General features: G+C 42.0%; 2 protein-coding genes across 5 annotated transcripts in view; both read right to left on the bottom strand.

The window, feature by feature from the left end:
- Positions 1-1,143: 1,143 nt before the first annotated feature.
- LOC140076456 (caspase-3-like) lies at positions 1,144-31,311 on the bottom strand. Its single transcript, XM_072122985.1, has 7 exons — positions 31,230-31,311; positions 24,570-24,644; positions 16,761-16,837; positions 12,683-12,817; positions 10,438-10,613; positions 1,645-1,765; positions 1,144-1,484 (listed from the first exon to the last, which is right to left on the bottom strand). The coding sequence occupies exons 2-7, from the start codon at positions 24,614-24,616 to the stop codon at positions 1,276-1,278; spliced, it is 765 nt and encodes a 254-aa protein (XP_071979086.1). The 5' UTR covers positions 24,617-24,644; positions 31,230-31,311; the 3' UTR covers positions 1,144-1,275.
- A 13,033-nt stretch (positions 31,312-44,344) lies between these two features.
- Positions 44,345-60,156, bottom strand: part of CENPU (centromere protein U) — a 22,260-nt gene continuing 6,448 nt past the window's right edge. For 3 of the 4 annotated variants that reach the window (XM_072122942.1, XM_072122948.1, XM_072122962.1), the window contains exons 4-14: positions 58,888-59,038; positions 58,576-58,696; positions 57,410-57,488; positions 56,413-56,532; positions 54,808-54,877; positions 50,780-50,900; positions 50,051-50,129; positions 49,107-49,154; positions 48,112-48,173; positions 44,759-44,915; positions 44,345-44,647 (exon numbers count right to left, since the gene is read on the bottom strand). In XM_072122942.1, the coding sequence (XP_071979043.1) occupies positions 44,522-44,647; positions 44,759-44,915; positions 48,112-48,173; positions 49,107-49,154; positions 50,051-50,129; positions 50,780-50,900; positions 54,808-54,877; positions 56,413-56,532; positions 57,410-57,488; positions 58,576-58,696; positions 58,888-59,038 (1,134 nt within the window). In that variant the 3' untranslated portion in view covers positions 44,345-44,521. The remainder of the gene's footprint in view (positions 44,648-44,758; positions 44,916-48,111; positions 48,174-49,106; positions 49,155-50,050; positions 50,130-50,779; positions 50,901-54,807; positions 54,878-56,412; positions 56,533-57,409; positions 57,489-58,575; positions 58,697-58,887; positions 59,039-60,156) is intronic. The other variant, XM_072122956.1, reaches the window with a different exon arrangement.

Below are 60,156 nucleotides of genomic sequence, written 5' to 3'. Positions count from 1 at the left end.
GTGAAAGCCGGCGCAAATCATAAATATTTGGGAAACCCGACTAAAGTGCGGTGTTCTGACCCTTAGTAAATGAGCCCCAATGTGTACTGTTGGAAACGGATTTTCTGTCTTGCTCCCTCCTGCTGAGCAAAGTATATGCTCCCCCGGCCTCTGCTCAGCGTACGCTCAGGAATATCCCTAGTGATGTCACTGGATATATAAGGAAAGTGCCAGTCACTGCGGGAAACACCATGAACAGCAGCATAATCTCTGGTTTCTGCCAGTTGCAGGAGAGAGGAGAAGGAATAGGATGACCTATACCACTATACAATGTGTATGCAGTAGGATACGTCTTTACCATCCATTGTAAGGACACACCAGAATCCATCCGATATTTCAAAGGCTTAGCAAAGCAAAATGTGAATGAAGCCTTACCTTTTATTTTTTACATGCTTAGGCCTCATGCACACCAACGTATGCTCCTCACCCCTCCCCTCTCCTTAGGAAGCCGAGGAGTCTTTGTGTATTTCAAGCAAAAGATAGATTATGCTCTATTTTTTTTCCGATATGATGAAATCGTATGATGTTTTAACCCCTTTCCGAATTTGGAAGTAGTACTATGTAACGGGCGGTAAGGACTTGCCGCATCGTGACGTAGTACTACATCTAGCTTCTGGCACCAGCTGCCGAACTACGCCGATGCCAGAAGCTGCGGGTGTTGGCTGTATAGTATAGCCGACACCCGTCGCTAACACCCACGATCAGACCAAAACCATTCAAGGGTCTTCTGCAGTAGGGGTGGCACTTTCCTAGGGGTCTGTTGCTCCAATGGCAGCCCCTGAGGCTGTGTGCTCCTCTCCGGGAGCCTTGAATAAAGACACAAATAAAACACAGGTAAAACATAGAAAGGAGGGCCATGCAGAGTACCACCCAATTCCCGAATGCAGCTGGAGTTCAAGTATACGCTGCACATATTCTCACTGGACGCAACTGTGAGTTATATGAGCCATTGGAAATCAACCCTGCATACCCTTACCCGGTCTGGCGCCCCAGTCTAGTGAATGCCACACTTCTAAAGGAGGTAGGTCCCTTCCTATATACAAAATATTTTGACTATCACTTTATGAAAGCTATACATATTTCTATCTCTTGGTTTTACAGTGAAGTACAGTCTTTCTTTTTATCTTGCATGACACTTTATTTAACCAAATGACAGTGGAGTAACATGAAACCAAAAAACCTGGATTTACTCTAATAGTTGTATCGCATTGTGATTTTACAGGTAAACTTAGAGTATTAATAAAAGTATAAAAGATTGGTAAGTGTGCTGACAAAACAGGGCAATTGTTTAAATGCGTCTGGCTGGGATTTGAACTCAATTGCGACTTTACGGTTCACCAATGTCAAAATATGCAGCAATTCCTTCTTATCCCAGTACTGCTCAAGCACTTTACAAAGCGACTGCACAAACCAGGAGCCCTTCTTATTGCGCCAGGAAACGTAACCTGTAATGAGAACAGACAGATATTTACTTTGGTGCACAGAAGTATTAACTCTCTGGTAATTTCTTGCACCATTATTTTTCCCGTCTCTACTGAAAGAAATGTGGTGCCTGTTGGTAAGTAAAGCTATCATTTTGTGTTATGTAAAGTACTATTATTTTACCTGAAGTTGTTGCATAATGGTAGAGAAAATCCGCCTCAGTAGGGATCATATTTACTTTTGCATTTGCCTCTGTTGCTCCATGTAGAGTCACGCCCAAGTCTATTTTTTTCCCATTGCATTTCTGACACATAAAAAGAAAGTATAAATAATGACCCTCTGTATTTACTTCAAGGATTTTTTATAGCCGGGTAACACTGGCCTGTTCATGTTATGGTTTGGTCATTTGCTATCAGATCATCCGTAATAAATTTCTAAATCTTCTATAAAGGAAACCTACCATGAGGAATATACTAATAGAAGTAGATGTGATGGTAGATTCCTCCTATCTGCCTTTGCCCTAATCTGTAATTTAATAATCCTGGAACCTCATTTAACCTATTAAAAACTTTATTTTAGTAATATGTAAATTAACTGCAGAGGCTACTGGGGCGTGTACTAGCCTGGCCGGGACACTGGGAGCTAAGGCTTCTCCACGCCCCAGTAGCCTCTGCAGTTAATTTACATATTACTTTAATAAACTTAGATTAGGTTCCAGGATTATTAAATTACAGATTATGGAAGAAGCAGGCAGGAATCTACCATCAGATCTGCTTCTGTTCATAGATTCCTCATGGTAGGTTTCATCTTATAGATGATCTTTACCAATTTTCACTTTAACAAGCTAAGCAGTAAAGCCGCGCATTTGTGTTATAATTCAGCCGATAGCCGGATGACGTAGGACAAGGAGGTGTAAACAAGCCGCGGGACTCTCATGTATGTATCCGCCCACCACGACTCGCTAGACTCTCTCCCTGGTTACCAGGCAGAGAATAAATGTTCATTTCCCCTTTTCGGAGCAGCGATTTTATTACCTGAAGAAAGCTATGCTATAAGGGCTCTAAGGGAACCTGCCCGCAACTGATTTTTTTCAAACAGAGGTGACAGGTTCCCTTTAAGGGAGGCACCGTGCCACTAATTCTTAAAGTGAAAATTGGTAAAGATCATCTATTAGAGGAAACCTACCATGAGGAATCAATGAACAGAAGTAGATCCTGGAATCCTGGAACAACGGTGACAGGTTCCTTTAAAAGAATGTCTACAACTACATAAAGAAGTATCTAAACCAAATATACCTATTCTGTTTAGATACTGCTGCCGGATCATATCTTCTGTAGGCACAATAGCATGTTGTTAATCCAGAAAACGTCTTAAGACAACATATAAATTAGGTTTGTGCGCTCCGGCTGGGTGCAGGGGTTCGACTCTCAGCGTGACTACTAATTATGCACGCTTCTAGTGTGCATCACATTCGGCCTCCCCTCCTGTTCTTAGAGCAAAGCTTTAGATACTACATTACAAGTGGTAAATTTCCTTTTAATGGTGCATGCTCACAGCAATGCTGCCTGGCACACAGTGAGAGATGTAGCTCAGCTTCAGTTACAATTCTTATCTGGCTGCAAGGATGGTACTGATGGAGATATCCATCACTGCGATATCCATCACTGGTGTCAACCTGGTGGCTTGGAAAATGATGGTGTGTAAAATATGTAAAGTAATGACGATGACAGGTCATAGATGACGATGCAGAACCACTGGTTAAACTCAGTGCACGCATAGACTGCCCAGGTGAATTGCACCAGATATCTTGCAAATTAGAAAGTTGTTAAAACAAAAACTGGGTATAATTTGTTTTTTAGATTAAATGTCTTATGCAGTAAAGTTTTTCATTGTTGAATGTAAATCAAATATATATATATATATATATATATATATATATATTTTTTTTTTTTTTTAATTTATGTTGGAAGTCATAAATCACATTTCCTTCCACATGATATATTATATTTTACATGTGTGATGTTGAAATACTTGTTAACTCCTTAACGCTCTGCGCCGTAGCTCTACGGCGCAGAGGTATAAGGAGTGTATGAAGAGGGCTCACGGGCTGAGTCCTCTTCATACAAAGGTGGGGGTTTTTGCAAAATGCATAAAACCCCCACCGCTAATAACCGCGGTCGGTGCTTGCACCGATCGCGGCTATTAACCCCCTAAACGCCGCCTGCAAAGTCGCAGGCGGCGTTTAAAAGACGGCGGCGCGTGGGCGCCGCCATCTTTTTTTTGATCGCCACGCCCCCGAACGTCATCGGGGGGTGGCGATCAGTTGCCATGGTAGCCTCGTGTCTTCTCTTGACACGAGGCTATCTGGCAGCTGCATATTCGTTACAATGAGCCAGTGGCTCATTGTAATGAATGTGCTGCAAAAATGCCATATATTGCAATACAGAAGTATTGCAGTATATGGTAGCAGCGATCTGACCATCTAGGGTTAATGTACCCTAGATGGTCTAAAAGATAGTGAAAAAAAAAAGAAAAAAAAAAGTTTAAAAAATAAAAAAAATTAATAAAATATTAAAAGTTCAAATCACCCCCCTTTCCCTAGAACGGATATAAAACATAACAAACAGTAAAAATCACAGACATATTAGGTATCGCCGCGTCCCAAAATGCCCGATCTATCAAAATATAAAAACGGTTACGGCCGGCGGTGACCTCCGAGGCGGGAAATGGCGCCCAAATGTCCGAAATGCGACTTTTACACCTTTTTACATAACATAAAAAATGAAATAAAAAATGATCAAAATGTCGCACAGACCTCAAAACGGTAGCAATGAAAACGTCGCCTCATTTCGCAAAAAATGACCCCTCACACATTTCCGTGCGCCAAAGTATGAAAAAGTTATTAGCGTCAGAAGATGGCAAAAAATTTTTTTTCTTTTTTGTACACATTCGTTTAATTTTTGAAAATGTATTAAAACACAATAAAACCTGTATAAATTTGGTATCACCGCGATCGCACCGAACCAAAGAATAAAGTAGGCGTGTTATTTGGAGCGAAGAGTGAAAGTCGTAAAAACTGAGCCCACAAGAACGTGACGCACGTGCGTTTTTTTTTCAATTTTTCCACATTTGGAATTTTTTTTCAGCTTCGCAGTACACGGCATGTTAAAATAAATAACATTACGGGAAAGTAAAATTTGTTACGCACAAAATAAGCCCTCACACAGGTCTGTACACGGAAAAATGAAAAAGTTATGGATTTTTGAAGTTGGAGAGCGAGAAATGAGGCGAAAAACCCTGCGTCCTTAAGGGGTTAATGATATTAAAGGGATTGTCCGGAGGTTGAAAACCACATCTGCTTTCTTCCACAGCTCCTCTCCTGACTATGGCTAGTGTGTAGTATTGCAGATAACCTACACTCATCTCTATACAGCTGCTCACAAACCATAGTCAGGTGTGGTGCTGTGTTTGGAAGGAAGCAGCTGTTAGGATTGGGTACACAAAAGACAGGGGATAGTGTGCCCTGAGCTTGCCCCAGCCTCTGTCCCTTCCTATAGCCCCCCCACGCTAAACCGTGGGGCGACTACTTGAAGACTCGGAATACTCTGGTTTAAGTGCGGGAAGGGAAATACAAACAGACTGACGAACATAAAACACAAAAGAATCGTAAACTAGCCGGAGTCACAACGGGAGGGTACGTCAATAGCAAAGTCAGTAAGCAAATAGTCAATGTCAAAAACTAGCCGAGGTAACAACAATACAGATACAGAGCAATACAACCTAGTGCAGCAAGCAAGTGGAGAAAGAGATTTCAAACACTGGCACAGGTGACTAGTGAAGCTGCAATTTATGCAGCCAGAACTCCACCTCCAGAACCTGATAGGAGCTGGACAGCATCTGGGAATTAACCCCTCACGGTGCAGAACAACAGGCACCAAGCAGAGGTTCAAAGTCCCAGCCACTCCTAGACAGCGCGAGATCTTAGCAGCCGCTGCCCAGGACGAGAGGTGGAGTTTGCGCGGACACGCGCCGGGGTTCGGAGAACGCTGCTGCCACCACCAGAAGTTCCAGCATTCTCCCTAGCGAACCTGACCGTACCCCCCCCTGACGGGGGGCCTTCGGACCCCTAGATCTTAAAGATGGCTTCTGAGGGTAGGTCTGATGAAACAACCTAAGTAACCGTGGAGCATGAACATCTCTAGCCGGAACCCAAGACCTATCCTCAGGACCAAAACCTTTCCAATGGACCAGGTACTGCAGGGAGTTACCTACCCATCTGGAATTCACAATTTTTTCTACCTCAAATTCCAGATTCCCCTCCACAATAGATGGAGAAGGAGGGTCAGAAAGAGGCAAAACAGGCTCAACATAGCGCTTCAGAAGACTCTTATGGAAGGTGTTATGGACCCGCCACCCTGCTGGAAGTGTAATCTTGAAGGAAACCGGGTTAACAATATGCGTAACAACAAACGGACCCACAAACCTGGGCGCAAACTTCAAAGAGGGGACCTTCAATTTAAGGTTTTTCGTGGATAACCACACTTTATCCCCCACCACAAACGTATCGGAGTTAGTGCGCCTTCTTTCAGTTTGTTGGACCATAGAATTTTGTGCCCTCTGAATATTCCCCCGAACCTGTGACCAGAGTGAGCGCAACTTGGATGTAATAGCTTCCGCTCGAGGAATATTAGAGACAGGCACAGATGAAAAAGAGAAACGAGGATGAAAACCATAATTGCAGAAAAACGGAGATACCTGTGTGGACGAACTACTGTGGTTATTAATAGCAAATTCTGCCAACGGAAGGAATTTCACCCACTGGTCCTGACTGTCCGAGACAAAGTCGCAGATATTGAATCATCTCCTGATTCATTCTCTCGGACTGACCATTAGACTCAGGGTGAAACGCCGACGAGAACGATAAATTAACTTCCAGTCTAGAACAAAATGCTCGCCAAAATTTGGAAACAAATTGTACGCCCCTATCTGACACAATATCATCTGGTATACCATGGAGGCGTACAATATTCTGTATAAACAATTCAGCTAATTCTTCAGCTGAAGGTAACTTTTTTAACGGAACAAAGTGTCCCATTTTAGAGAAACGGTCCACTACTACCCAAACCACTGTACAGCCTTGAGACGCTGGCAGATCAGTGACAAAGTCCATAGACACTTTAGACCACGGCCTGGTGGGAACTGGAAGCGGAAGAAGAGGCCCCTCAGGACGTCTCCTGGGAGTCTTTCCTCGCGCACAGACCTGACAGGCTTGGACAAATGCGTGCACATCCTTAGTCATGTGAGGCCACCAGTAACTTCTCTTCAAGAGATCCAAGGTACTCCGCATTCCCGGATGACCTGCCAACACCGAGCAATGCGTCTCCTCCAACACTCTCAAACGACAAGAAAGAGGAACAAATAATTTGCCTTCCGGAAGGTCTTTAGGTGCAGATCTTTGTCCTGCTAAAATTTGAGAGGAGAGGTGGGAGGAGACAGCTGCCAGCACAACCCCTGGAGACAAAATATTACTGTCAGTAGCCTCTGGAAGCTCAGGAGTCCCGAAGCTACGGGACAAGGCATCAGCCTTCACATTTTTTGACCCAGGTCGGTAGGTGACCACAAAATTGAAACGAGAGAAAAACAAGGCCCACCTAGCCTGACGTGAGTTCAAACGTTTAGCAGTATCCAAATATACTAAGTTCTTATGATCCGTGAGCACAGTGATCGGATGAAGAGCTCCCTCCAAAAAGTGTCGCCAGACTTCAAATGCCCACTTAATGGCAAGGAGCTCTCGATTACCAATATCATAATTCCTCTCACAAGAGGAAAACTTTCTAGAGAAATATGCACAGGGCCTAAGTCTGGTGAGAGTGGAGGACCCCTGAGACAACACTGCACCAACTCCTACCTCGGAGGCATCCACCTCCACAACAAACGGTAGAGAGAGGTCAGGTTGAACCAAGACTGGGGCTGACGAGAATGCCGCTTTTAAAGTTTCAAACGCTGAGCAAGCGGCAGGGGACCAATTGTTCGGATCAGCACCCTTACGGGTTAGATCCGTGAGGGGTTTGGCGATCACGGAAAAGTTCTTTATAAAGTTCCGATAATAGTTAGCGAAACCTAAAAAACGTTGTAGGGCCTTAAGATTGGTAGGCCGAACCCAGTCCGTGAGCGCCTGAACCTTACTCGGATCCATCTGTACATCAGAGGGAATCACAACATAACCTAAGAAGGAAACCTTCTGGACGCAAAAAACACACTTTTCCAGCTTAGCGAAGAGGTGGTTTTTGCGCAACCTGGTAAGTACTTGGCGGAGGTGTTGCTGGTGAGAAACCATATCAGGAGAGAAAATCAAAATATCGTCTAGATAAACCACCATAAACACACCGATGTAATCATGAAAGATGGAGTTCATAAACCCTTGAAAAACCGCTGGGGCATTACTCAAACCAAAGGGCATAACCAGGTATTCAAAGTGTCCCAAAGGTGTATTAAATGCGGTTTTCCACTCATCCCCTTCCCGGATCCGAATCAGGTTATAAGCCCCTCTGAGATCTAATTTAGAGAAAACTTGGGCCCCAGAAACCTGATTTAAGAGATCCGGGATCAAGGGGAGAGGACCTGAGTTTTTTACCGTTATCTTATTTAATTCTCGATAATCAATACACGGCCGTAGACCACCATCTTTTTTCTCAACAAAAAAGAACCCGGCCCCAGTGGGCGACTCAGAAGGACGGATATGTCCGATTGCCAAACTCTCATCAATATAACTCTTCAGTGCCTCCCGTTCAGGTACCGACAGGTTATATATACGACCCTTTGGCAATCTAGCATCAGGAAGAAGGTCAATTTTACAATCAAACTCCCTGTGAGGAGGAAGTACTTGGGATAAGGGTTTTGAAAACACATCTGAGTAATCAGAGAGAAAACCTGGAAGACTCTGATCTTCCGCCACTACTGTACATAATGAAACTCTGGACAGGTGATCCTTACAGTGAGGACCCCAATGAACCAGCTCCAGAGTTTCCCAATTAATTACCGGATTATGGATCCGGAGCCAGGGTAGACCAAGAATGACATTTTCAGACAGGTTTTCCATAACTAGGAAAGAACACCATTCTACATGCATAGCTCCTACCATAAGTTTTATCTGCGGGGTTCGGAATTTAATCAACCCTGCCTGTAGAGGGGTCAAATCCGCACCCGACATCTGGATAGGAGTGGACAATGGAATCAATGACATGCGAAACTGAGAGACAAAACTATAATCAATTAAATTAGACGCAGCACCTGAATCCAAAAAGGCGCGACCAGTGCAGGAAACAGACTGAAACTTAATAGTACAAGGTAAATACATTCTAGACACAATTGGGAGTACCTGAGCTCCTAAGCAGTCCCCCCGACTACTGCTTAGGAGCGGAAGTTTTCCTGCTGCTGCCTCTTGGAACAGGTGTTCCACAGTAGAAACAAAGATGATGTCTCATTCGATGTTGCTTCCGCTGTGCAGGAGAGATGCTATCCAGCTCCATGGATTCCAATTCTGGACTACCCGGAGACAGATTGGCCGCTGGCTGACAGTCAGAGGACACCCGAGGTGATCGCCTGGATCTTAGGCGACGATCAACTCGGATGACCAGAGTCATAGCATCATCTAATGTCTGAGGCTCGGCATAAGCTAAGACTAAGTCCTGTACTCGGTCTGACAGTCCGGACATAAATTGGTCCTTTAGGGCGCAGTCATTCCATTGCGAGTCAGTCACATACTGTCTGAACTGGGCACAATAATCTTCTGCTGTCCGTTTTCCCTGACAGAGATCTAAGGTGGGAAACTGCAAGTGCTCGGCGGTCAGGTTCGTCATAAATCTGGCCTAGAGCAGAAAAAAAAAGCGTCAAGAGAAGAACGGGATGGAGAGTCAGGTGGGAGAGAAAAAGCCCAATTTTGCGGATCCCCACGCAACAGGGAAATTACCACGCCCACCCTTTGAATCTCTGTGCCCGATGAACGAGGGCGTAAAGAAAAGTAAAGTTTACAGCCCTCCCGAAATGAAAAAAATTTCTTACGGTCACCAAAAAACACGTCAGGGAGAGGAACCTTAGGTTCAGGCATGGGAGGCAGTGGATCCTGCGGTGATGTCTGTTGTGGAACCTGCATAGATTCCTGAATTTGGAGACGGGAAGCTAGATCCTGAACAAGCTGAGTTAGGGTCTGGACCTGAGCGACCACAGCTGACAAAGGCTCCATGGAAGGAGAGAATGTAGCAGGTCGGATACAGGATGCAGACCTGTGAGTGGCCAGTGTTTCTGTTAGGATTGGGTACACAAAAGACAGGGGATAGTGTGCCCTGAGCTTGCCCCAGCCTCTGTCCCTTCCTATAGCCCCCCCACGCTAAACCGTGGGGCGACTACTTGAAGACTCGGAATACTCTGGTTTAAGTGCGGGAAGGGAAATACAAACAGACTGACGAACATAAAACACAAAAGAATCGTAAACTAGCCGGAGTCACAACGGGAGGGTACGTCAATAGCAAAGTCAGTAAGCAAATAGTCAATGTCAAAAACTAGCCGAGGTAACAACAATACAGATACAGAGCAATACAACCTAGTGCAGCAAGCAAGTGGAGAAAGAGATTTCAAACACTGGCACAGGTGACTAGTGAAGCTGCAATTTATGCAGCCAGAACTCCACCTCCAGAACCTGATAGGAGCTGGACAGCATCTGGGAATTAACCCCTCACGGTGCAGAACAACAGGCACCAAGCAGAGGTTCAAAGTCCCAGCCACTCCTAGACAGCGCGAGATCTTAGCAGCCGCTGCCCAGGACGAGAGGTGGAGTTTGCGCGGACACGCGCCGGGGTTCGGAGAACGCTGCTGCCACCACCAGAAGTTCCAGCATTCTCCCTAGCGAACCTGACAGCAGCCATGTTTTTCAAACTACAGACAACCTGTATAAAGTTTTCCTAAAAAATGTATGATTACCTGTAGAAAGAAAATCTTTGGTTTCCCAATAAGATGTGGGCTGTTTTCTCCTTCAAATAAAGCGAACAGGTCTTCTTCTTTGATAAAGTCATCAAATCCATAAAATATTCCTTTTTCTCCATGACTCATTATAAAACACACAAAACACCCGATATTGCTGTGATTATCCTCTGCAACTAAAATGTAACAATGAAAACAGATAAGGTTGTCACCACATTGCAGTTTTTGAAATACATTGGGGGTCATTTACTAAGGGCCCGATTCGCGTTTTCCCGGCGTGTTACCCGAATATTTCCGATTTGCGCCGATTTCCCCTGAATTGCCCCTGGATTTTGGCGCACACGATCGGATTGTAGCGCATCGGCGCTGGCATGCACGCGACGGAAATCGGGGGGCATGGCCGAACGAAAACCCGACAGATTCGGAAAAACTGCCGCATTTAAAACAAAAAATCTGTCGCGGAGATTGCACTTACCTTCACTCAGCCTGAGCTGGTGAACTCCAGCGCGTTCCGATGCTTTTCAGCGCAGCAGAGCCACCTGGTGGACGGCGGAATAAATCCCGGCCGGACCCGAATCCAGCGCAGAGAACGCGCCACTGGATCGCGAATGGACCGGGTAAGTAAATCTGCCCCAACGTACATTTTTTCTAGTTTAGATCCACTATCTGTTTTAAGGGGAAAAATAAAGTGAAATTATATTAGAACTGCACTATAAGAGCCAGGAAGTCAACTTTTCAAATTTTTCTAAATTCTCCTCATACTGTGGCCTCCCATCCTTCTTATACTGTGACACCCTGTCTTCCATCCTCCTCATACTGTGGCCTCCTGTCCTCCACTCCCCTTTTATTGTGACCCCCTGTCTTCCATCCTGCTCTTATTGTGATGCCCTTGTCTTACATCCTCCTCATACTGTGACTCCCTGTCTTCCATCCTCCTCATATTGTGACCCCTGGTCCTCCATCCTCCTCATACTGTGACGCCCTGTCTTCCAACCTCCTCATATTGTAGCCTCCTGTCCTCCATCCTCCTCATACTGTGGCCTCCTGTCCTCTTACCCCCTCATACTGTGGCCTCCTGTCCTCTTACCCCCTCATACTGTGACTCCCTGCCTTCCATCCTCCTCATACTGTGGCCTCATGTTCTCCATCCTTCTCATACTGTGACTCCCTGTCTTCCATCCTCCTCATACTGTGGCCTCATGTTCTTCATCCTCCTTATACTGTGACTCCCTGTCTTCCATCCTCCTTATACTGTGACTCCCTGCCTCTCTTACTATGGCCTCCTGTCCTCCGTCCTCTTGCTGTTATTTAAAAAAAAACTATGGGAGTGTTGGAAATTGTAGAGGACGGCAATAGGCTAACTTGAGATACCCCATTCACTGTTCAGGAGATAGCTAATGAGTCCATGAGATAACTGAGCATTGTCTTCAGCAACATTCAAGACTACCAAAGTAAGCAAATGGAGTATTAAGATTCATTCTCAACTTTCCATTCACTAGTTAGAATTGGATTGACCACTGTAAGGATCCCCTATCTACATGGGATTTAACTTGCTAAGACTCTTAATGAATTAGATGCAACTTGCTTCATTGCACAGGGGATGAGAATGGGTGTATGTTATGCCAGCCTTGATAAACTTAGCCTACGTTCGGCAGGTATCATTCCTTTTTCCGTTCTGAAATAGCAGAAAAAGTAGCGCAGCAGACAGTGTCTTTTTTATGGGGCAGATTTCCATGTATTGAAGATTTTTTCATGTTGCTCCCCTGTAACTATATTTGCATCAATACTGGTTTGCACCTTTTTTAGACCTGGGGCTTATACCCCCGGATTATCAGTCCTGAGCTGAACTGTTCTATTTCTATGATTTTATGAAATGTCAATTTTTATCTAGTGTTTAGTAAACTCGGTTTTAGGCAAAATGGGGCCCAGGGCAAAACTAAAAGTGGGGCCCGAAAAAGGAAAATATTAGTAGGTAAGTATCTCTAATATGGGACTGTAACAGAGAAGTCAAAGGACCAGGACAAGGAGATATCATACCCCTGCTCAGTGTTTCATCCTTTTAAAACACTTTTTTATTTTTATAAATGGAAGAGTTTTAAACAGAAATTAAAATGCTGGTGTGAACGGCGCCTTACCATTTTCCTTACTGCTGTAATACATTATATTTTGATATATATTTGCTATGATATATCATTTGAATGCTATCATAATACAATAATGTGATAGTATTGTCCACGATACTGACCTTTTCCCAAGATACTCATTATTTTTGTACATGTTTTATCTTTCTCAATTTGTACCCGAAATCCGATTTTTTTAAAGACATCAGCAATAGATTTTTCATCCTCAGATGTGCCTTTTCTTTGTTCTAGTCTCAAGGCTTTTAAAAGTAAAGCATAATATTTAGTCTTATATAGACACAGTATAATGTACATTTTATTGGCAGAACAGATAGACATTATTCCAGCTATTAGTGTATATTGTATAGAATCAGCGATACGGTTACATTACTATTGGACAAACTGCATAATTCAATAACTTCTGTATAACCTGTGACACCATCATACATCTAAACCTCCTCCAAACTATGGTAGCAAAGAAAGACGAACGAAAGATGCATGGTTTAGCCCTAAGCCACACCTTTTGCTCTGCCCCTTACACCACCCCCACACAGTATAATTTCCCCCTTAGTGCCCTCAATGTTACCCTCACAATGTGTCCCCCAGCTCCCTGTCACATTGTATCCCCTCTGATACTGAGCTCCCAAGTCCCCTCATGTTAAAGCCTCCTTTTATTGTTCCCCCCAGCAGCAAGAGGGACAGAAATTTATTTCGCCAAGCCACATTGTTTTCCCTTCCCCTTGCACCACCCCCACACACAGTATAGTTCCCCGCTTTGTGCCCCATCACATTGTGTTCCCCACAGCTCCCTCAAATTCAAGCCTCCCTCATATTGTGCCCCCATCGGCAGCTCCCCTTCATACTTTGCCACCAAGCAGCTCCCTTTCATATTGTGCCCCCTCCAATAGCTCCACTTCACACTGTGCCTCTCCCGGCAGCTCCCCTTTTCACTTCGCCCCTCCTGGTAGCTACCCTCAATACTGTGCCCCTCCCAGCATCTGCCATTTACACAGTCCCCCCCCCCAGTAGATCCCTTCACAATATGCTCCCCCAGCAGCTCCCCTTCATACTGTACCCTCTCCAGGAGCTCCCCTTATACTGTACCCTCTCCAGCAGCTCCCCTTCATACTGTACCTTCTCCAGCAGCTCCCCTTCATACTGTACCTTCTCCAGCAGCTCCCCTTCATACTGTACCCTCTCCAGCAGCTCCCCTTCATACTGTACCTTCTCCAGCAGCTCCCCTTCATACTGTACCCTCGCCAGCAGCTCCCCTTCATACTGTACCCTCTCCAGCAGCTCCCCTTCATACTGTACCTTCTCCAGCAGCTCCCCTTCATACTGTACCCTCTCCAGCAGCTCCCCTTCATACTGTACCTTCTCCAGCAGCTCCCCTTCATACTGTACCCTCGCCAGCAGCTCCCCTTCATACTGTACCCTCTCCAGCAGCTCCCCTTCATACTGTACCTTCTCCAGCAGCTCCCCTTCATACTGTACCCTCTCCAGCAGCTCCCCTTCATACTGTACCTTCTCCAGCAGCTCCCCTTCATACTGTACCTTCTCCAGCAGCTCCCCTTCATACTGTACCCTCTCCAGCAGCTCCCCTTCATACTGTACCTTCTCCAGCAGCTCCCCTTCATACTGTACCTTCTCCAGCAGCTCCCCTTCATACTGTACCTTCTCCAGCAGCTCCCCTTCATACTGTACCCTCTCCAGCAGCTCCCCTTCATACTGCACCCTCTCCGGCAGCTCCCCTTCATACTGTACCTTCTCCGGCAGCTCCCCTTCATACTGTACCTTCTCCGGCAGCTCCCCTTCATACTGTACCTTCTCCAGCAGCTCCCCTTCATACTGTACCTTCTCCAGCAGCTCCCCTTCATACTGTACCTTCTCCAGCAGCTCCCCTTCATACTGTACCCTCTCCAGCAGCTCCCCTTCATACTGTACCCTCTCCAGCAGCTTCCCTTCATACTGCACCCTCTCCAGCAGCTCCCCTTCATACTGTACCCTCTCCAGCAGCTTCCCTTCATACTGTACCCTCTCCAGCAGCTCCCCTTCATACTGTACCCTCTCCAGCAGCTCCCCTTCATACTGTACCCTCTCCGGCAGCTCCCCTTCATACTGTACCTTCTCCGGCAGCTCCCCTTCATACTGTACCCTCTCCGGCAGCTCCCCTTCATACTGTACCTTCTCCGGCAGCTCCCCTTCATACTGCACCCTCTCCGGCAGCTCCCCTTCATACTGTACCTTCTCCGGCAGCTCCCCTTCATACTGTACCTTCTCCAGCAGCTCCCCTTCATACTGTACCTTCTCCAGCAGCTCCCCTTCATACTGTACCCTCTCCAGCAGCTCCCCTACATACTGTACCCTCTCCAGCAGCTCCCCTTCATTCTGTACCCTCTCCGGCAGCTCCCCTTCATACTGTACCCTCTCCAGCAGCTTCCCTTCATACTGTACCCTCTCCAGCAGCTCCCCTTCATACTGTACCCTCTCCAGCAGCTCCCCTTCATACTGTACCCTCTCCAGCAGCTCCCCTTCATACTGTACCTTCTCCGGCAGCTCCCCTTCATACTGTACCCTCTCCGGCAGCTCCCCTTCATACTGTACCTTCTCCGGCAGCTCCCCTTCATACTGTACCTTCTCCGGCAGCTCCCCTTCATACTGTACCTTCTCCAGCAGCTCCCCTTCATACTGTACCTTCTCCAGCAGCTCCCCTTCATACTGTACCTTCTCCAGCAGCTCCCCTTCATACTGTACCCTCTCCAGCAGCTCCCCTTCATACTGTACCCTCTCCAGCAGCTTCCCTTCATACTGCACCCTCTCCAGCAGCTCCCCTTCATACTGTACCCTCTCCAGCAGCTTCCCTTCATACTGTACCCTCTCCAGCAGCTCCCCTTCATACTGTACCCTCTCCAGCAGCTCCCCTTCATACTGTACCCTCTCCAGCAGCTCCCCTTCATACTGTACCCTCTCCGGCAGCTCCCCTTCATACTGTACCCTCTCCGGCAGCTCCCCTTCATACTGTACCTTCTCCGGCAGCTCCCCTTCATACTGTACCTTCTCCAGCAGCTCCCCTTCATACTGTACCTTCTCCAGCAGCTCCCCTTCATACTGTACCTTCTCCAGCAGCTCCCCTTCATACTGTACCCTCTCCAGCAGCTCCCCTTCATACTGTACCTTCTCCAGCAGCTCCCCTTCATACTGTACCTTCTCCAGCAGCTCCCCTTCATACTGTACCTTCTCCAGCAGCTCCCCTTCATACTGTACCCTCTCCAGCAGCTCCCCTTCATACTGTACCCTCTCCAGCAGCTCCCCTTCATACTGTACCTTCTCCAGCAGCTCCCCTTCATACTGTACCCTCTCCAGCAGCTCCCCTACATACTGTACCCTCTCCAGCAGCTCCCCTTCATTCTGTACCCTCTCCAGCAGCTCCCCTTCATACTGTACCCTCTCCAGCAGCTCCCCTTCATACTGTACCCTCTCCAGCAGCTCCCCTTCATACTGTACCCTCTCCAGCAGCTCCCCTTCATACTGTACCCTCTCCAGCAGCTCCCCTTCATACTGTACCCTCTCCAGCAGCTCCCCTTCATACTGTACCCTCTCCAGCAGCTCCCCTTCATACTGTACCCTCTCCAGCAGCTCCCCTTCATACTGTACCCTCTCCAGCAGCTCCCTTTGTTACTGTGTCCCCCAGCACAGCAGCTCCCTATTCTTATGGTGCCCCCACAGCACATTTAAGGACCTGTAGTTGGAGAAGGTGGAGGAGGGAGGTAGCAGCTTTGTCCCTCACATTTCCTCTGAATTCTGCCTCCTACATTCTGACGCAGAGGAAACGTGCCGGGCAAACTGGGACAAACACCCAACTGAAAAACAGGACTGTCTTACCAAATCCAGGACAGTTGGAAACACTATGAATGCCTCCACTACTGCCAATAGATAATGTGACTGGTTATTTTCATCTCCTATCTGCACAGAACATGACCAGGAAACACCCCATAAACCTCAATGAGTCGGCTGCTGTAAAGCATGTCACTAAATGCTGTTACTAGATCTCAGGTAAGATGGCAGCCCCCATAATCAGAAGAACAAAACTGCAATTAGAAATATTCTGCCATCTGAAAGCATAATGGAAGACAGTGGAACTTCTTTTGCCTCTTTCCATGTCTTGTGCCTATTATTTATGTTATACAGAAATCATATTCTTACCACTAGAAAAATTCTCCATGTTTATGATCAGACAGAGGCCTTTTTCTGGATAATCCAGGTTATATTTACATTCATCACTGTGAAAACAAAGGGAGAAATTATTAATAAGGGAATGCCCTGTACATGTGTATTAAACAGAGGTGTCAGAATGGTAATACTGTAGTACCAACCTGACCTGGGCCCCCCCCCCCCCCTTCTCTGTAGTGCCTATATTACCTGCAGTTTCATTTTTCAATCGCTATGGCTTTATGAGGGGTATTTTTTTTTAAAGTGAATTTTTTATTTTTGATGATTTTTTTATTTTTTCACTGAGGTATAACTTTTATTTGCTTTAACTGGGAGACAATGACGAGAAATGCAATAAATATTGCAGGAATATTGTTAGTTCAGTTATACAAATTCGGTATCATAGTAATGAATAGTTTTACTGATAAGAAACCCTTTTACAAAAAGTGAAAAGTGTCAATATATTTTGTGACCCATAACTTTTCAAAGAGTTGTATGAAGTTTTGTAAAATTGATTTTTTTCATTGGTGACACTTTTGGGTACATACTTTTTAATGATTCCCTTTTTGCTGGGAGGTAGGATGAAAAAAACTGGACATTCTGCATTATTTTTATTTTAATTTCTTTAAGTCCCCTACCATGTGAGTTAAATAATTATGTAATTCAATCTTAAATATCAATCTTTAGGCCATTTCAAAATTTTTGACACCAATTACTTTTTTGGAACTTTTATTTTGATTGGGAAAATTAGGACTTTTATTAAGACTTTCTTTTAAGCTTTTTATTTAAAAAAAAACATATTTTCCCCAAGACTCTCAGGATATTTTACCATTAGGGTTGTTTATCACTAATACAATAAGTATGCAATGATGTGAATTATAGTTGAAAAAAAAATTTTTAGAAGGAAAATTTTATAGTTGTAGTGCGGTGTTAGACTTGGGGGGGGCATTGTTGGGTCTCCAGCTTTACTACCAGTGGTACACCAGCCATGAGGTGAGTTGAGCCTCTTGCCTCAGGCAGCACCATCTACAGCAAGATAGGGGAAAGCGTCGGGGGTGCAGTTATATGCTACAAAGTAGGACCTGCACCTTAAAAACAGTATAAAAACAACAAGTGTCTTGCTACACCAAGAATTCTGCAGGCAGTGGAAGTTACTATTGGTTATTTATTAAAATATAAATCCCATATAAAACATGAACCACAAGTAAGATATTTGTGGGGCCCACACGATATACAATATAAAACTCAAACTAAAAATATATGAATGTAAAAGGCATGAGTCAGAGAGTTATTTAACAATAGATTGTGACACACGATATCACAACTCCAAATCCTTGTTCAATATCGCAACTCCAGATCTAGGTTCAATCTATACATTGAATATATGCATTAAATGCATATAATGTCCCTATTTGGTACTTTCACAAAAAAATGGAACTCATGTTTTTATAGAAAGGTATAATCCTCATTTTCATAATAAGTATATCATAAGATACCCAGTCCTTGCAACAAGCGGACAGCATCCGCACAGTATGTGTTTCTCCACTCGGGTCTCAGGTAGAGAGCTTGTCATCCGCCAGAGCGAGGCTCAGAGTTTGTTTGCACCTGCGCTGTAAAGATTTCTTGCTGCGCTGAGACCTGTAGTTCATTATGCCTTTATCTCCTTACACTGCGGTTAACTTGGCTTTGTCGCAGACTGTAGGAAAACAGATGTTGCTAGTTAGTTCGTATCGTAGATAGTGAATACTGTAGTATCTTTCACTTGCAGAAGATTTATTTGGCTTATCGATATCCTCTTTTTCTTTCCGTATGGGACAACCTTGGAAGTAATCTTGAGAATATTGGACATAAACTGAACACATTTCGGAACTTCTGTTCCTTCCTTCTGCTGAGGAAGGGTGTCACAATCTATTGTTTAATAACTCTCTGATTCACTTCCGGATTGGCATGACGTGACGCGTGCACGCACGCACGTCCGGACCCGCCCCCTCTCCCCCGCTCTGCCCGCGAGCCGTGCCGCTGATGCCGCTGAGGTAACGGAGGTCGTTTTCCCTGGCAGCGCTGGCAGGTTGTTGCTCTGGCCTGGTGCCGGCTCCGAGCGGACTCTGGCTGCCCGGGGTGGGGCTGCCGGGCCGAGCCAGTGGCCCAGTACCGTGACGGCTCTCCTCTGGTCCGGCGTCTAGAGCATGCCCTGAGGTTGGAGGCACGCGGAGAAACAGTCTCAACTCCAGGTGAGAGCTGGAGTGGAGGCCGATTGTCAGTGAGCAGAGGCTTGGCGTTCCAGGTGGGGCCGGAGTCGAGGGCCGCATTCCATGTTGGACTGCCGGACGCTCCATGTGAGAGCTGGAGTGGACCTCAGCATCGGTCTGTCGGGTGGTCCTCCAGAGGACGCTGTTCGGCTGGAGGGCCCATTGTCGACATCTCGGTGGGCTGTTCGACGCCGTGGATGGTTCCTTTATGTGCCTGGAATCGTGGTTTGGAGTCGGAGAACCAAGGGAGATCCAAGGGTCGTCTGAGTAGCTGGTGGTGAGGTACCTTCGTGTCGCAGGAGTTGTGGTCCTTTTGGGGCCTATTGTGTGGAGGTTCCCTACACTGGCTTGTGCCCTTTCTAACGACATATAACTGCTACCCCCTTGCTTCTGCTTTTGTCTACTAAACTTTACTATTCTGACTGTGCTGCTAATCAATGCTTTTTATCCGAAAAACCCTGGTCAGTGTCTTCTCCCTACTAATTACACCTACTAACTAACTTTATCCTCTCTGTGGGGAAGAAGGAGAGGGAAGAAGGGAGGAAGTCTCGGGTGCCATTGACTCTGTCCCCTCTCTGGACTATTTCATTCTTTGCCGGAGCGGACTTTGATAATAACTTGCTGGTTGTTTTCTCCGTCTACCCCACCTGCAGCAGGGTTTCTGCAGGTCCCCCGCGGCTACTTCAGTCTATAAACTTGTTTTCTTTGTTTTGTTTTTCTGTTCTCTGTAATTGAACTTGAGTGTTGTAGGTTAACCGTGTTGATAAGTGTGTATATATAATCTGGTTTAATTTAGAGGGCCGGGAATAGAAAAAAAAAATGCCTCCAAAAGCTTCTGGGAGAAAATCTGGGGGAGGGAGTGGAGAGTCCCCGAAGGAAGGGAAGGACCGGAGTGGTGGGACAGAGAGACATACCGAGCCGGCAAAGGGAATTTTTCTTTTTCCTTTTTTTTTTTTTTTTTTTTTAATTAATTTATGTCTACTCAGGTTTTTGTGTGGAATGTCAGGGGCCTGAACGATGGCCGTAAGCGCTGTATTGTAAATGATATAGTGGCCCGACATTTGCCTGGTATTGTTTGTTTAATAGAGACACATCTTACACCCGACACTATGGCCTGGCTTCATAGAAGGTGGGCATCTTTTGTTTTCCACTCTTGTGGGTCCGCATTCTCCAGGGGAGTATCCGTTCTCATTCATAATAGGGTGGATATAAAAATTTTAGCGGTCAAGACAGATAAAAAGGGGAGGTTCATCTTCTTATTTTGTTTATTATGTAAAATCCTGTGTGTCTTGGCCTTTATCTATATCCCGCCTCCTTTTTCAATGGAAGTTCTAAATGAGTTAACCCAGTTTACTAAAGACAGAGAGGATAATCCGATCCTGGTCCTGTGGGATTTTAATACAGTTTTCGATGGGGACCTGGACAGACGTAGTCTGAACAGTCTAGGCGGGCATAGGGATAGGGGGTCTTCGGGCTTAAGAACGTTTTGTGAGAGTTGGTCACTTAAGGATGTCTGGCGCACTAAATACTTGGATAAACCTGCATTTTCTTGTTTTAGTCGGACTCGCTCATCTCTCTCCAGGATTGACTTATGCTTGGCTAATGACGCTTTTTTTGGATTTATAGAGAGAATGAAGTATGAGTCTATAGCGGTCTCTGACCATGGCCCGATATCCCTCTTTTTGAGGATGCAGAGGGAAACATGTTTGGAAAGAGGAAGTTTTTTCAGACTTAACCCTCACTGGCTCTCAATTCTGAATAATGAGGAGAAGATCAATAGATTGATTCAAGAATTTTGGTCTTGTAATTTGGGGAGTGGGGAACCAGGGATGGTGTAGGATTTATTGAAAGCTTATCTACGGGGTATCTTTTTTTCAGAGATCAACTGGAAGAAAAAGGAATTCAGGCAGAGGGAGCTTAAATTTAAAAACGAATTAGACCTTAGCCAGAAACTCTGGGCTGCTACGTCTACGGAAGCAGATAGAGATAAGTTCTTGGAGGCCCAATTGGCTTATACCACCTTCATGACAGAGTAATCTCAAAATAGAGCCTTCTTTAAGGGATATAGAAATTATGCGGAGAGGGGCAAACCGGGCAAACTTCTGGCTAACTTTCTTTAAAAAAAAAGTAGTCGCCAGGGGGTTCACGCTATCTTGGATCATACTGGGAAATTGGTCCAAGATCAAAGAGCAATATTGGAGAGCTTCAGGCTCCTCTATGAGGCGCTCTATGCATCCGAGGCAAGCTACACGGATAGTCAGTTAAATAACTTTTTGGAGTCGATCCCTATCCCTAGTCTGTCAGAGGAAGAGAGGCTCCCACTGAATGATCCTATAGGGGTAGAGGAGATTCTGGAAGCTATTAGGACTTCAACAGATTCAGCACCTGGATTAGATGGCTTACCTTTTGCCTTCTATAGAAAGTATCAAAATGTCCTGTCTCCAATACTAGAAACGGTGTTTGCAGCAGCATTCGCAGAGGGAGCGATACGGGGATCAATGACGGGGGCCGCCATAGTACTGATCTTTAAGAAGGACAAAGATGGAGTTGAGATGGGTTCTTATAGACGTATCTCTTTATTGAATTCCGATATAAAAATCTTAGTAAAAATTCTTTCCTCCAGGTTGAAAAAGGTAATCTCCGTAATTGTTCACCCGGATCAAAACGGGTTTATCTCGTCAAGGAGTACGGGACATAACCTTCATAGGTTGTTCTCAGATATGCAATTGGGAATCAAAGGGGACTGCTCCATCCTGTCATTAGACGCTGTTAAAGCTTTTGACAGGGTGGAGTGGCCTTATTTATGGAAGGTGATGGACAGATTCGGGTTAGGTGGGGTCTTTGCTAAGTGGGTTGAGATCATGTATCACTCCCCCATAGCGAGGATGTGCGTTAATGGTTTACTCTCTGAGCCCTTTCAATTGTATAGGGGGACTCGGCAGGGATGTCCGCTCTCCCCCCTCCTCTTTGCCCTATTTATTGAGCCTCTGGCCATCTTGATTCGTGATTTCGACCACATCAAGGGCTGGGGGTGTGGGGGAGAGAGGGACAAGATTTCGCTTTACGCGGATGATATTTTGCTGACTATCCAGAGTTCAGATGACTCCATACCATTAAATTGGTGGATGGGTTTGATTTTCCCCAATTGATCTTTAATCCCGAGAAAAATCCAGTCCCTCTACCGTTAGATGGCGCGGGAAGAGAGGAAGATCTCCCTATTTCACGGTTAGAAAGGGGTGCGTCCTTTAAATACTTAGGAATATGGGTTTCTGGGGATTTTGGGAGGTACGTGGAATTAAATATAAACCCGCTTATTAATAAGCTAAGAAGGAACATCTTGGGATGGATAAAAATGCCCTTTTCTAGAGCTGATAGGGTAGCTATTGTTAAAATGATCTTCCGCCCACAGCTTCTTTACCCTCTAGCGGTATCCCCGATCTGGCTCTCCGGGAAATTGTTCAGAATTCTTGAAGGTCTGGGGGTCCCCTACCTCTTTGGTTACTTTCTGGCTTCTCAATTAGCTTTTTTAGTCATAAGAAAGAACTGCAGTGCCTATGGTAGGTTAATAGAGCTTAGTGTGGGAAGTAGGGATTCCATTTTTTCTTTGTTAGAAAGTGGGGAACTTAGATTTAATAATTATAAGAATATTCACATGTTGGGGGACATATAAAAAGTTAAAGGTATAAAAAAATTTTGTGGTTTACCCCAATATGGGAGAATTTTCACTTTAAAGAATTTAAATCTATTCCGGATAGTGAGCATTGGTTTAAGAAGGGGGTTCGGTTTTTTTCACAAATTTTAGACAGGTCTCAATTATGCGATTATACAGTGTTTGTGAATCGTTTCACAGGGTTGGATTCGAGTTTTTTTCGGTTTATGCAGCTGCATCATGCATTTAATGCGGTGCTGTGTAAAGAAAGACTCACGATATGCACAGATGTAGGAATAGAATTTCTGATTAGTACGAGTTTAAGGAAGATGGTGACTTCACAGATGTATAAATATACTATGCACGGGTTTGTGAAAGGGGTGGTTCATCCCTCGAGGAATAAATGGCACATGCAAGTGGGGGAGATATCAGAAGAGCACTGGAAATTGTGTTATAAGGGTATCGGACTGTCCTCTAAGTCTTGGAATCATAGGATAGTACAATTTAATTGTCGGAGGTGTCCCCTGGAGAATGCAGATTTTCTTCATGTAGCATTCGGTTGTCAGAATTTGAGGGTTTATTGGAGTAGGATACTGGACTATATAAATGGTACTTATAATTTGAGACTTATTCTTTCAGCCCGGGTCTTGCTCCTAGGTCTCATAGACTTGGGGAGAGATGAGTTTAGGAAAAGGCTGATAGTTCATAAACTCCTTTTTTTGGCTAGAGTGATCATTGCTAGGAAATGGGGTAGCACAGAAATCCTGTACTACGGAGAATTTATGACAGAGGTACAATAATGTAAAAGCTATGAGAAACTAACTGCAGTAAGAGGTGGATTTATAAACAAATGGAAGAAGGTTTGGTGTGTGGGCATACAAGACAGGATTTCCCTCAATTAAGAGAGAGTAATGTTGTCTTTTTTTCCTTCTTTTTGAAGTTTTGAAGTTCTTTTTTTTTTTTCTTTTCTCCGTCTCGGCTCATATGGGTCTGTCTCGATTCACCCCATCCTCCTTGTAGGGTTGGTGTGGGCGGGGGAGAGGGTGGGAGGTTAGGGGGGTGGCATGGGTATTATAAGTTTAGAAGTCACTTTAGTAATATGTGCAATAATGTGTAATTTATATGGTATCTATTTGTATATATGTATACTGAGGATTGGTATTGTACATGTTTATTAGAACTTTTTCAATAAAAATTTTTATAAAAAATAACTCTCTGATTCATGCCTTTTACATCCATATATTTTTAGTTTGAGTTTTATATTGTATATCGTGTGGGCCCCAGGAATATCTTACTTGTGGTTCATGTTTTTATTTTAAGTAACCAATAGTAACTTCCAGTGCCTGGAGAATGCTTGGTGTATCAAGACACTTGTTCTTTTTATTTAATTTTTGTAATTTGCCTATGATTATCTCCCCATATCTCAACTGGTGAGCATTTCCACACTCTTTTTTCGATTTTGTCCACTTAAAAATAGTGTCTCTTTACACCTGAAGTCAGCATGGGTGTGAGAAACTGCATGGAGAACCCACTTAAAAAAATAACCTGGGGCTGCCATTCTATAACTCGCCTCGGGTAGCAGAGAGTTTAGGTGAACCCCTGTCTACTAGCATCACATCAGGGCCCCATGGTTGAGTTTTCAGGAGAAAAAAATAATTTGTCAGTACTTTAATATCATATTTTTGGGTACATTTTTCACTGTTGGCTTTTGATTGAATACAGAGCCATGTTATAGAAATTGCATGTAGCAGTATTTGTCCATATTCTGTAAAATTCTGTGGGAACACAGGAGCTGGCAAACGGATCAGGAACACAGCTCACGGATCAGGAACGGACTGGCACACAGGACAGAAACGCTTGGATACACAGGAACATTGTTCACAATGAATAATGGATGCCATTTACCTTGCAGCTTCAAGAGATGAGTTGCCAGTGCTTGCAGTTTCTGCCATAATCACAGTTTCCTTCTCTGTCCTTTCACTGGAACGGGAAAAACCAGTAGGTTATTGTTTTACGTTAGACATCTTCAGCCGTGCATTTTTTACTTCTGTAACTGTGTTTATCTTATTTGGTGCCCAGTATCAACATTGTGAAAAAACGTCACTAAGCGCCTACTTACCCTCCGCAGAAGCCGCTCCTGTGCAGAGTCTCTTCTTGTTTTTTTTTTAATCAACAATAAACTTTATTCAGGGAAACAAGGAGAGACAGGATACATGATGAATAAAGCAAATAAGGAATGGTCTTGCAGGACCCAACATATAGCATGAATCCAAAATGAATGTACATTTGCCACAACATGCATAAGCCATAGCAAACAAGAAGTCATCTCCACAGTAGGAATGTCTGGGGCAGCTGTAAATGGCAAATCAAGCCATTTGTCCCAGATGAAGGGTAGAGGGTAGTGGGATATCCAGCCATCCAGAATCTGACCACCGTTTTCCTAGCGCAGTACAAGGCTTCAATAATGAAAGCACAATCCGTGGTAGAATGAACAATCCCGGGTCCACCAGAAGGCATAAATAAGGGTCCTCAGGGACCAATACAACCATCCTGTTGAACAGTTGTTTACGGACTTGCACCCAATACCTCTTTACCCACAGGGTATGAGCACAGTAAATGCAGGAAAGTACTTGAGGTTGCGGAGAACTTAGGACACAGGTCTGGGAAGCCAGGACAGATTTAACTAACTCACACATACAGCAAATACACACACATTCAGTATATACAGCATTTTCACAGACATACGGGAAATACACACACACATTCAGAATACAGAGCATATACATACATACCATATACACAGCATATAAACAATTATATATATATATATATATATATATATATATATATATATATATATGCGTGTATAAAAACAGTAAATGCATATATACACAGTATATACATATATAGACAGTAGATGCATATATACACTATATACATATATAGACAGTAGATGCATATATACACATATACACACTATATACATATATAGACAGTAGATGCATATATACACATATACACAGTATATACACATACACAGTAGATGCATATATACACATATACACAGTATATACATACATAGACAGTAGATGCATATACACAGTATATATGCATATACACAGTATATACACATATACACAGTAGATGCATATATAGACAGTAGATGCATATATACACATATACACAGTATATACATATATAGACAGTAGATGTATATGTAGACAGTAGATGCATATATACACATATACACAGTATATACATATATAGACAGTAGATGCATATATACACATATACACAGTATATACATATATAGACAGATGCATATACACATATACACAGTAGATGCATATATACACAGTAGATACATATATAGACAGATGCATATATACACATATACACAGTATATACATATATAGACAGTAGATGCATATACACATATACACAGTATATACACATATACACAGTAGATGCATATATACACAGTATATACATATATAGACAGTAGATGCATATAAACACAGTATATATACAGAATATACATAATTTATAAACACAGATAAATACATATGTAGTGTATACTTACCCTTTTAGGATGACCGGCCGTCGCGTCAGGTGGGTGTTCGGGGTTGTTCGTGTTTGGCGTGGGGGGGGTCGGTCGGTTACTGGTTTGGACGGGGGGGGGGGGTTGGGTGCAGGGGAGGAGGAGCGGAGGATGGGCGCTTCTTCGAGCGGGGGGGGGGTGTAGGGTGAAACAGCGGAGGACGTCTGCCTGTTCCGCGGGGGGGGGGGGGGGGGGGAATAGGAGCGGAGGCCAGCCACTTGTTTCGCCCGGGGGGGGGGGGGTTGTAGCGGAGGACGGCCGCTGCTTATTCCGCGGAGGATGGACGCTTCTTCCAGCAGGGGGGGTGGGTGGTAGTGGAGGACGCCCGCTTGTTCCGCCGGTGGGGCGGGGGAGTGGAGGACGGCCGATTGTTCGGAGTGGGGGGTTTGGAGCGGTGGAAGGGCGCTTGTTCCGCCGGTGGGGGGGGGGAGCGGAGGACTGTCGCTTTTCTGGCGGGGTTGGGGAGCGGAAGGCGGCCGCTTGTTCGGGCGGGGGAGGGGGGGGAGCGGAAGACGGCCGCTTGTTCCGCCGGTGGGGCAGGGGAGCGGAGGACGGCCGATTGTTTGGAGCGGGGGGTTTTGGAGCGGAGAACGGGCGCATGTTCGGGCGGGGGTGGGGGGGTTTGGAGCGGTGGAAGGGCGCTTGTTCCGCCGGTGGGGGTGGGGTGGGGGGGAGAGCGGAGGACTGCCGCTTTTATGGCGGGTTTGGGGAGCGGAGGGCGGCCGCTTGTTCGGGCTGGGGAGGAGGGAGCGGAGTTACGAGCGGGCGGGGAGGCCATGCAGCGAGTTGGGCGGGCAGTGAGGCGGGAACCTGTGCCGGGGGGCTGACGGCTCGGCCATTCAGAGGGATATGCGGGGAGGCGGGGTGGTCGGGCGCACAGCTCTGGGAGGTGGCGGCTGAGGAGCCAGGGCCCAGGGGGCGCGATCTGGTGGGGGCCCCCTGGGGGGGCAAGATGGTGGGGGCCCCGGGGCTCGAGCCCCGGGAGCCCCGCCTATAATCCGGCTCTGGTGGAAGGAGTTTGGTAGGTCATATGGTTCTTTCAGCTGCATCCCACAACATTAGCATAAAGGAGAGCGGTGAGGGGGCAGCCCTGGTGGGCACCCCTCGTGTGACTTCAGGAGAGCTGGTTTGTGATGTCCTTGGACACTAAATTGTCAATTGTCCTCATGCTGAGCTTGACTTCACACATACACTCTCCACCTTGGTGACTTTATACAGTCAATTTTCATCTCACTTCAACGTTGATATTTTGGATGCTGTCACCATGTTCGACAACAAAAAAAAAACATGATCTAGAATGTGTTAAACTGCGTGACAAATTACTTGTATTGGTTTAGTAACTCAATTTATGCTGAGAGGTTCAGAGAATCTACTGTAAAAAGTCTAGGAGGCGGAGAGTTTATAAATTAATTCTAGCTCTCCCTACCTCAGAATACCCCCACTGCTGCGATAGACATCATGTCTAGACCAAGCTTCTGGAGAGCCAGTTAGCCAGTTTCCTAGATGTAAGACCACCTGTTACAGTAAACAGGGCAATCTGAAGTAGGAAGAGTTAGAATTTTCTAGTAGATGCCATCACACTGGGCCATGAAAGAAATATCTGTGTTAAGTTGTTTGACAACATTCTGGTAGTGGTGTATAAGGTCAATTTCTGTTACTTCAAAGTCTTTTGAATTCTGTTTCAATTTGCACCAAAAAAACGGTCTGCAGCAGATTTATCAAGGGTTTTAGACAGTTTTCAGGCACTTTTACAACGGAAATAACAACAGGGTCTGGTCTGTGATAAAGGGCATGGTTTCATGTAAAAAAAGGCGGTTTGCCAAAAATAATGCCAATTCCAATATTCTGCTGTAAACTAAGCCAACTAATATTATGTGCAAAGTACCACTAAAGAGTCTTACACCAGATTTATCATCCTGCATCAGGCTCTTATATGAATCTTGTGCAGCAGAACTCTGTCTGGTCTAACTCTGCACTGTCTTACCCATGTGCATCACATGCTGTGTGTAATCATTTCAGGGAGTGCCACATGTGTTATAGTAAATAATTAAAGGACAGAACCATTAAATATATATATACACACACACACACACACACACACACACAATCTGGAGATCAAAATTACAGAACAACCCACAAATGTCCTAAGTGTCCTAGGTTTAACTTTACATATCAAGAAAGCAGAGCATAAATATTAATAGATGTACACTCACCGGCCACTTTAGTAGGTACACCTGTCCAACTGCTCGTTAACACTTAATTTCTAATCAGCCAATCACATGGCGGCAACTCAGTGCATTTAGGCATGTAGACATGGTCAAGACAATCTCCTGCAGTTCTAACCGAGCATCAGTATGGGGAAGAAAGGTGATTTGAGTGCCTTTGAACGTGGCATGGTTGTTGGTGCCAGAAGGGCTGGTCTGAGTATTTCAAAAACTGCTGATCTACTGGGATTTTCACGCACAACCATCTCTAGGGTTTACAGAGAATGGTCCAAAAAAGAAAAAACATCCAGTGAGCGGCAGTTCTGTGGGTGGAAATTCCTTGTTGATGCCAGAGGTCAGAGGAGAATGGGCAGACTGGTTCGAGCTGATAGAAAGGCAACAGTGACTCAAATCGCCACCCGTTACAACCAAGGTAGGCAGAAGAGCATCTCTGAACGCACAGTACGTCGAACGTTGAGGCAGATGGGCTACAGCAGCAGAAGACCACACCGGGTGCCACTCCTTTCAGCTAAGAACAGGAAACTGAGGCTACAATTTGCACAAGCTCATCGAAATTGGACAGTAGAAGATTGGAAAAACGTTACCTGGTCTGATGAGTCTCGATTTCTGCTGCGACATTCGGATGGTAGGGTCAGAATTTGGCGTCAACAACATGAAAGCATGGATCCATCCTGCCTTGTATCAACGGTTCAGGCTGGTGGTGGTGATGTCATGTTGTGGGGAATATTTTCTTGGCACTCTTTGGGCCCCTTGGTACCAATTGAGCATCGTTGCAACGCCACAGCCTACCTGAGTATTGTTGCTGACCATGTCCATCCCTTTATGACCACAATGTACCCAACATCTGATGGCTACTTTCAGCAGGATAATGCGCCATGTCATAAAGCTGGAATCATCTCAGACTGGTTTCTTGAACATGACAATGAGTTCATTGTACTCAAATGGCCTCCACAGTCAACAGGTCTCAATCCAATAGAGCATCTTTGGGATGTGGTGGAACGGGAGATGCGCATCATGGATGTGCAGCCGACAAATCTGCGGCAACTGTGTGATACCATCATGTCAATATGGACCAAAATCTCTGAGGAATGCTTCCAGCACCTTGTTGAATCTATGCCACGAAGAATTGAGGCAGTTCTAAAGGCAAAAGGGGGTCCAACCCGTTACTAGCATGGTGTACCTAATAAAGTGGCCGGTGAGTCTATAGTGGTAATATCCTTCCCTCCACACTAAGGCCCGTTCCACACTTGCGAGTGTGATGCGATGAACTTGCATCACACTCGCAACGCATGCTGCCGGGAACGCACAGCCCGAACGGTGCAGCGTTCGGGCCGTTCGTTCCCGGCAGCATGCGTTGCGAGTGTGATGTGAGTTCATCGCATCACACTCGCAAGTGTGGAACGGGCCTTAAACTTACATTTCAAAAAACATGTGGTAAAGTGTCCAACTCCTTCAAGCTAATTTCATAAATTGTATTCAGTCTAGAGCACATGATAAAAATGTAAATGAGATAATTGTTAAAGAACACTGATCAAAATTAGAGAACACTTTCAGATACCTGCAAGTTATGGGTGTTAATCTGGCGGCACCTGCTGCTAATTTTCTTAACTATCAGACAAAATGTGATGTTCCAGAGTGACTGAAATCCTCCGGCGCCAGGTTGTCCAAATAAAGGCCAAAGGGGTGACCCTAACAGCCATAGCAAGAGAAGTTGGTTGTTCGCTTTTCAACTCAGGACCGAACAGGGTAAGGATCTGTCTCATCATGCAGCGTCTTGAGGTTTAGGAGCGTTCGGACTGAAAGCCCATTTTGCAGTGACAATATCTCACATTATCAGAAAGAATCAAAAGACTAGATTCAGCCTTACTGAGGATGTGGACAAAGGAGAAATGGTCCTACCATTAATTTTCTTGATGAAAGCAAGTTTAGTTTATTTGGCTGTTTATCTTTGCTTTAGCATAAAAAAGTCTAAAAATAAATCTCATTTTATTTGGAACTTCTCACAGCTAAAAAGTCACGCAGGACTATTTCTACCACTTCATTAATCCGGTGAAACACAGAACTATTGCAAAGCCAGAATCATGACTTGGGACTGGGACTTGCAACTTGCAATAAGTCGTACAGTTACTCCAGTCCCCTGCTGGTGTATGTGCTGGGACTTTTTATGCATTTTGAGACTTTTTGAAAAAAAATCCCAGACAGCAAAGCGAAAGCTACTTTAAAGAATCTGATGAGCAACTGAGCTCCAAACACAGACATAGAACTGTCCCAAAGAATCATCTTAATGATAAATAACCACCAAAGAGTTGAAAGAAATCAGTGAAAGGTGGTGGAGGAAGTGTCACAGTTTGGAGAATCTTTTCTGCAGAAGTCATTGGACCTCTCATACAGCTACATGGCATGTGTGTATCAGAACCTTCCTCAACAACATGTGGTTCCTTTCTTGCTTTCTTCACTCAATCAGCAATTTTCATGCAGGACAACGCCCCATTCACACAGCAAAACGAGTAAAACAGTTCCTTGAAACAGAAAAAATTAAGGAAAAGAGTCCTGATCTAAAACCCATAGAAAAACCTCTGAAAAATCTTTGGTGCCAAGTTATGGCCAAGAAACAGAACAGTCACCAAACTATGGAAGAGATTGTCTGCAGTGTTTTAGAATTGTTTAAAGGTATTAGAAAATAGCTAAACTATATAAATTTTGCCGTTTTGTAATCTAATAAAAGAGAACTTTACATACCTGGTGGAAGATGTACAGTAGCTCTGATTGTTTTCCAGTAGCTTCCTGTTCTGCTTACTGACTGTAAATGTAACCGCTCCCTTTTCTGGATTAGGCTTTTCTTAATAAACACTCCCAGGGTGATGTTTATATCGGATGCTTTCACGGCTTATTATTCTGTTACTTCCTTAAGCAAAGCACGTCAGTGGAAACATCCAGCTCCCCGCTCTCTTTTCTTCCTGTCGTGTACCGTATATATTCTCGAGTATACTGGAAGCCGACCCAAGTATAAGCCGAGGCCCCTAACTTTACCACAAAAACCTATATTTTTTTTTACTCGAGTATAAGCCGAGTTTGGGGGTTTCAGCACATTTTTGTGTTGAAAAACTAGGCTTATACTCGAGTATATATGGTACTTTTTACTCATAGGCTTAAAAAGAATTGCAAATGTAAAACAACAGACAAAATGCTGTTTCATCATTTTCTTACACGTTTTGTTATAACAGCTTTAACTTTACACGCCAAATGATGTCCTTTATTCTTTTGGTAGGTAGAATCGCTAAGATACCACATTTTTATTGATTTTCTTATAAAAAATCTGAAGCTCTTTCAAGAAGAAAAATCTTTTTGCCATATGACATATATTCTAACATCACATACTTTTTCATACTAATGTACAGACCAATGTAAGGTTATTTTGTGTGGGATGAGCTGGCATTTTGGAGACTCTTCATCCTTTTGATCACTTTGTATTAAAATGTTTATGTTTGTTGAAATGGCAAAGTGACGATTTTGACTTTTTTCCTGTAACAAGGTGCACTGGTCGTTTATTAATTTATATTTTGATATGTCATAACATATTTATATTTATTATGTTTATTTCCATTCTAAGGTAAAGGTGGTTTGGAATTTCTTTCTTACTTTTACTTATTTTTCATTATTTACAAGTTTTCTGTGTATACATTGTAAGAGCACGTCGGGCGGGTTCTCAACCTTACAGTGTATGGCACAGACAGTATGCTTATACAGTGTGATACATCTGCCATTGCTCTCTTTTTCCCCCTAAATGCAGGGGACAGGAGTGAATATTGGCAGCAGCCAGCCATTGACATCACTCTGATCCTCCCTCCTGCTAAGCCACGTATGGCCGTGGTGGATTAAAGAAAACCTTCCATCAGGTAGATCTAATGGTACCTTTCTATTAACCTACTAAGCCCTAATCCTATGATGCTTTCTAAGATAAACTTTACCCAATGTTCAAATTTTACAGAGAGGTTACTGGGGGCTGAAGTAGCCTTTCCGGGCAGTTATAGCAAAGGTTACTCCACGCCCACAAATATGTTCTGTGATTCCTTCTACTTGTGTGTTCACAGCCTGCTCCTACATAGTTCCTAACAGTCCCAGATTCGGCAGGACAGTCCCGGCATCCAACCGCTGTTGTGACATCCCAGGAGGTTGGGAGATTGTCCCAGGATGCCCTTTCTTGGTTTGTCCCACCTCCTCCTGGTCCTTTACACTACTTGTCAAGATTTGAACAGGTGTTCTGGATAAGTCTTCATGTTTAGAGTGAGAAAAGTTGTTCTAGTTCTTTCTGCTCTCTCTACATGGCTTTCTGCATCTGTGTAAACCATGACATCCCTGCTATCTTGTCAAATGTTGGCTTTTCTTTAGCATTGCAAGTGAGGAGGTAGCCCCCCGTGGGTGGCCCCACCCCCTTCTCCGAGTCACATTCAGAGCCCAGCAGGAAGTGGGAATCCTGCGAGTGAAAGAGGGAAGTTCACAAATTTTTTTGGTTTAATACCAGCAATAGGAGGAAAAGAGGGGCCACAAAAGGAGGAGGATGGAGGACAGAGACCAAAATATGTGGGGGGATGACAGGAAGCCACAGTAAGAGAAGGATTATGGACAGGAACAGGGTTGGGAAGGGGGCTAGGAAAGGGTATTGTCTAGAGCGCTTCCCTCGCCTCCCATCCTCGGGCACCATCCCTGACCCCAGCAGCCAGCCAACCCCCTCTATGACGCAGTGAGAGGACGCTGGCGTAGTTTTTGCATGGCTATATACTACAGGGGAGGCTGGCTGTATACTACAGGGGAGCTGGCTATATACTACAGGGGGAGCTGCCTATATACTACAAGGGGACAGGCTGGCTATACACTACTTTGTGGCTGGCGGGATATATATTACTGGGAGCTGGCTATATACTACAGGGGGACAAGCTGGCTACATACTACAGGAGGGGCAGGCTGGCTATATACTACAGGAGGGGCTGGCTGAATATATATTAGTGGGAGCTGGCTATATACTACAGGGGAGCAGGCAATATACTACTAGGGGCTAGCTACTAATACTACTAATATTAATAATAATAACAACCTCAGTGCAGCCCTGCATAATCTGTGTGCACTATGTAAATAAAGAATTATTATTATTATATACTTAAGGGAGCTAGCTATATACTACAAGGCTGGCTGGCTATATACTACAGGGGGACAGGCTGGCTATATACTACAGAGGTGTGGGCAGACTGGCTATATACCACAGGGGGTGTCGGCTGCCTATATACTACAGGGTGCAGGGGACTGGCTGGCTATAGTGACTATGATTCTGACTGGATGTGTACTCAGGGCATGGGCTACCTATATACTGAGGAAGTGTGCTAGGGCTACCGGATTAATGTGGGAAAAATTATATGGAAGTATATATTATTGTATATTGATGGATCGCAGTATATTATCTGTACATGCAGGGGGCACTTAGCTGTTACCTAGGGGACATTATATTGACTGTTATTTTTTTCGGGATGTTCTCCAGAGGCCACAGTCACCCGGGTTGCAAATTCTGGAGTGAAGTAGAAGTTGCCGTGAGGTTCTCTACCTGATGGAGAAGGATTGGCAGCAATGAGGAAACTACAGGAAGAAGAGCAGGATGGACTGGACCAACACAGACATATGTTTTTGCTAAATTCTTTGCAAGTTTATAGTTTTGGTATAAGCATCGCAGGTATTTTCAGTGGAGGGACATATTTTAAGCTATATTCTCCGCTGGGAGACATTATTGTAGATGTTTCCATAGCAGTTGGGCCACTTAGATGTCTTTCTTATTATTTTCATGCAGGGGCATTTCATTTTTCGCTTTCTCTAGGTCAAAAGTTTGGGAGGAATGTGCTACTGCATGCACAGTAGCTCCGGTTTCAGTACTAATGCACACACATATAGTGACGCTCTGGTCGGCACTGAAGCTGGAGCCGCTGCGCTGAGCTCCGATGGAGTCGGGAAAATGGGTGCAGTGTGAGGAGCGTGCAGTGAACACACAGGAAGGAGGGATCACAGAGGTTACTGGGGCATGTTAGATAAAGTTTAGTTTAGCTTAAAAAGCATTATAGGATGAGGTAGGATAGTAGGTTAATAGGAACCATCAGTTAATAGGTAGACTTCTGATGGTAGGTTTCCTTTAAGTAGTGCTGCATCTGCCCCCCAAGGAGTTCAATGGTCTCATACAATCAATGCTCTTTTGGTTTCAGTTAAACAACAGCAAGATTGCTACCCCTCCCTAGTCATGGAATTGTCAAAAGTTGACACAGTAGATAATTGTGGGAAACAATGAGAATTAAAATAAAAAAAATGAAAACATAGATGAAATGATGAATAACGTAAATTAATAAAGAAAAAAAAATATTAATGGATATTAACGTCACACTTCGGGTGCGGGTGCATGGAGAGGGCTCTGTTGCATATTGCAGCAAACACTTACCGGTAATACCCGTAATTGGTGTTAACCCGTCCATTGCTTTGCCGGCAGCTTAAAAAAATTGTGGCAAAGGTCGGCACTTCGAAGACCCAAGGCTGTCTCGTTTTAACCCATTGATTACATTTTGCGATTAGAACATTGTAATGATTGAGGAGGAAAATCCCGATACACTGATTTTTTATAAATAAACAGTAAAAATCATAGACTTATTAGGTATCGCCGAGTCCAAAAATGTCCGATCAATCAAAATATAGTAACGGAAAATAGCGCCCCACATCAAAAATAGCACTTTTTTTGCCATTTTGAAAAATATAAAAAATTCTATAAAAAGTGATCAAAAGGTCGTACAGTCCTAAAAATGTTAGCATTAAAAACGTCATCAAAAGTCTCAAAAAAATTACATAACCCACAGCTCCGTACACCGAAGTATGAAAAAGTTATTAGTGCCAGAAGATGGCAAAATAATAAAACATTTTGTGCAGGTTTTAATTCTTGTAAATGTATGAAAACATGATCAAACCTATACAATCAACACGAGAGCCTCTATGCCGAACCTTTTGGAGACCGAGTGCCCAAGCTACAACTGAAACCCACTTATATGTCGCCAAGTGCCAACATGATAATTTAAGCAGTAACTTATTGATCCCAGCTGTATCACAAGTTTTAATCGTATTGGCGTCCTGAGTTCAACAATACAATAGAAAGATGGAGAAATTTGGATTGTAGCTTCCCTCCATTGTCCCCTGAAGAGGAAGAATCGGGGGCCCAGCGGAGGAGCTCCAATGACAATCCATCTCTATCCACAACTTCTCGCTCCTCCTGTAGTCCTGGCAGCCAAGGATGTGGCTTTAAAATAGCGCTGAGCTCGGCACGTCCTGGGCTGTATTGGATCTTAGAAGAAAGCCTTAAGTCTTAGCTTGCAAACTATGTGTTGGGGTGAAGGCCTGTGTGCTGTTTTGTAGACCTGGACCCAGCTACAGGAATTTAGACATCAATGCTTGAAAGTTAAAAACTCCATGTTTTTATTGACGGACCTTGGTCACGGATACAAAAACTTTTTCCAGCGTAACAGTTTTAAAAAATATATACATCAGCGACGCGTTTCAAACGCACTATGCGTCCTTCCTCATGGCTGTATGATGTACAAAAGGCAAACTCACAGACTTAAAAAGATGGAAGTGGGTTGCGATTGGATTGTCATCACCTGTTGCATTGTTACGCCCTTTCCTCCCCATATGCTATCAACATGCTTTAAGATTGAAACATAAACAAGTATAGATATGTTAAAAACAAGTGTGGACATATACTATATCATCTACTCGGTTGTCTTACTAAAGTTGTGGTATTCTAATCTGTACATACATGGACTAATTTCTCCACCAATGGAAAATACGTTTTATACCATATTTGAATGTACGGAATAATAAACCGCCTACTATTTATATAACAAGTATGGTCATAATTCTAATACATTTGCATGGCATAATTGTGTAACAAAACCTCTTGTTGCAGTCGCGGCATCTTTTATGTGTGTGTACAAGGTTCTAATGGATCTCGCGTGTCCGTGCTAAGCGTCGTAGATAACTAGCAATTATCTCCTGCTGTCAGCTGGAAGAAAGACAGCAGCGCATGTGTGTTAATCCCTTAACCACGGGAACTAGTAATACATATGGACAAGCGAATCGCACCCTGTTAGAAAGCCAAAGGAAAAAATTAAACAGAAAACAATTGGACATTGGCAACTCCGATCACCATATATCCATTGACAGGTACGATATCCAAATGAGTGTAATAATGGGTATCTCAATATAACAGCTCGACTAGACAACAGCGGTCTCAATCATCATATATCTATTAACAGGTACAGTATCGAGACAAACATTGTAATGGATAACCTAATAAGACAAAAAATATATAATGTACACCAATACAACATCAGGAAACATTATTTTTTAAGAGCAGTCTTAAAGAAAAAAGAAGCACATAGTATCTTATCTTCACAAAACTGTGATACTCAGTAGTGAAACATCATTTAATTTTTAAAATTGAGGCCTGCAGGAAATCTGGTATTAAGATGGAATATCCAAAAGAATTCTCGATCCCTCAATAATCTTTCTTTGTCTCCACCTCTAGTATTCATGTGTATCTGTTCGATAGCATATACTTCTAAGCTATTGGTGTTGCCATCATGTTGTTCAAAGGCATGTTTTGCCACATTAGAAACAGCTTTTGTTGACTGATCTGGGTTCGAATCTACACATCTCTTTTTTAAATAATATCATTCAGATGTTCCAAAAATCTCTTTTTAAGCTGTCTAATAGTGCTGCCCACATACATTTTATTGCATATGGTGCACTTGATTACGTATACCACAAAAGTACTGTTGCAGTTGACATATCTCTTTATATTGAATGAGTGTGTATTATCTGTATTCTGAAATGTGCTGGTGACCCTCGCGTACCTGCAAGTTTTGCAAGGGTGACCCCCACACCTAAAGAAACCTTTTTGATGTAACCAAGACTCTGATTTATTAGAAGATATAAAATAGCTAGGTGAGATTCGATTCCCAATAGTAGTAGAACGTCTGGATACTACCTTGCATCCTTCATCCAAAACTTCACGTAGTTTCTCATCTTCCCATAAAATAGGTATACACTTTTGTACTAGTGTTTTGATTTGTGTAAACTGGTTACTGTAATCTAACACCAAATACGGCGTGTTGTTACTGTTATTCCTATTTTTATTACTAGGGGATTTTTTGGTTAGCATTTCTTCTCTATTTTTCTGCTCAACAATTGCTTCAGCTCTGTCGAGTAACCCCCTGGAATAGCCTCTTTTCCGCAACCTTTGCCTAATTTCCGAGGCTTCTTTTCTGTAATCCTCCACATGGGTACAGTTTCTTTTAGATCTCATCAATTCCCCAACAGGGATAGCACGAATGGTGTGTTTCGGATGAGAACTACCAGCATGGAGTATAGTGTTACCCGCTGTGCTTTTTCTGTGTGTACTAGTTCTAACAATTTTACCCTCCTGTGCCTGTAACAGTACAGGCAGTCCCCGGGTTACATACAAGATAGGGTCTGGAGGTTTGTTCTTAAGTTGAATTTGTATGTAAGTCGAAACTGTATATTTTATAATGGAAGTTTTAGACAATTTTTTTTCTTTTGCCCCAGTGACAATTGGAGTTTCAAAATTTTTGGTGTAATTGGACCAAGAATTATCAATAAAGCTTCATTACAGACACCTTACAGCTGATCATTGCAGTCTGGGACTATAGTAAAGCATCCAGAGAGCTTCACCAGAGGTCACATGGGGCAGAGGGGTCCGTCTGTAACTATGGGTTGTCTGTAAGTCGGGTGTCCTTAAGTAGGGGACCGCCTGTAAATCCAAAAATACAACATTGTCCCTACATACTGAGTAGGTGAATTTTAGATTGATGGTATTGTTATTAATGTAGGCGACAAATTCTGGTACGGCAGGCACACCTCCTGACCACACAATCAATATGTCGTCAATGTACCTGCCGTACCAGAAGATGTCCCCCACAAAAGGATTATGTACTGTGTATATGGTGTTCTCCTCCCACCATGCCATGACCAAATTGGCCAAGGATGGTGAGAACTTAGCCCCCATAGATACTCCAGATATCTGTAAATAATATTTGTTATCAGATAAAAAATAATTATGGTTCAGGAGATACCACAGTGCTTCTTTGATGAAGTTTTGTCTGTCCTTGTCATACCCACTATATTTATCTAGATGGTGCGTAACGGCCTCCATTGCTACTTGTTGTGGGATAGAAGTATATAAAGAAGTGACATCACATGTTAGCCACGAATAATTTGACGTCCATGTGATGCCACTCATATTTCTCAAAACGACCACCGTATCCTGTAGATAGCCCGGCCTGTGTGCCCACAGAAAGGGCTCTGAGTGCCACCTCTGGCACCAGTGCCATAGGTTCGCCACCACTGCTCTATGCATTGAGACAGTATCCATTCTAAGCTAAATGCGCTTTCATTAGATTGTAAATGTTGCTGAGTTTCAAGTGAGAATCTGGCTGCGGTACAAACCTTTGTAGCTCACCAGCTTCACTGTGAGACTGAGCAAGGCTGCAGAGCTTTATAACAAGGTAGGGTAAATATAAAGGTATTTTAAAAAGGCTCCGGCCTCTTGATGTATCTGCACAGCAATTATATCTATGCCAGGTCCTTCCTTGTGTAGAAATATTTTGCAGTATGTTGACTTTCACCTTTGATAGTTTGCACAATGTAACTTGTGTGCGGGTGTGAGGCAGGAACGCCCCTTCATCGGCCTTGTCCCCCCTTGCCCCAGAGCTGGTGTAAAGGGGAAATAATCGCAAGTGCTGGTGGATCGCCAGGCATTAGTGATTATTTCAGGACTTCAAAGTCCTGATAACTGACCCACTGTGTTTCAGAATTTTGGCACAAATTGATGCATCTTAAACTCTTGCCTGGTGAGGTATACCAATTGTGACGCAATTTTATTTGTTTATAAATTTAGCCCGAATTTTAGATGTCTAGTTCAAATCATTTTCCCACAATCTATTCTTAAGAATGGCAGTAATCCCAGCAATCCCACCAAACAAATATGTGCAGGGCCGGCGCCAGCACTGGGCATACCTGGGCAAGTGCCGGGGCCCAGAGCTGCTGGTGGGGGGGGCCCACATAAGGCTGTACACAAGGAATCTATGGGGGTGAGGGGGGCTGTATCTAATTAATCCATAGGGTGTGAGGACTGTCTGCTATGATAGACCAGGGAATATTTTAGGGAACAGGGGACTGTTTTTGTTTAATTTTTAATGCCGCCACATAAGTTCACCGCAAAGGGGCCCACTGAGGCTCTGTCGCCAAGGGGCCTACTGAAACCTGGAGCCGACCCTGAATATGTGCATTAGGATGGTGTATGTTTTGTAACTTTTCTTATATAGTTTGGTGTGGATTGTCCATTGTGTGTTTCCCCTTTTCTTTCTTGTGTTAAATTTGGGGACAATGATCAGTCCAACACATTACTTTTGTATACCAGTGTTCTGGGCCACGGGACGAAGGATGAGACTGCAAGGAGCAGTACCAGATATAGTACATTCACTAGTCCTTCAGTGAGTAGCTACTTCTGCCTTATCCTCATGCAGCGCCTCCCACTCCCACCACCACCACCACCACCACCACCAAACAGTCCCTAGGGGCTACCAAGGTTGCAGACCAATGTTCTACACAACGTACTTATAATTACATTCAAGTGATTAACACCATTAAAAAAGTTCCTATGAGTGCTATATAATGACAATATTTTACATCAAATCCTTGGTTATGGCTGTAGATTTGTCGCTAGACAAGCACAAATTGAAAACTATCTACACTAGTATGTATTCCTCTAAAGATAAGACCAAAGGAAACAAATGATTATAATGAACTGCTTGAGATAAGTGTGGTGGGTAAAGATGTCACCTGTGCACATATCCATTGTCAGTTTCCAAAATACATTGAGGTGTAATTCACCAGGGAATGTATGTGGTACAAGGAGCGTGGCATTCTCGTATCTTTGTTATTTTTTATGATGTTGGAGTGGAAAAACGCACCCACAACATCTTTTACCGCACCTGAAGCAAAAGCAGCTAATAGCTGTCTAAGGCCCCTTCCACACTCGCAACGCATGCTGCCCACATCTCCTGGCCCGAATGCTGCAAACTGGAACTGAAATCAGCATGTCAGTTCAGTTCCGGTTTGCAGCGTTCGTGCCGTGCGATCCAAGCAGCACTCGCGAGTGTGGAAGGGGCTTTAAACTATTGATAAAACGTGGTGCAGACGAGTCAGAAAACTGTGTTGGCGAAACCCAGAGTTGGGCGGACATGCGACACTGGCGTCCTGCTTGTACTTAGATATGCACATTTTTACAAATATTTTGTGAGTATATTTTTAAATAAAATTTTAAATACTAAGAACATACTACACTATCCATATGTGTATTTCTTCTAGTGAAATTGTCTTAAAGAAAGATGGTAATGAAGGAGAATAAGAAAACACGATGGAGTTGGTCTGAATGGTGACCTATTCTTGCCGGAGATCTGTGGAGACTAGCAATATTCGTTGAGAAAGATTCATTCAAACAATGCCGTTAGAAATCGACTCCATGAGGATGTTATGAGGGCCCGATACACGACAGATTGGGGTTGTGCTCACAGCTCAACATCGTGCATGACGCCAAATTTGCCACTGGCACCCTGTGCTCCTCACAGGTGAAAGCAGGTTCACCCTGAGCACGTGACAGACACAACTGGAGACGCTGTGGAGTGCGATCTGCTGTCTCCAACATCGTTCAGCATTACCGGTTTGGCAGTGGGTCAGTAATGGTTCAGCTCAGCAGCTCTACAATATTCTACCCCAGCACATGCTCAGGTTGGTTGTACATTTACCAGTATTCTGCATTTATTCTCTCAAAAGTCTATAATTATTAACCAATGTATTTCCACAAAGCCAAAAATTATGTCAAGTTTAACCCCTTCACACTCCGTGGCGGATATATCTGGATCAGAGCCGAACCGGCATCGGGTAACACGGGGTGCCGGCTGTAACTAATAGCCGGCACCCCAGTGTAACACCCGCGATCGGAGTTGTCTCCGATCGCGGGTGCTTAACCCGTTAAATGCCGCGGTCAGCGCGACCTCGGCATCTAACATGCATCTGGGGGGTCTTTCCCCCACGATCGGCCCCCCCGAACAGTTTTCGGGGGGCGCCGATCGTTGCTATAGCAACTCTGGGGTCCGATCTGGACCCCAGAGTTACTTGCAAGAATTGCCGGTAAGATGGCGTCTGTGACGTCATCTTACTGGCACAGTGCCAGCCTCTGCAAGTGCATAGGCTGACACTGATAATACTCTGCAATACATCAGTATTGCAGAATATTATCATGAAGAAGCAATCAGATGATTGCTTGTTCATGTCCCATGGTATAAAAGTGAAAAAGTAAAAAAAAAAAGTTATTCAATAAAAAAAATAAAGTCATAAATCACTAAAAATGCCCCAAACTCCCAAAACATATAAAGAGACATAACTCAAAAAAAAGTCTCAATCATAACACAAACCCCACATATATAGTATCACCGCGTCCGTAACAACCCGTAGAATAAAAGTAAATCATTATTGAACCCCCACGATAAACGCCGTAAAAAAAAACTGTTATAAACCCTCCAAAAATTATGATTTTTACCTTTTCAATCTCACAAAAAATGCTATAAAATGCGATCAAAAAACCATATGTACTCAGACATGATACTGGTGCAAAGTACAACATGTCCCGCAAAAAACAAGCCATCAACCAGCTCCGTAGCCAAAAAAGTAACAATGTTATGCCACTTGGAAGATGGCAATACATAAATGATAGATTTTTCCCCACATTAGGGTTTTGTTTGACAAATTTAGTAAAACGTAAGAAAATATATTCAAGTCTGGTATCCCCGTAATCGTATCGACCCATAGAATAAAGATAACATGATTATTAGTCTATACGGTGAACACCAAAAAAAAAAAAAAAAAGGAAAAAATCCAGTACAGAATTGATGCTTTTCTACTCCTGCCCTCAAAAAAAGTTCCTAAATTTTCAACAATAGGTGATACCAACCCCAAAATGGTAACAATGGAAAAAGCATCTCATCCCGCAAAAAAAAATGCCGTCACATGGCCCCAATAACGAAAAAGCGAAAATTTTATAGCCTTCAAAAGGGGCCAATGAGGAAACTAAAATCCTGGCAGCTGCAGCGCCCTCCTTCCCTTCTGCGCCTCGCTGTGCCCCCATAAAACAAGTAACGGCCACATGTTGGTGGTCTTTGTACTCAGGAGAAATTGCAGAACAAATTGTATGGTGGGTTTTCTCTTTTTATATTTTGGAAATGTGTAAATTTTTGTGCTAAATGAACGTATAAGGGAACAATATACCATTCTAACTATGAAGATCTCAAGGGGTTAACAATCTTCGTAAAAGCTGTTTCTGATGGCTTGAGGGGTGCAGATTTGAAAATGGGTAGATTATATAGGGGGTTTTGATGCTAAATATGTAAAATTTCATTCAAAACTGTATTTATCCCCAAAATAGTCAATTCTGAAAATCCGGAAAAGCGATATTCTATTTGTAAGCCGCGTGACGTCAAAATAAATTATCCAGACATTTCAGAAATTATGAAAATGTAAAGTAGACAAATGGGAAATGTTATTCAGCAACTTATTTAGGTGGTAAATCTATCTGCCTGGAAACGCAATGATTTAGAATTTCGAAAATGGCAAATTTTTCAAAAAATGTATCATTTTCTTTTTTTTTGTAAATAAACGCAAAACTTATCAGCCAAAATTTACCACTAAAATGAAGTACAACATGTGGGGAAAAAACAATCTCAGAATCGTTTTGATAAGTAACAGAGTTCAAAAGTTATAACCATATAAAGCGAAGCAAGTCCGAATCCAAAAAATCGGGCTGAGCCTTAAGCTGTAAAATGGCTGCGTCCTTAAGGGGTTAATAACTTCACCGAGTAGTAAAATGGGACAATGTTGTATTGTTAAGATGGATGATATTTGTTCTATTGCAATGTCATTTTCTTGGCGTTTATGTCTTTGTCCAGATTCTGAGGGGTCCTATAAATAAAGCCAATGCTCCTGTATTTAGTTTAGTACGAATATGTAATATTTACTGACAAAAAAAGAGAAGTCTATTGTCACAAAGCAAACTACCAACTATCTTAAAGGGGTATTCCCACAAAGAAAAAAGTTTCGTATATGTACTCAGGATAACAAAATAAGACATTAAACAGCATTTTACAGATATAACTACAACCTGTCTCTATCAGTCCTGGTGTACACCATTTCAGTTGCCCCTAGACACGACCCTGAAACTTTTGACATTAGGGTCAAGTGGCCGCCATCTTGGATTTCTGAGTGACTCCGTGCTGCTGAGTTTCTGTCTCTCTGCTGTGTGTCTGTAGCCACACCCTCTGCACGGAGCTCAGAGACAGTCACTGATCACTTCCTGCCAGGAGAGCGTGAGCAGAGAGAGAAGATGCAAATTACAAGGAGATAAGTGACCCAGGGAAAGGGGCAGGCAGGAACATATCTGTGAGATGTAGCAGAGCTCACAGTGTAAGTCTGTCAAGCCTCTGTGTAATCTCATGCATCTCTGATCTGTCTCATCTCTTTCTGTGTCAATGTGTTAGTACAATGTCAGATGAAAGTGTTCACCTGTACCTGAATAATCTAACTGCATTGTCACCCCACAGAACTAGATGTGCTTAGAGAGGCCCTGTCCACACCCTGGGATTTTGCACTGAGCAGCCTAGAAAGTGATAGGAGCTAAAAAAGCAAAAAAACTGAGTAAAATTGTAAAGTAAGAGGTTAAATGACCTTTATTGCGTAAATACCACAAGGGGATTGAGCTGTAAGAATTTTCTTTCGTGGGAAAACCCCTTTAAACAGCAGGTATTATTACAATATATGGTTTTAAGATGTCTAAGTAAATGGCAGCACATATATATTGAGTTGGTAAAAAGGAACAGCTCCAGCTTTTAGCCATCTCCTTTCCCTTTGTCAACGAAAGATTGCAGCTGTCGGTTCACAATATAAAAATGCTGTTCGGCTTTCAGTACATTTTCTGCTTCCAGGCACAATGCTGGCAGACTGGATAACCCATGCTGCAAAAAGAATGAGATGAATATGTTTAAATCAGTTTAAAGACAATAAATTACAACAATTTGTTAAAATTTGCTAGATAAATACAATAAGAGATCTATAAAAATGCTTACCGTTTCCTTAATGTTGGGGTTTTGTGTCTTGAATTTCAAGTAATCCTCCTTCAGTTGTACAAGATTGTCAAGGAAAGTTCTTGAACTCTTCAGTGAATCCTGATTTTTCTCCAGCTCTGAACATTCCTTCTGTAGCTGATTCAGTTTGGGCTCATTCCTACAGGGGCAGACAAAGGTTGATGGCTGCACAAACCTGGTGAATGATCGTGATGTAAATGGGGCACACCTTTTTATTCAATGCTCATTAACCCCTAGGCGCACCACGACGTTATACTACGTCCCCGGGGCTAGATGCTTAGCGCACCGGGACGTAGTATAACGTCCAGCTTCTGGGACCGGCTCACGAACGGAGCCGGTACCAGAAGCAGCGGCTGTCAGCTGTCTATTACAGCTGACACCGCGCTGTAACACCCGCGATCGGAGCCGACTCCGATCGCGGGTGTTAACCCCTTACACGCCGCGGTCAAGCATGACCGCGGCGTGTAAGGGTGTTCCTGCTGTGGATCGGATCCCCCGTGCCGCTTACCGGGGGATCCGATCCTCTTCTGGGCAGCTCCGAGGCCTGGCATGTGCCCCGGAGCTGCCCGGTCTCCATGGCAGCCAGACCCCTTCCGGGTCTGACTGCAAACTGTCTGAGCATGCGCAAGCAAGCTCAGACAGTTTACACTGCTCTACAATAAAATAGTATTGTAGAGCAGTGTATTGAACTTAAACCAGTGATCAGAGCATCACTGGCTCAAGTTCAAGTATGTATAAGTAAAAATATGCAAAAACACTTAACACTACACATTATAATAAATAAAAAATAAATACATAAAATATAAGCCCCTAAAATGTCACTTTCCCATAAAAACACTTAATAAAGTATAAAAAACATAAAAACACAAAAAAACCCCGCATATTTGGTATTGCCGCGTCCGTAACAATCTGCATAATAAAACAGAATTGTTACTGGACCCGCACGGTAAACGCCGGAGGAAAAAAACGCAAAAAACGTTCCAAAAAAAGATAATTTTTAATTAATACCCTATAAAAAATGCTCTAAAAAGTTATTTAAAAATTTTTTTGCACTCTAAAATAAGCCCACTAAAAAGAACAACTGTTCTCGCAAAAAATAAGCCCCTAACAAGATTTGTCAGCCAAAAAATAAAAAAGTTATGCATATAAAAAGATGGTGATGCTAAAATGAATAAGATTTTCTCCAAATTAGTTTTTATTCAGTACAATTGAATAAAATACACAAAACCCCCACATATTTGGTATCCCTGCGTCCGTAACAATCTGTATAATAAAACAGAATCGTTATTAGATCCGCAAAGGGAACCCCGTAAAAAACAACCTAAAAAAACTCTCTCTGAAAAAGATGATTTTTTATTAATGCCCTTTAAAAATGCTCTAAAAAAAGTGATTTTAAAAAGTTACGCAATCTAAAATAAGACCACTAAAAAGAACAATCATTCTCGCAAAAAATAAGCCCTTAAGCAGATTTGTGAGGTGAAAAATAAAAAAGTTATGCATATGAAAGACGGTGATGCTAAAATTAACAACAATTTTGCCAAATTACTTTTTATTCAGTAAAAATGGGAAAAAATAAAAAATATATATAAATGAAGTATTTTCATAATCGTGGCGACCCATAGAATAAAAATAATATACTATTTTTATGATATGGTTAACGGACAAAAAAAAAAAACACATAAAAATTTTCCTAAAAATTGATGATTTTCATTTCCTCCACCAACAAAGAGTTAATTAAATCTCACCAATTAGCTATAGATGCCCCAAAATTATGTATTAGAAAAGTGCATCTCATGTGGCAAAAGAAATAAGCCCCTATAGGTCCTCAATAAAAAAAAGAAAAAAATTATAGCCTGTACAATGTGACATAGCAAATCTGATCTGCATGGCGCCTCCTTCCCTTCTATGCCCGGCCGTGCGCCCATACAGCAGGTTACCAGCACATATAGAGTATCCGTGTACTCGGGAGAAATTGGGTATCAAACTTTGTGGAGCCTTTTTTCATTTAATCCATTATAAATGTTTAATTTTCCACCCAAAATGAGTGTATTGTGAAAAAATATTACAATTTGCAGACTCCGCCTCCATTTTGTTTTAACCTCTATAAAACACATAAAGGGTTAACAAACTTCTTAAAAGTGGTTTTTCATACGTTGAGGGGTGTAGTTTCCACAATGGGGTAATTTACGAGTCTCACTATTATTTAGGCCTCTCAGTGTCAATTAGAAGTTGAGCAGGTCCATCTAAGTACGGGTTTTGGCGATTTTACAAAAAATGTGAAAAATGGCACCCAAATTCTGAGCCTCATAACATTCTAGTAAAATATGTGGAATCTTAAAAAACCATGCCAACATAAAGCAGACATTTGGGAAATGTAAGTTATGAATTTATTTGGGTGCTTTGACTATCTGCATCAAAAGTAGAGAATTTAGAACGTTGAAAATAAAGAATTTTTCAAAATTTTTGCCAAATTTAGTTTTTTTTCATAACTAAACGCAAAAGATTTCATCCAAATTTTTTAACTAATTTGAAGTACAATGTGTCACGAGAAAACAATCTCAAAATCCCCTGGATATCTCATAGCGTTCCCACGCTATAACCACTTATAGTGACACAGGCCAGATTTGAAAAATGGGGCCGCGTCCTTTAGGCCAAAAGAGGCTGTGTCCCCTAGGGGTTAAAAGTTTTTTTCATTTTTATAGTAGATATCTTAATAAGGCAATACAAAACAGTCAACATTTTGGTCCAACTAAGTACTTTGCTCAAACATGGATTGCGAGGTACAACAATTGATATTAGCTTGGTATTGGCCGCTATGGAGGGCAGTGGAAGTCAGGAAGCAGCGGTGTATCCAGCTGGCATGAAGATGAAAATAAAAAACTATTAATGAGCATTAAACTAAAAGGTGTGCCAAATTTTTGTTTGTTATAGAAAATATGGAGTGCTATACCATTTGTGGACCCCATGGAGTGACTTGTAAGATTATTTAGGCATTGTGAATGGAGTCATATATAGTCAGTTTATATTGGCCATTATGAAAATAACACAGTCATTTATTTCCTGACAATGAAAACACTGATGAGATTTTCTTCCAACTGAAGTGTTTAGGTCTCCCTGCTCAGCACATCCTCTCTTATCTATGGGAAAGTGCTAGTAAACAGGTAGAGAAAAACAGTCTCGCCCTTATCCATGACGGCACATCTGGCGAGAAAACCTACCTCTCCTGAATAAAGGAGCAAAAGCTTTGATCGCCAGAATTGGACGGGGTACAGTATTGCAATATATTGAGCTCTACCATATACAATATGAGTCTATATGCATCATATTCTACTTACGCTATAATTTCTTCTTTCACTTCAATTAAACGTTTTCTTTTTCTTGTAATTTCTGTCTGCATCTGTGAAGTATAATAAGCCTTTATTTTAATAAAGGGAATTATATTACTGAAATGGTTTCTAGGTTGCCGAAAAGCCTGTTGCATGAAAAATGTAATATTTGCCAGACTTTTTCACCAGGTTAAAAGCCCAGATGAAACGGCTCTCCAGAGTTCCTACATTTTTGCATGTTGTCAGTGCACTAGAGGTCTGTCCTCGCACTGTTTTGCTCTGTAAAAGCTGTAGCCAGCTTATTGTTAGATTCTCAGCGCAGAGATGATTTGTGGAGCAGTTCAATTGATAGAGCTAAGAGCACAGCAGTGTGAGCACATGCCTCATCTGCACTTGGAGAAGCTACAATCCTGGAATGCAAGTCCTACTGCTACTAATAAAACACACAATAGCACTACAGAGCTTCTTACTCATATGTGACCTTCCAAAACTACAGAATTTGATGTGGGAGTGGACGTCAGTCTTGTCTATGATGTAAATGAAATGACTGCTGCAAAGAAATACTCACCAGAATTAGCACGTGTCAGTCTATAATTAGGCTACGGAATATACTCTCTTTAGGAGAGCGTAATGGAAACTAAAAATGGAATGTGAATCTTCTGTTTTCAATCAACTTTTGCGCCACCATTGGAGAAGGAAGGTGGAAAGAAACAAGCAGAATGCAGGGGGGAACTTTATCCTTCGTGAAAATTGCAGATTATTAGTACTTGTATATTATAGAAAACAGCATGATTTTTTTTTTCTTTATAAAAAAATGTGGTATAAAATATGATTCTATTTTCTGGTAAGTTACATAACACACAGATACCAAATAAAAATAGAAAAATATGCACCTGTTTAGGATTATGTAATGGTAGAGGGAAGAGGAAATATTAAAATGAAGTACCGTAACTGAACATAACACACACAAATTGACTTATTAATGAATACATGTAATTATTTACCTTAGTATTTTTTCGTTTAAGATCTTTCAGTTTTTGGACTTCTGATATCTGTGGATATACACGTTATTGTTGTCTGTTAAAATATACTGTACTAAGATACTTCGTTAAACCTCTTTGAGATGGCTAGCATTGAAAAGTGGTCTTACTGTGCATGATATAATACCACTGCTTGCTGTGACGAGATATTGGGGAAGATGTATTTTGTAATTTGCACCAGAAAATGCTTTCCGCCACACTTATCAAGGCTTTTAGACCGGTTTTCAACACTTTTCCGACTTGTCTGACTAAGGGGGGAGTGATCTGTGAAAAGCGGCATGGTTTTATAAGAGTGCGTGGTCAAATGGAAAATAGCCCCTGCGCCAAATATTTTTTTACTTTTCACCACATTGTGGCGCACAGTTTAGGACAACTCTATGAAAGCGGAAAGTATAACACAACAGTTTTAAACTGCACCAGAATTTAACATCACAGTAATAAATGTAGAGCAGCAAAAAACTAGTATTGGCACTGGTGGAGCCTGCACCACAATATTCTATTGCCTCATTTTATTCCATTATATTTCCTTTTGTTGTGATGAATCGGCTCAAATTTGTTACATTTTTTTCCAGACATTTCAGAAACGTGCGGTCACCTGCATTCACAGAAGCATTTGAAGTGTGAATCTTGGTAATTGTACTTTAGCCCTAGGCTAGAACAGTTATAAAATCCAATTGTCACAGAGACCAGAATCATTTTTGTCTGAGGTTACAATTATAAAATATACAGTTCCAACTTACATACAAATTCAACTTAAGAACAAACCTGCAGAACATATCTTGTATGTAACACAGTGACTGCCTATCTTTGGGCTTTTTCACTCATGTGGACATATTTAGAGTAACAAGTACGGCTTACAAAAGTTGATCAGTTATATATCGATGTGTACAAGGCAATAACATACTTACTATTGCATTAAGCTGTTCTTGAAAGTTTTGAAAAAATACATCTACTGCTCTTTTGCAGACATCTGTATCAACATTCTCCCTAAAAAAAAAAAAGAATATATTTGTATTGTCCATAAAACTAAATCTGCAATGCAGTGTAACCTTAGCACAGGTTCCCATCATCCCTTTTATTACTGCTTATACTATGCTGTAGGTGTCAAACACCGTGGGCCAAATCCAGCCCCCGTGACACCCCTGTATTATGCACGGAGGCCCTCTTGCCTCTAAACATTGTTTTTTACCATTTTATGTATATGATTCTATCTGATAAAAACCTACTGGAAATTTGCATCCAAATAGCGTCCTACATTTGTGAGAGGCATAAGGTGTTACTTCAGGTTCTCTATAAGCAGGAGGCTATCCGCACACAAAGCAGGATGCAAAAGCGTTAAAAATCCACAAGCATCACAAATTAGCTCAAATGGTCTGGTTTCTGTTGCGATTTTATGCCGCTTATCTGCCTTTGCAGGGCCGGCAGTGCTCAGCCATTGCTCCATGATCAGCAGCATGTCATTAATTTGCAGATTTTTTTTTTTTTTAAACAATGTTTAACACTGTCTGGGCGCAAAGGGGTAATATATCAAATGATGATCTTTAGGTGGAGTGCACATCTAGAGGAGCATTTTAACTGAGCATTTCTTTACTGTGATTTTCGGATGTCACCTCCTTTGCACTTTACATAGAACATACCTGTACAGTTCAATAAGTTTTCCACATTCAGAGAGTACGGCATCTAATTCATTCACACTTCTGCCAGACTTGGGCACATTTTCTGGACTCCCGATGTCTCTTGGGGCTGTTTCCATCCTATCTAAAAGCAGATAAAATATCCAAACATGAGAGAAGATTGAGCCTTGGTGATGGCTGATTTGGCCAAGGCCTTCGATTCTGTGGAATGGATTCACTTTCTAGCTGTTCTGGATAGGCGCGGGTTTCGCTCCTCCTTTGTAGGGGTGGATATAAATGTTATATAATCATCCTACAGCTTCTATTAGCCTTAACTGTCCAAAGCCCAGAGTTTTGGCCTGCGAAGAGACAACGGTCAAGGCCGACCTGTGACCCCCTTCTTATAAGTTCTGGCAACTGAACACTTGGCTATGAGACTCCTCTCACATCAGATTTATCCGACTGTGTCCTCTGGGACAGATTATTACATTATCAGGTGGTACCCGGCACAAAGCTATATAGCTTATTGATTATTTTATACCTTATTAAGGACTGCACATCAGGATAATTCCTGCATAATGTACCTAACCCCAGCGAGATATGAGGCCCCCTCAAATGTATGTAATCTTCGGGCTCACAACCAATAAACTTTATTAAAGGAAAAAAAGAAACGTCAAACATGTTTATAATCATATATGTGCAGAGAGTGCCATACAACAATGGGTTTGAGTAAAATATAGCACATGCCATTACAGCGACAAACAAATTTTCTTTATATATGTAGTCTATTTGTAGATATTTTAGTGAAAATTTTGAATTGTATCATTGTTTGCTGCAAAGTTGCATGAAGGTGGTCGAGTGTATTAATTAAAAAGTTTTTTTTTCATACATTGTAGGCTGTGATTTTCTGAAAAAATGTTGTTCTGAAAAATGAACAAATATTGCATGTTTTTTGTTTTAGCATTTTTGGGAGTGTAAATTCTTGTTGAGGTTGTGGCACATATAAATCTGCACAATTTTACTTATATTTTACATCCCTATTTGTGTGTAACCCTTCACTTTGATGTGAGTTTTATATAGAAATTAGTCTTTATTGCATTTGGAAGGCATTGTCTTTTCAATAATTTGTGTTTGTCACCAAGTTGCATGATGCTGTCAATTGTCTGCTTTGAAAGAAAAAATAGAGGATTTTATGGGCGCCTTTACATTTTAATCGCTATATTTTGCGGGATGTGGATGTCTTAAAATTTCTAACTGAAAAACAATTTTTTGTTTTTTTTCAGTTATAGTGATTTTTTGATGATTTAATTAACCTAAACATATAAGTTATCTATGAACTTTACACACACTCATCTATTACATTTAGGAGGTGTGGATCTAATCGTATTTAATTATATATTTTTTGTCACCAAAGTACATGCCGACAGTGTCAAAAAACGTCATGGTAGTGCCCAACTTCAAGTGGCTACATCTCCTGAACCCTGGCACCAAGAAATACATAAAGGGGAATCTCCCCTTTCATATGATATATGGATTGTGTATGGATGCTTCACAGAACCAGAAATATTCACCCTTAGGCCTCATGCACATGACCGTATGGTCTTTTCTGTTCTGTATATACGGCTGTATTCTGTCCATTAACGTATTGCAACAGTATGGCAACGTTTTGCACCGTATCCATATAAAATACGGTGGGATGGCAGATAATGGATGTCTGACTATTGGCTGGAAGCATGCACCTCCTACTGGTTCAGGATACTGCACGTATATAAGGCAGCATAAGGTGCACAGACGTATGCAGCACATATTTAGCACGTATTTTATATGTTCCTATTGACTTCTATGGGCAGTACGGTACGGATATATAGTGGAATATAGGACATGCTCTATATTTTTATACGGCTTGCTTAAGGTATGGTGCGGTTGACAATATGGCCATCTACATGGATGTCCGAATTGGCCATTGGAGTGCATGGGGCTGTATTCCGGACGTTTTTATACAGTCGTGTGCATGGAGCCTTAAAGTTGTACAGAATTTTTTAAATTTTATGTACAGCTTTCTATTGCCGATTGTAACTTAAGGTTAGATATCTCCAGTTCTGTGAATCATCCATACATAATCCTTATATCTTATTAAAGGGGAGATTCTCCTGTTTAATATTAATTCTGTCAGTACCCTGTTTCCCCTAAAATAAGACATCCCCTGTAAGACCTAGTACAATTTTGTTCAGGCTTAGAAATATAAGGCCTCCCCTGAAAATAAGACCTAGCGGCAGTCATTGCAGCAGCTCCGCCCGCGCCATACATTAGTATTAGGAAATTTTTTAGATGCTGCAGAAGGTTGTGACATGGAGAAGAATTCATGGAAGTAAATCACTGACTGTTGTGCTGCAAATGTGATACCAGCAGCCGCCAGGATAAGAAGGGTCATGTATGGAAAGTGCTTTTACTAAACATAGGAGATTGGGGCCAATGATTCTAATAGAGATGGAGTCACAATAAATACAGCATGAAATTCAGAATTTAGAGAGTCATAGGAATGTTATGGAAGTTTATTTTTTTGGTCAACGATAAATGTTAATTCTTGGTGGTGGAAAAATAAGAAATCTCCTGAAAATAAGACCTAGTGCCTCTTTAAGAACAAAAATTAATATAAGACACTGTCTTATTTTCAGGGAAACAGGGTAGTCATACTGTACATATTTATAACATATTTTGGTACTATTTTGGTACTACCAAGTTACTACTTATTAAAAAAAAAAAAGCTATAATCCGAAAAATGTCAAAAAGCTTCTTTTTTCACATTTGTAGTCAATTCTAGTAAAAAAAAAACCCAAAAAACATCCTATCAAGTTAATGTCTCACATGTCATGAAAAAAAAAACAAAAAACAACAAACTGTTATGATATGTAAAGCTTATCGTCATTCAAAGAAGCATAGCAGAACATCAAAAATTGACTTGAACATTCAGGAAATAATGACCATCGGTCATGAAGAGGTTAATAATTGGATTTTAATTTAATCCGAATTCTGAATATACCTACCCATATATCCAGTGCTGCAGACTGATATTGAATACTAAAATGACAATTTCAATATTAGATATGTTTTGCTTATAGAAAGTATTGTAAATTACGGAACATGTAAGAATGTGATCCTCTCTCCCTGTAGCAGTGTGGTATGACAGGAAACATTACTTGCTCACAATGCATTTGCTGATTACGCCAGTAGTTAAAAATAAGACTGAACATAGTCTATATTTACAGGAGCTCATCCTGTTATTTATCCATGTACACTCAAGGGGATAGGTTGACCAAATATGACCCGAAACGTCCTAGTTTTTCTTTCAATTTCAAGTTCAAATATATTAATGTGGTCTAAACACCCATCGTGCACAAATCCACCACCCCCTACCTCATAACCCTGATAGGATATCTATGATGTAATGATATATTGTATCCAATTCTGATTGCATAGTGTATTCCTGATTCTATGTACATTTTATACATATAACCTGTATGTCCTTTGGATGCCAAAGAATTCCATCCTCTTATAGAGCTCATGCATATACATTACTGACAAACTGTCCTTTCCTTAAAAAAACAGTTTTTTGTTGATCTATGGGAGACTGAGAATTGCATTTTTCTACACCATAGATCACAATAGCACAAGCCTGATATAGTTTAAAAAAAAAAAGAAAACTTTCTTCCTTAATTTGATAATGGAGTGGTTTTAATTGCTATAGAGACCCAGATAAAGGCGTCTAAAATTATATTCCCCCTGCAGCCTCTCAGACTCTTTTCTCTCACTTTTCTGCTCATTTTCACATGACTCAGGGAGATTTTTATAAGTAAAAGGCCATGATTTCACATAAAGGAGGGGATTCTAGAAAGAACATTTCATTCCCTACATGCGGGGGCTAGTAGATTAGTAGTGTAAATATACATGTCAGGTTCTCTTTAAATTGAATAAGGGAAGTAAATTGTGCACTCAACATGTGATAACTTGTGTCCTATATCTTTACAGACAATGGGAATATTATAACTATATACCTTTTCTTGATTTCTTATTCACAGACGTGTTCTGATCTTTCCTTCGAGTCTTTGTCTTTGCAGACACCTGCTGAACAGTAAACATACAGCTTATAAAATTTAGGTTAATACAACCACAAAATACAGATTTCTAGACTGTTATCTGCAGGTTTGAAAATATACAGTAATGTTGCTAATATCTGCACAGAAGATGGGTGGAAAATGCAATATGCTGCATTCCCATGCATTTATTTTCCATGGTTGATATAATGGGAGATACATAGAAGAAAACTCATCTTTACAGTACACTTTTTTATAAACACGATGTTGTACAATCCCATAAGACAGCTCCAGCGCCAGGTGTTCGCCGAGATGATAAAAACATTGCTTTACAAAAAAATGAGCCACTACTATCCAGAGGTTGTGTCCGGTAATGCAGATTAACTCCTTTAAAGTGAATAGGGAAGATCTGCAATACCACACACAACCTGGGAACATGTTTTCTTATCATGGACATCTACTGCAGTTTCCATTGTTAACAAGCAAATTACACTCTGCATGAGGAGATGTGCTGCCACAAAACTATTAGTCTGACATAAAAGATGCCATATATTATAAAAAAAAAAAAAATTAAAATGGTTGTCAAGTTATGAAAAGTAATACATTTTTCCAATATACTTTCTGTATCAATGGTTTTCAAGATCTGTGCTTTCTGTCATTCTATAGGAAGCTTCTATGTTTACTTCCTGTGGAAAGAAACCTGTCCCTGGTCATGTAATGTCACACAGATGCACGGCTCGTTATATCAGAGAATAATCAGAGCTTTGTGACATCACATGACCAGGGACTGGTCCTCCTGTTGAATGTCAGCAAACAGAGATCTAAAAAACAGTTAGATACACAAAATATATTGGAAAAACATATAGCTTTACATTCCAAATACAATATCAATTATTTGCTGGACAACAAAGGCTGAAGTTTAAAATTCCAGTCTAAATACATCTGCTCCAATGTGTTTGTGTTGCATTTTGAAGCACATGTTAAAGGGATCAGGAAAAAAAGCATCACCACGAAAATATGTGGTAAGGTAACGCAAGCATTTTGTACATAGCAACATGTTTTTAGCGTTTTAAAGGGAATCTGTCATCAGAAATGATGGCATGATAAACCACTACCGGTATGTTGTCATGCAGCTGAGCAGCTTCTACATCATACTTCTTTCACGGCCTGGTGTGGTGGTACCATCCAGAAAATCCCCTTTGAAATGATATGCAATATGGTTTTATAAAGTCAGCCTCCCTGACTTGATACAACCAATTAAAATCTCACTCTAAAGTTGATTTTCTCGATGGTGCCACCAAACTAAGACATGAAAGAAACATGATCTAGAAGCTGTTAAGCTTCTTGACAACATACTGCTATTGGTTTATTAGGCCAATTTCTGATGATAGGTTCTCTTCAATATTAAAAGGGCTGTACCAATCTTGGAACTGTTTTTTTTCTCTTGTAAAACATTTGTTAGAAATATATTGCAATAACTAATACTGTGTGATTGGTTTCAAACCTACCTAAAACTACAAGACAAAAAATGTAGAGCATAAATGAGTGAAAGAGTAACGTTATTACCTCATCTTTATTGGGAGAAGTATTTGGAACTTGTTTTGAGGTTGATGCTGTATTTCTCAGAGTCCCATGCTTGCTAGAACACCCTGGTTCTGGATCAGGTGGCGCTTTCTTTTGCGGTTTCTAAAAAATATTACATTTTAATACTAGATACTCCATGGGTTCTGTACAAGGGTAAAGCAGCAATCATGCAATACAGAACAGCAGAAATAAGAAATCTGTTCCTATCTGTCTATATATGTTTGGGAAACTGGATTTATCTATGGCTTAGCAACTTAACTAAGCAAAAATGTGTTTATTTATACATTTTATTTGTAGGTCAATTGCCATTTTGTCCTGAAATGCTTATATTCCAGTGGGAATAGTTAGATTTTAAAGGACATCTACCACCAGGATCAAGGATTGTAAACCAAGTACACTGACATACTGGTGTGTGCCACCTATGACAGGATCTGCTCTTCTTGAGTCATCCTATGCCCTTGTTTTTAAGAAAAAAAGGATGTTATATTTATCCAAAGGAGCCTGAGGGGCTCCAGGCTCCATTATGACACATGGAGCCTAGAGGATCATTTGCTATATTTAAAAGCCTTTTTTTGTAAAAACCAGGACATAGGAAGCTAAAAGAAGAGCAGATGCTGCCAGATGGGGCACACACCAGTATGTCAGTGTTCTTGGTTTACAATACTTGATCTTGGTGGTAGATGTCCTTTAAAAGGGTTAATCTCAGGAATAAGAGATGCATTTTCTATGCATTAAGGTTCTAGGGGTTGTTTCCAGATCTCTGCCTCACAGCTGCTGAAAGCAGAGAGGAGGATGTACACAAAGCTCTTTGCTTTCAGTTTTATGGTAAGTCTGAAAATGGAGGCCCCACAATTCTCAAAGTCTCAAAAAAGTGAAAGGGAAAGTATACCAATAGTTAGATCTCCTGTTTGTAACGCCTATTTGACTACATAACTCTTACACAAGGAATTAAAAGTTACGTTTAACATGTTTTACACACCCTCTTAGGTCTAGCAGTATCCGGTCTGGGAGCAACATGGATTTCTGTATTGGATCCAGGTTTGCTCATTGGTGTCATACTAAAAAGTGAAAGGATTGGAAAGCAGAAATTACATACACATCAATAAACCCAACACTTCTTTTATTAGTGAAATGTATCTATTTGCCTGTCTGCATTTCAGCTGCCTAAATATTTTTTGGATGTTTACTATAAATATCAGTAAACCAATAAATTTTTTAACGTTTAAAGACAAAGCCGCTTTGTAAATAAAAATTAAAATCCTTTTGGCACTGAGGTCCTCTGCTAGTGGTCTTGTGCCATAATACACTGCTGAGTCAAATAATAGCCCTCAATGGTCACCTCTACAGCCACTGACATCTGCATTGAGGTGCCATGTCTGTAAAGGTCACTGCTGAGGCCAAAGATTGGCAACAGAACTGCCCAAAAAGGAGCTGAAGGATGATTATGAACGACACCATGGTCTGTGTGCCAGTAGTAGAGCGTAGGTTGCATGGCTTTCATTTTCTTTAAGATGCATATTCAATAAATTCAGAGAGCACAGCTGCAGGGCTTATTCTCCAAGCCTCTGAGTGGCGCCCTCTATATGACACAGGAAGCACAATGTCATTACACCACCTTTGTTAAAGCCACACGAGGAGGATGCAGGACTATGGAAAAGGTAAGTGGCTTTATTTTTTTTGTATTTTTACTTTTATTAAGTCAGCACTGTGTATATTTAATTTTATCTGGGGGTACTCACACTACACTGCCTGACCCAAGAGCCCCAAGCTGTAATGTCATTGTCACCATCATCTACTTATTTCATCTGTGACTTACACAGGACTGCTGCTTCTCCCTCCATAGATACCATAACAAGCAGCTCTGTGTAAAGTATGACACAGGACTGTGCTTTACATAGAGAGAGTTGCAGGAGTCCTATGTAAGGAAGGAATGTGTGTAGATTGCTTTGGGACCCAGTTATGCTCATAGCCCTGTACTGTATGTATTTATTTCACTGACAGAACTAGAATACAAAAATAACATATTGCAGCTAATTAAAACTGAATTTAAAAATGCAGTCAAATGCTGAATCGCCTAGTGACTTTATTACCATTCTCTAATTGTTTATTATCTACTGAAGCAGCATGCTTATAGAAGACATCTACCTTTTCTCAACAACAGGTGGAATAGGAGACATGAGCTTTACACGGATCTGCTCAGGGTTTTCTTTGGTCTGCAGGAGCTCGCTGTCATCAGTATAGACTGCAGTACTGTGCAAAGGGGGGTCTACAAAACAGAAAGCACCATTTAATAGTGGGTACCGATGTCTTCATACATACTGCTAAGTGCAGGAAGAAAGAAAAAACAGGCAAAGAAATTTTTCTTTTACCTGTGCTAGCAATTTATGCAGTAAAAAAAAATATCTTGGAAGTTTAGTTATACTTGGATTAAACATGGAGTGCAATGTTGTCACTCACTGAAAGAATCTTCCTCAATATCATCTTGTAAAGCGTCTCCTGGCTCCTTGAAGAGAACGGAGATGTCAGCGTGCGCTGCAATTTCTTTCAGCAAGGGAGACTGGACTTTCTTATTCATTAACTCATTCACCTTAGTACGAATTGCATCTGCCTACGAGAGAAAATGTAAGAAAAATTCACAATGACGTAAATGTTATTAATACTGGGCTGGATTTAATCTGCTAGAAATACAATCTACTAAGAGAATCATCACTGTTTCAAAACAACTATTAGAAATGTGTGATTATCTATCCCCATCAACTTAACCAGTTAAGGACCGGGCTCTTTCCTGTTTTTTCATGTCCATTTTTCACTCCCCACCTTCAAAAATCTATAACTTTTTTATTTTTACATGTAAAGAGTTGTGTGACGACTTGTTTTCTGCGTAACAAATTGCACTTCATAGTGATGGTATTAAATATTCCATGCCATGTACTCGGAAGCGGGAAAAAAAATTCCAAATGCAGTGAAAATGGTGAAAAAAGCGAATTTGCGCCATTTTCTTGTGGGCTTGGATATTACGTCTTTCACTGAGCGCCCCAAATGACATGTCTACTTTATTCTTTGGGTCGGTACGATTAAGCGGATACCAAATTTGTATAGGTTTTATAATGTTTTCATACATTTACAAAAATTAAAACCTCCTGTACAAAAATTATTTTTTTTAATTTTGCCAACTTCTGGCGCTAATAACTTTTTTATATTTTGGTGTACGGAGCTGTGGGTGGTGTCATTTTTTGCGAAATTTGATATTTTCAAAGATATCAGGACTGTACGACCTTTTGATCACTTTTTTTATAGATTTTTTTTATATTTTTCAAAATGGCAAAAAAGTGCCATTTTTGACTTTGGGCGCTATTTTCCGTTACGGGGTTAAACGCATTGAAAAACTTATATTTTGATAGATTGGGCATTTTCGGATGCGTCGATACCTAATGTGTTTATGATTTTTACAGTTTATATTTATGTCAGTTCCAGGGAAAGGGGGTGATTTGAAATTTTAGGTTTTTTTATTATGATTTTTTTTTTTAAACTTTTTTTTTAATTTTCTTTTTACTATTTTTCAGACTCCCTAGGGTACTTTAACCCTAGGTTGTCTGATCTATCCTATCATATACTGCCATACTACAGTATGGCAGTATATGGGGATTTTCCTCCTCATTCATTACAATGTGCTATCAGCACATTGTAACGAAGGGGTTAAAATGAAATAGCCTCGGGTCTTCGGAA

The sequence above is a fragment of the Engystomops pustulosus genome, chromosome 1 (assembly GCF_040894005.1).
Source record: "Engystomops pustulosus chromosome 1, aEngPut4.maternal, whole genome shotgun sequence".
In the NCBI taxonomy this organism is placed as follows: Eukaryota; Metazoa; Chordata; class Amphibia; order Anura; family Leptodactylidae; genus Engystomops; species Engystomops pustulosus.
This window is presented reverse-complemented; position numbering and strand designations above follow the sequence as displayed.

What these genes read in the sequence shown, in the direction of transcription:
- LOC140076456 (XM_072122985.1), bottom strand. Translation starts at nt 24,616, where the DNA reads ATGGCAGAAACTGCAAGCACTGGCAACTCATCTCTTGAAGCTGCAAG. An exon ending in AATGAGTATCTTGGGAAAAG is followed by an intron (nt 10,614 to 12,682) that starts GTCAGTATCGTG and finishes GTTACATTTTAG; the next exon opens with TTGCAGAGGATAATCACAGC. An exon ending in CAAAGATTTTCTTTCTACAG is followed by an intron (nt 1,766 to 10,437) that starts GTAATCATACAT and finishes TTTATGTGTCAG; the next exon opens with AAATGCAATGGGAAAAAAAT.